Source organism: Equus przewalskii, chromosome 19 (genome assembly GCF_037783145.1).
Source record: "Equus przewalskii isolate Varuska chromosome 19, EquPr2, whole genome shotgun sequence".
Lineage (NCBI taxonomy): Eukaryota > Metazoa > Chordata > Mammalia > Perissodactyla > Equidae > Equus > Equus przewalskii.
Genome location: NC_091849.1, coordinates 49,488,873 through 49,560,961, shown reverse-complemented (window position 1 = coordinate 49,560,961; position 72,089 = coordinate 49,488,873). Strand labels below are relative to the sequence as shown.

The 72,089-nt window shown below is 39.4% G+C and overlaps 1 long non-coding RNA gene across 1 annotated transcript; it reads left to right on the top strand.

Moving 5' to 3' along the window:
• The first annotated feature begins 13,836 nt into the window (after window positions 1-13,836).
• On the top strand, window positions 13,837-32,832 carry LOC103550837 (uncharacterized). The gene is made up of 3 exons (XR_544887.2): window positions 13,837-14,011; window positions 23,679-23,881; window positions 32,472-32,832. It is a non-coding gene; the product is annotated as an uncharacterized lncRNA (long non-coding RNA).
• The last annotated feature ends 39,257 nt before the right edge of the window (window positions 32,833-72,089 follow it).

The following is a 72,089-nucleotide window of genomic DNA, read 5'->3' as shown; positions in this document are numbered from 1 at the left end:
GGAGTCCAAAAGAATTAGTGTGAATCCTCAGACAAATTACTTAATATTTTATATCTGAAAATGGCAATAATAATACATACCTTGCAGGGTTGTTTTGAGGATTGGAATATTTGATAAATTGAATCTGGTTTCCTTATATTTTTCTATCACTAACAATTGTGATATTTAAATTGTGATTGTTGATATTTGTGTTTTTGTAATTTATTATTTATTTTGTTAATTCATCATTTTTATTCAAGACTAACACTTGTAAAATAGGCTTCAAGTCTTGATAATTCATATCTTTATCTTTGGGAACCCACATCTAGCATTGTTGTTTGGATGCACATGGGAAAAGAACAAGCTTTTAATTATCCTTCTGAGGAAGAGCACACTCTCCAGGCATATAATCCATCACAGTTTTTCAAAGAATATAAAGGTTTATTGGTTCAAGCAAGACCTAAATGTGTATATATGAAGCTTGACTAAGACTAAAATAAATCACGCTGTTGGCAAGAAACAATTGTGTTATACTAAAAATGAAACTTTCAACCCGAGATCTGAGCTGACTTCCATGACTAGCACTAATTCTAGAGCTGGAAGAGGGATGGCGAATATCTCAACAGCTTTCAACCGTTCAGCATTCCCATCCAGGAGATCCAAGGACTTCTTTGATACTCTTCATCGATCCTGTGTTGAAGAAAATCATCATTTACAGAATTTAACACAATGGGCAAATATCGAGATATTTTCCAGCTCTCACTCTGAACCTTCTTGGCATTATTGAAACATGAACTGCTCTTTTTTGCTCAATCAGTCGATTAGTTTTGTCTTTATGATTAAAAAAATTAAAAAGCAGGCAATTTTCCTGATGTCTTTACTTAAATGGCCACACTGGTTGTTATTGCTGCATCAGTCAGTACCGGGTATCTTCGGTTTGCAGTGGCACGTCTTGCTGTGACTGCCAGTTCACAACCATGAAATCAAAAGAAAACCAGGCAATGTTGGGTCAAGGTCTAGAACAGGTAGCACAGTGAGTGGGAACATGGCCAAGCTGTGCGTCTCTGAAGGACACTTTGGCTATGGCTGACGATACTGAATCTTCTATGTGTCACTCCTTTGGCTGTGTTGAAGCTGCCTTGCTGAAAGTAACTGTTTGTTAGTTATACATTATGATGACACATCTTTTTGTATCTTCAAAAGGTAATGAAAATTAACCATTTATTTTCCTGCTAATACTTGACCTAGCTCGCTTCGTGTTTCACTGAGTGACACTAACACAAAGAAAAATGGGATCGCTTTACTCAGAAACGAATAATTTTTCTACCTCTATACTGTATTATTATTATTATGCTACTTTTTGGTATTAAATTCTCAAGTTAGTAAGTAGATTAAAAGCCTACTATGTGCAAAGCATGGTAAAAGGGGCCATGTAAGATTATAAAGAGAGCTAAGACAGAGCTCTAAATTACAGAAATTACAAAAGTCTCATATTATTTTATTAGTATGGAAGACAGTTTTTAGGACCTGATGATGGACTTTGGAGAGGTACATCATTAGGGACTTCAGATTTCAAAGTCAGATCGAGCTTAACCAAAGTCATTGTTCCTCTGTTTTAAAGAAAAAAAAGTATTTCATTGTTTAAAATTTCACTCTAAATGTCTACGAAGTTCAGGATTTATGAAAACTGTATCACAAGTTTAATGTGTCTACAGCATATTGGATGGAACACTCATCAACGTGCATAGACAAAGAACTGAATCCCAAAGGATATTGCTTTAGAGAGCTCATTTGGACTTACACTTAGGGTCCGTTTACAGCAGCTCCTACAGGAAAGATAAGGGTGACTTCGGTCTGTTTGTCAAAGTGACGTGTACAGTTGGGCAGTTGCCATAAAGGAAATCTTTTATTCATTGCTCAACAAAAATGGGTTATACATATAAAATATCTTAGGTAAATCAAACATCAGACCACTCCTTTGGGGAGTCTCTGCCCAAACCCTTGTTGACAACTGAAGGACCTGGCAGAACCCCTAAGACAAAAATAGTGAAATAGAGAAAATTTTGTACTCCACGTTATGAGACTTGCTATGCACTCCTCTCCTTCAACTGTTGATCTCTACTAATTTTAGAATGGATCCTTATGAAATCAATGATTTCATTCTATTCCTGTCTAAGTTGGGAAAAAAAAAAGAATAATTCCTTCATACAACACAAGGGAAAGGAGAGCAATGATTTTCAGAATACTTTTATCTTAAAGAATTATCCCAGAAAGGGATCATGAGCCTGGGGTACCCAACACTCTTGAAGAAGATGCTTCAGTGTCAGGAGACTCCTTTGGGGGCCCACAATAAAGGCTGTCCACTTAGTACACACACTCTGGCCAGTCATGGACCATGGGACACCAATTTAAGTAATTCATGAGATAAGATGGGCAAGACATCATCCTTGAATTATTTTCCCTCTGTATTATAATCTGTGATGATAGCACCTACTATTAGTAAAAGATGTTTTGTTGATCTTATAAAAGTAATTGAATCACAGAATCTTTCTGCGGAAAAGAACTAAGTGGCCATCCATTTGTTCACTGAAGACCATGAGAAGCCTGTGGTCCTCCGTTCTCTTGGATAGATCTTTAATTATGCAGCCAAGCTTGAGATCCCCATGGTGTTATAGCTTGGCACTGACTCCTTTCAAAATTCCCCTTCCAGAATTTACTTCAATAATAACTTAGAATTTCTTCAACCGAGGATTTATTTTCAAGTTATTTCATTTGGTTCTAAGGGCTACATTCATATGTAAATACTTTCTTCTTATCTGTCCACTTTCCTTTGAAGTTTGACCTCACTACGCTGAATTCCAATTTTTTGATTCTCTCAAAAATATGAAAAAGAGAAAGATAAGAAAAAAGAAAAGAACAATTCTGAATGAGGATTTTATTAGATATTAGACACCGTCTCTTGTTCTGTTACGAGTTGTTGATGTGTGTGCATTGGATATGGCCTTTGTCTCATTGGACCTGTTGATACTTTAACATAAGACACCACTTCTGTTTGCTTTGATTTGATTCATGTATTTATCTTCCTGGACTGCTCTGTATCAGGATGTATCCTTGTGCACGTACCTGGAATAGTAACCCAATATAACAGGAAAAAGCCATATCCCAGCCAAACTGGGTTTCTCAACCTGTGTCCCACATACACTCAACTTTGGGGTCACATTTCTATGTGTAGGTGAGCCACTCACCACACCAGAGAAAATTAGGAAATATTGTATCTATCGGCCTGCTTTCATTCAAGCCCTACATTTCCCCATCCTTAGGAATTTGGGGAGCTTTTTTTAGCTTGTTCTCTGATAGCTTACCAGGTGACGTAAACAGCAGTACAACCTGGCAAGAACAGATGGAGACATGCAAGTACTGCTTGTGAAGAATAAAAGGAAACATTAATCATTTCACTAATATTAACCAGCCTGCATAATCCCTTTACTTCCCTCTTCCCCAGTTTTGCAATAAAATGTTCTTAGTTTGATTTACTACTGGAGATGTGGTGGGAAAATGGGTGTTGAGAAAAAAACCTTTATCTGTGTCCTCCCCACAACATTTAATTATGGAAATTCCAAATTGCCCAATATTTTTGCTGTAAATACCTAGACCAATGCAATCCCATACCTGTTTCAAAACTCATTTGTGCCCATGTAAGGCAATGTGCTGGACCAGACTGAGTTGCATAGGTTTACTCAAAGCTGATGTTTTCCTTTGCCCAGTTCTATTGTTCCATATTTCTCCACAAGAAACCAGTTGTCACGAAGGAGGCTGTCTTCTCTAATGACTCACGACATATTCCAAACCAAACTCTTCCTCCTGTGAGATTTTAGTAGATTTCATTTTTAAGTGTGGAGTCATTGGTTTGTGAATTGCTGATACCAATTTGTCTTTCTTTCTTTCTTTTTTTTCCTTCACTGAACAATAAAGGGAATGGTTAGAGCTTTAACAACGAAGACATAAATAAGAAAAACAGCTCAAAAGCAGAACATTGTGTGGCTGTTAAACGATCAGCTCCTTTCAGATCCTTCATAAGGATTAAGGACTAAATGAATCTTTTCACATATTGTTACTCGGACACAAGGCACAGAATCAACTTCATTCTTCTCCTTTGAACCAAAACGACAATCATACTGAGAAGCCCCCCACCATCCCTTCAGTCAATTAAAGATCCTGTTACTGGAGTTATTTTAAATGGGTGTGTGTAAAGCGCTGGGGGACAGATTGTACGATATAATCCTCCACTGACAGAGGAGAATGTACAAAAAGTCCCCCAGGACATCACCCATCTTGATGTTTGTGAGACACATGGTAGCAGAGATGGACAAACCAATTTGAATGAGATAAGAAAAGCCAACCTTTTTCTACCCTTCCCCCAAATCCTCAGCCACCTCACAAGCTGGACCTTTCAAATACACTTAGTGCCGAGGCCATTTGACATGGGTGGTAGATTAACACACCCACACAATACAAACAGGGAGGGCACCTCCCTTATGGGCGCCAAGTTCACGGAATCAGCTGCTGCATAGCAGGCCAAAAGCCAGCTTGGAAAGACCGGAATTGTACCCTGGACTCTGTCTGTCTTTATTACTCCAGGAGAAGAAAGTTCCACTGGTTCTTGAAACGTCCTGAGATTGACTAGTTTTTTGTTTTGTTTTTTTAAGAAAGGGGAAAAAAGTCATCTTCAAAGTATGCCTGTTTTTTCATTTGCTAAATTATGGTGGTATTCAGGGGCCATTGGTGAGGGGTGAGGGAGAAGGAGGGGTTGTAAGAGACCAGGATTCACCCAAATTCAGACGCAAAAGCAGAAACCTTGCATATTTTTCCAATTTCTACATAGCCTCTTTATACTATTATTTATTACCCTCATCATCCTTGTACCTTTATTCTGCTGGTTATATCATAAAGCTGATTTATCTTACAAGAAGAAGCAAAGAGAAATTGATCTCTCTGGGCACACAGTCATGTGTTCAGTGTCTGTGTAGCCCTATCCATATACTGCAGGAAGGGAAGATTCCCCACAGTTTCTGCTGAAGGGGAGACTACATGGATAAGAGCAGAGGACTAACACATCCACATGATCTGACAAGGCCTTCTTGTTCTTCCTTTTAAACTCCCATAAGAACAATGGAGTTAGAAAATGATTTGAAAATAAGTTGCTTGGAGATCATTTTCTCTTGAGCTAATAGGTAAATATGTGCATTTGTTTCCAAAAGTTTCATGTGCTCTAAATCCAAACATATACCAAAGGGCCCCCTCTGAAACTTACCCGTCCCACTAAGCTTTACCTTCTTTACCCGACATCTCTTATTTCTTGTGTAGCTCTCAATTCTTTCCAGTTGCACAGCAAAATGAATTAGAGGGCAAAATTTCAATAGCATCCATTTGAATCACTATTGTAGGATGTGGAAAATAAAAAGGATATTTCTTCTTTTTTCTCCTCAGATTTTATTACTTACTTTGATTAATTTTAGCCTTACACATTTTTTTGAAGTCATGATGTTAAATTTTTTGTTGAATAACATTTAATTCACTCAGATTTGTCACAGAATATATTTTTTTCTCGATGTTATCGGGTTTTTTAATTTTTTAAGATTTTATTCTTTTCTTTTTCTCCCCAAAGCCCCCCGGTACATAGTTGTATATTCTTCGTTGTGGGTCCTTCTAGTTGTGGCATGTGGGACGCTGCCTCAGCGTGGCCTGATGAGTAGTACCATGTCCGCGCCCAGGATTGGAACCAACGAAACACTGGGCAGCCTGCAGTGGAGCGCGCGAACTTAACCACTAGGCCACGGGGCCAGCCCCATGAAGTTTTTCATTAAGATGGAGAACACTTGTGACCCATTAGTTGAGACAGAAGACATGATGTAGCTGAGAGAGGCAGAAACATATGAATTCGTCAAAATAGTAAATGCTGAATGTGAATACTCACAGTGTCTCATACTTGGTCGTTCCAAGGCAGTTAGAAAAAGAAAATTAAAAATAGCCTCTATCCAGGAAGTATCTTCTGAACAAAGAGAAATTAAGTTTTGGTCAGGGTGTTGGTATATCCACTTTATGGAAAACCTAGATTTCATGAGAGCAGGGATTTTCCCAGGAATTCATGAACATTTTCCAGAGATGAGAAAGCTCAGATCCAGAAACAGAGCTGGTAATCTGGAACCAATATACATGGCAAAGTCACATAAGGCCTTTCAAAACATGGTGCAAAGCTACCGTAACAATTTTTTCAGCCTTTGGTCTGGGAGTGGGTGGTTATTCAATTCCTTTATGGAACTATTTGGTTCTGCCCATCCGCATTACCTCATGCTGTTGGAGCATACCTCTCAAAGTTCCCAAGTACTGCTTCATATCTCCCCCTACCATTGATTGGTTTCTTGGGAGAATCTTTGATTTCGCAGAATACTACTTTTTCAGCACATCTTCTATCTTTCCTTTCCCGCCCCCTCCACCCCTACCTATTGCTTATAGTGTACATACACAAGAACATCCTGTGGAAATAATCTTGTGTTTTTCTGTGGCTTCCAGCCAATTGTAAATAACTTTTGAGGTGTGAAAAAGAGGAATGGAGATTAATATTTTGAAACCTACTTGTAAACTGTATATTAAGCTTATAAATTGCTTAATAGCAAGAACATTAAAATTATCACTGTCAAATATGTTCAGAGATGCTTTTGACCATCTATTTGTATCTGAACAAATGAGAATTAAGGAACTTATAAATCATATGTACTCATGCAATCATTTGCCAACGTGATAGCTTTAAATATGTATTCCAGCTATTTATATATCATTTTATATGGCTCTGTAGAAGAATATTCTTGTGTCCTAGGTATCATTCTGATGATCTTGTATGTTGAATATAATGTTACTCAAGAAAATGTAAAAGGTTCTGTAAAACACTTATTGTTCCTCTCTTGTTCTTTGCATACGGTTATTGATTAATGATCGTTATCTCTCCTTGTAGATTTATAAGATCTTGGTCTGTTTTTCCACCCTATGCCGTTATGTTACCTGGTTTATACAATCTGCCAACGTGCCTAGCACAGTGCCTTGAGCAGAACTGATGGTAAATCAAGTTTGTTTAATTATATCTCATTTCCTCCTCTTCTTTATTTACTCTTAAAATCCGGTGGAGAGTTGAGGCAGCTGAGAGATCCATCCTACACCTGTACTCAAGAGGTCTCTTTTCCGTGTTTGTGAGCTCTGGGTACATGAATCTCTGACGTCCCCAGGACAAAGTGTGATGGCACACCTTCCAGGTTATGGTCTTCATCTTGTGCCTAGTATTAAAAGAGATAGCAAGGGATCACCTTTTCTAAAACAGCAGTCAAGTGTTTAAAATAGTTTCCTGCTTGGTGAATGGTGTAGTAGACAAAGATCTTTTTCTAACTATTAAAATAGCAAAGAAAAAAAGAGCAAAAAATTCTTAAGTTCTGCTTGTTTTGGGTTTTCCTCAATTTCCAATTCCATTGACTTGAGTTCAGTGCATGGAACTACCCTCCCACCTTGGGCAGTCAATCATGCCACATGGAGCAGGAGCCCTCAAGCTGGGGATATTGGAAATAGTGAAAAAATACTATAAACTGTAAATCAAAGATGATGTCTAGTTTATGAGAATTTTGCCTGAATACACATTTTTATTCCCAAAAGCCTCTTTTCTAAAGCATATATTACGGATCTTAATTCCTTTTGCAAACTTAGTTAATACTCATGCATATCTTTTGCATACAGAGCAGGGCACATGCCGTCAGAACTGTTGTGTCTGTCTGGCAAGAACAGAGCAGAGCGGAGTTGATTACGGAGAGAAAGGCGGGCAGCTGAATGGTATGCTGCCTAAACAAAGTGCAGTAAATTGTTCACTCTGAGAGCCATTCTTGACATCTTGTGCCTTAGGACCATCTTCTTAAGACCACCAGCTGGGAAATTCACACTTCAAGAAATAGTCCTCTATGTTCTCCAAAAGCAACTTCATGACCAGTTTTGAGATAATTAGAAAACATTTGCTCTCTTTAGATCAGCTTCTTTCAACCCAGTGTTTATTTAATTCACATTTCTGAAGTTTTCTGGCTGGGTTTCACTTGAAAGTCAACATTCTTGGTCTCTTCCCCATGTCTTAGCATGTTTAAGTTGAGATAGAGCTCTTTCTTGCTTCCTTAAAAGCTCCTGCCAAGTCACTGGGAACATGTCTTTTGTTTATCTTCTGGGGGTCCCCATGAATACATGTCTTGATTCTCCCAATTAGTCAAAAAGTGAAAGCTCACTTTCTTTACATGTGAACTGAATTATTTTCATTCCCAAAGGTATCTTACATAGGTGCCTTCCCACAAATGGAAACCTTAGGCTCTGCAGACCCCTAAAATTGTCTCCCATCCTTCTTCCATGCCCAGCTTCACATCAAGACATGCTTGACTAACCTTCAAGTCCACCAGTCAGGTTCTCCCACCTCTACATGATGACCTGTCACATCTGTTGCAACAGAATTCTGTAAACAGAGATTTCCACCTCCTAGTCCTAGTTTTGGCCCATTTTAAGCAAAATCGTACGCAACCAAACTCAGAATTGATAGAGGCATATAGATATCTCCTTGAAATTCTCTCAAAATAAATTTTTACTGGAATGGGAAAAAAATTGTTATTTTGGAATATGAAATATTTTCCAAACTCTCAGAAATGTGTATTTTTATTTCATCCACTTAAATGCATCCATCAAAAAAACAGTTCTGGCACCCAAACTATCCAGCTTCGCTCCCATTCAGCACCTCTTACCACACTTAGGGTTTGCTGTGTTTATTTGGTAGTTCCCACATACTGCCATCTTACTGTTAAACTGTTTCTTTCTCTCTTTTGGATGATATCCCCTATTAAATCCAAGACCTGTGAGGGTGTCAGGAGTTATCTCTCTTAAATTAGTTCTTTGGATTCCCAGTACAAGTTTGTTTACTCCAAGCCTACTTGGCACCAGAGAGTGCTGTGCGCATGTTACTATCCTACTGATATCCAGACCTGGCATGAAGCTCTGGCCTAAAATGATGGAACTCAGTGAGAAAACTGCCCACTGACTTGTTATAAACAGTCCCTTAGGAACCCGATCCTGGAGGTGACCCATCCAGGAGGGGAAATCACTCCGAGCTTCAGGTAGAGCGTTCCCCTGCTTTCCCCCAGCCTGTTCTCCTGGAGCTGAACGATCAGGAAAGGCCCAGGACTCTGTGCCCAGAGGGCACTCTGAAATGTGCAGCACAAGCAACTGAAGAAGTGATGTGATATTTACTTGGACTAATTTAAAGTGCTAAAAGGAGAAACCAAAGTGATAGGCTGAAGAATGCCTAGAGTTTGAAGAATCAGTTTAGTTTCTTCAGTGTACCAAAGTGTCTTTTGCTTTCTCTGCCAGAAGAAAAATGTTAAGTTTCAAAGTTCTGCCTTTTTACTTCTCCATCTTCCACTTTTCCTTCTTTCAATGGTGTTCTTCTCAAGGCTCCTATGTCCATATGCTTTCTCTCTCCCTCTAGTCTTTTTTTTCTTCTCCCAATTCCAAAACTTTAATTTAAGGATCATATATTAATTCATACTAAAAGATAAATGACTGATAATAGCTTTGCATGGAGATTTCAAATTGCTTACATGATATTTAAGAATACGAAAAAAGGTTGAAACTGTTATTGTGAATTCCATGAATTAACAGAGGGGAATATAGTTAGAGGCAGAGAGACTTAACCGAGATCCCTAACGTTATGCCAGGTAGGCAATACTCTACCCAGCCCATTTGGTCTCTGCATGAGAAAATTATAACTTTATGGTACTTTCCCATGAAGACACCTCCCCCGCCCTGTTGCCAGCTCTAACCTTGAAGGAGATGACAAACATGGAAAAATATATGAGTAACTGTCTAAGAATCAGAGGCATTCTCATGGAATGGTGCAATCGGAAGAGCCATTTTATATTCCAATAATTCCATTTCCGCATCAGATCAGTGGTGTTATTCTCCAAATCCCCTTCTTTTAATACAGAAGTCAGATTTCGTGACTCATAAGGCACGTAAGATCATATATCTCGCCTGTAACAAGCACTCATTTAGCCATTTTATCAAGAAATTGAATGCTTTTTACTACCTAGTGACTCTGATAAGCCATAAAGTAATGTTTATCAACCACTGTGTCCTAAACACCGCAGTGTCTATTTCATATTCAGAGAACGTCGATGATCAGGCACTTTATGCCAGACGCTGTTCTAACCGCTGTGAATACAATGATCAGCATGGCAGAGTCCCTGCTTGCATGTGGCTTTTTTCTTCTACAGAGAATTTCTAAAAATTTTTGTCACAAAGAATTTTCAAAAAATTTTCCAACAAGAACGCACTATCACTTACTTGCATTCCATTATACTTTTCTGAGGAGAAGAGGTTTGAGTTATTTCCCTATGTTCTTTCACGAGAGTATGTCACATAGGAGAGTATTAGAATTAGCACTTTGTGCATGAAATGTTTTGGCAGTTATTTTTGAATGAAACTGAGTAGGTTTTAGAACTAACAACTCCTGAACCCACTCAATTTATCATACTAAATTCAGAAAACAGTCTTTTGGAATGACAGCAACCACCATCAACACAAGACTCTAAAGAATGGTTCTCAGTATTTGGTTGGATTCATAACATGACCTCATCATTGTCTTTCATTTGGTTATGAGATGCAGCTCAAAGTTCTGAGTATCTTTGCTAGCATCCAATCACCTTAGGTGTGTATAACTTTGGGAAAATCATCATCATTATCATCACCTTACACCCCACCCTCAAGGGCTTTTGACTGCTGTAATGAATGCTGAATGAATGAATGAATGATACAGAATCCGAACTGACAACAGTCTAAAGCCCCCATTCTAGGCTTTGTTTTGTTTTTTACCTTGGTGGAGATGGGAGGTGTTGATGATTGTGTTATTGAAACGTTTTTCATTTCCTAATCCTTGCAACTTCTTCTCCACATCTTGGGTACATTCCTCCCATCCTACGTTTGTTTGATTCCTCTTTCATAGAAGGTGATCCCCAAATGCATGAAATTTAGAAAACTTCCTCGCAGATCCAGACATCTGGAATTAAAATATTCAAAAACAAAAATAGAACCAATAACTTTGTCAGTCTTTGTTAGACCTTGTCTCCCTAACCGCCAAAACCTTCCTTTCTAAAACCAATGTCTCCTATCACCCCAAGGTCCTGCCAGGTACTAAGTGACAGGGCTACACAGTGACATAATCCCCCCAAGTTCCTTTCGCCTTCATCCTGCTGTATTCCTGCAGGGCCTCTCTCACCTCCGGCCCTCACTTCTTTTCTTATTCTTCTGTTTATACTGCCCAAATGCAGCCTGTCTCCAGTGTATATCAAAACAACTGTTTGATTCCATCAGTAGACATTTCAGAAATATATTTAGTTAAATATGTCTAGTATACACGAACAAAATAGCCAATGGATGTAATTTTGAAAATTTCAATGGTGGTGTAGGTATTGATATTAATACAGAAGTGAAAAAACTATCTGTTGAGGGGTGCGTACCCAAGAGTAGTAAGCAAGAGAGCCGCATCCCACAGCGCTTATTTTGAAGTTTTAGAATCTCACAAAATTGCAAATGTTGCACTCTACGGGTGATTCACCACGATTCTAAGTTACGGAAAGAGAACGGAAGAGAATGAGAAGGCTGGGCAGCCTAACGCTTCCTACTTGCGAAGATACTCAGCAAGATGCTAAATAGCAACAAAAGTGGCAATGGACAGATCAAGGGCATTTTTATCAGCATCTTTCTACTGGGGAGCTCACTGCTCAGGGAGTATATATTACATGGCACTGATAACTTTGCAGACCTCGGCAAGTGCCAAGCAGTGATTAAGTAGGGAAAAGTGAGAGCTGAAACAATGCCAGAATTTTAACATAACATCTGTGGGTAACTTGATGAATCCAGATAGAAACAAGTTTCTCAGCATTTCCAAGAAATAAATACAATCTTCAGTAAAAATTGAGGGAACTTACTGTAGTAGCAACAAAGGGGATTTAAAAAGGCCATACGTTGTCTGAAAATATTCAGGTTAAAAGTGGTGAATTGGAGATTTCTGAACATATATAGACATTACCTTGCCTTATCCAAGAAATTTATCCTGGTTTAACCACTTCCTGTAACTTTTAACTTGTTATATTCCTGACTGTAATGCATAGAATCCCATACAATTCTGCCCTTGCTTGTAAATTGCATGTCTCATTTCCTTTATCATGTTACGAACCAAGCAGCAGCGTTTCCTCCTCAACCCGTGCCTCTCATCGCATCCAGGGCTGAGCTGTGCATGGTGTGCAGTCAGAAATGTCTATTGAATGAACTTCTTGACTATGTTGATCCTATTAACCAGATAATTGTCTAATCTCCACTTGGCTTTGTGCTCTATAGGCACAACATAACAGGTGAAGTGAATAAAAGCTTTCTTCAAGCAAATAGGCTCATGAATGGGATCTTTTTATGAGAGAGCATGGTCGCCTGTACCTCTGGAAGACAATGTTCATCTCACACCAATGAGCAGATTAGACCCAGAGCAAAGTTGACCCAGAAGATCAGATTTAGTATCAACACAAACAAATCTTTATAGAGGAGAAGTCAGGGAGAGGCTGCACACCCACCAGCACTTTCCCTTTCTTTCTCCACTTTTCTCCTAGCAGACATCTGAACCATAGACATTCCAATCACCATCAACACTGTTTACTTGGGCTGAGGCAAAACTCAATAAGATCGATTCCAAGTTACTGAGTCAGATATATGGGGGAGGAGAGCTGTGGTATGAATGCAGGAAAAAAAATAAAAAGAGAGAGAGAGAGAGAGAGAAGAAAGGAAAAGTAAAAAGGATCTGTCTGTGCTAGCACAGACGATAGTCAGGTTGCTAAACATGTCATGAGATTGTGGGGTGATGCACCTCTCAACAGATCCGTTGCATTTGGGGCTCTGAGCTAATCAGATAGTTAACCAACATTCCTGGGGATGACCTACTGTTCCTGAAGGTCAAGAACGTTTGCTTGAAGAAAGTTTTTTCAAGCAGTTACCTGAACGTCTTACATCCCAACCCTTCATACATAAAAATTTCAATATGTGACCCATCATAATATTTTCATATTGGGTAACTACAGAGAATATTTTGGCAAGGGTGCTTAATCTAAAATGTTCAATTTTAATCAGTTTGAACTATGGTCTGTCTTTCTGTGAACCGAAAGCCACCAATCAATTTTCCTTTATCTTTTTTTCTGTTTTTCTTACCCAAGGCAATGCCTTTTGTAAAAGGGTATTTATTTTTAATGGATTTTTTAATGAATTTTTCAGTCAAGCTATTAATAATGCCATTAATTATAGGCAGCTTGTATTAAAGTGCACGCTGGCCTCTTAATCCTGACCCCCAGCTATTGGCTTGCAGCTAATCCAGCCTGGTGCTTGGCAAAGAAGGGCAGGACTCAGCCAGCGGCTGCTAGGAAACGGGATGGGGAAGGCAGAACCACGGGATAAGAGGGAGGAGGGCTCAAAGAGAATGTTGCATCTCTTCTTTGCCAGAGGGCCTGAAGTTTAAAGCCAGATGATGTGTGAGTGGGGTGGGATAATCCCACGGATGCCATGCAAGCACTTCGGAAGAACTTCCCAGTGGAAGGGCTTTGCTCTGCCTTCAAGGCCTGGCCGGTTTGATAACCCCACAGGAACACTGCGCTCCCTCACCTGAGGCGGTTATGTGCCACTGCTTCCGCTTCAATCTGCTTAAATCGACCAGACAGAAGCCTCAGCCACATAATGGATTCCAATCCCTAGCTTTCTTTCCTTCTCCGCCCCAGTGTTAGGAAAAGTGTTTAATTACCATTTGCTTTCAAGATAATTCAGTGTTCCAGGATTTCATCCATTAGTGAAAATGCTGCTGCGGGTTTACGGCGATGGGTGTGTTGTGTATTTTTAAGAACATTGGCAGGTAGCACAAGCAAGCTATTAGGTTTCGGTGAGTAACAGCAAGCTTTTGGATGTCTTTTCTTGATTGTTATGGTTGACGTGGGAGTTCTATTTGAAAGAAGGAAACCAGTTTAATCTGAAGTTGGTGGAAAAAAGGTTTCAAGAGACGACAGAAGCCCAAACTGGAGAAAGAAAACAATAACAACTGGGAAATAGTGAAATAAACATACAATAGTGAAAGTAGACAGCTGAATAAAATTTTTATCATGATCATGAGACAAAAGGTAGGAAAATAGGGACTCATGGATCTTACCGACAGCAACTTATTTTGTCTCTCAAATGGGAGTGGTTGCATGTAATTGGCATGAGAGAAAATATTGTTTCTAATGACAAATCCATTCTAATCAAAATAAACGATAATCCTAGTGGCATTGGTCTCTGAAGGACAATAATATAGTTATTTTCTGGTGCCATGATTTTAACATAAACCAAGGTAGAACCTCACTTTTAATTAATATCAAAATAAGCTTGGGTTCAATTTTCCAAAAAAATGAGAAAATGTTAAAGAGTTTATTACACTTTGGATTATGATAAATATTTGCATTATGTGTAGAAATGGAAGAGTTTCGTAGGGAGTTGATTTCAGAACCGACTGATTTATTAATAACACTTTACTTTTATATTTTCAACTATAAACATGATCTGTTTCTCATTCGCCTAAAAGGATTTCTGCCATTAAAAGTAAAAATTAATGGGTTGTTTTTACTAGGACAAATTGGAACGGTATCATCACATTAGATTAAATTGTTTCTTCATTAACCTGTGTATATTATATGGTTGGCATGGATCTAGGACCGTACTACATTTTGAGGATGGAGCAATGAACAAAAATAGCATAGTTTTAGCCTTACAGAGCTTAAAGTTAACCAGGGTGCCTTGGTAATGTTGAAATCTATTCTTCTCCCCAAAAGTTTTTCTCCTCATCTCCCTCCCAAACCATATAGGAAATTAAAATTAATTTCAGCTTTCATAGCATGCATGTCAGAGACCACCAACAAAATGTTCCTAAAGACCATAGGTGTCCAACATCTAAGTCATGGAAAGTAGCTTGTTTCCTCCATTACTTCTACCTTTGTGTAGAATTTTTTTGATAAATCTAAGAGCATGTATCTTTATTCATCTAAGAGAATCCTCTCTGATGATATCTATATGAAATTATCATATGGAAGAGTTTTATGAGATATTAAGTTACTACTGCTGGGGCTGGGCTTGAGGATCTGTCTGTTTCATCAGTGTCAGAAGTTATCTTTGCCAGGAAATGAGAAGAAATTCCCTCTCCACTTCATTGCTATCTGGCCTATGTCCATGCTCTTTCAAGCTCAAGGTGACGGTCAAGCCATCCCATGAACTCTGGACAGAGAAAGGAGAAATGTTCTTTATATGCCCCAAATAGTTACCCAATTTACCTTATTTTCTTGGTATATGGGAGAACTTGGTTTATGATCTCAGAGGACAAGCAGAGTTCTTCTGTACATTAGCAACAGTTCATATGTTTAACTTCCTACCAAACTAAGTTCTTAGGGAGCAAAAGTTATTATTTTTCTTCGTAGTCTTCTCAGTCTAACACAGTGAAAAACACAGTTGGCACTCGGAACACTTGAATGAATAAGAGAGTGAAAGGTGAAAAACTGAATGAAATGAATGTCAAGTAAGATGCGAGGGAATTTCAGTTTTGTTTTCAGGAAAGCTGGTTCTTATTAAACTGTCATTGAACACTTGATCTTTTCATTCTTGATTTTGACCCCTAACTTAACCATGCACAAGATGGATAAACGTCAACATGGTGTTTAATCTCTCTAACCTACTGTTTCCTCATCTTTAAAATGGGAATAGAAATCTGTACTTCTTAGAGTAATGCAACTTAATGAATTCGAAGTCCCCATAAAAGAGCGTGAGTAGGGCTCAGTATATGGTAATAAGCTTAACACTTGCCACTTCCCGACACAGCATGAATTAATACCATACTATGTGGCATTTTTTTTTTTTGAGCGTGTCATTTCTTTTGCAGGAAAATAACTAACCCAGCTCTTGATTTAACTCCTATGCTTTCTTACATGTGCTTGAATTCGCTGGAGATTAGACTTCATTGGTCATCGCATTACTGTAACAGCTTATAGTTCCTGAAGTCGGCTTCATAAAATTGAGATGCACAGGCCAAAAGAATTCTCCGTTAAACACTACTTAGAGCTTTCTGAGCTTATTTGTGGATTTCTACATGCTTAAAAAAAAAATTGGACTGATTTGTTAATTTAAGGGGCTTTAATAATACCTACAGCTTATCAGGGTTCAAATTCAAAATCAAACTCAATTGGGACAAACCATTCCATTCAGGTTATTGTCACTCTGCTGCTTGACTGGAGATGAGGAAAAGTCCACGTAACTTTAATTTTACGGGCACTTCACCTGAAACTCACTAAAGAAATACTCTGTACTCACTTTGTGAGCTAGACATTCTTCCCACTAGATTCATGGCTTTGTAAGTTGTGTCTTGAAACAAGCAGTAGAGGGAAATTAGACTGGTGGGGACAGACTCAAGATGTTATAGAAGCCCAGATTATGTGGATGTGGCAGAGGTGTCTTTCCTCAGAAGATGGTGCAATTGAAATGTCATCGTTAGTTTAGCAGTCCCAAAGTGTCTGTGGTTCCCTTTGTCTCAGTGTTCTGAATTGATTAAAAATTTCAAAATTTTCCAGAACAAATGAATGCAGAATATAAAACTTACACTTAAATATATTTAAAATAAGTGAGGTATAAGACAAGATAAATTCTTCTGAGATAAGATTGGGAAGGATCTAATTATTTTCCAGAGGGGTGCAAAATAAAACACAAAATTTTTTGGCACATCAAGGTTGGGATGATTGGAAAAGGCATTAAGGGACTTAATTTTATAATCCTCCTGGCCTTGTTCCCCTCCCACACCCATTTCCAAGTAAATAGTACAAAAAACTTAGTTTCTATCTGAAAAAGAAATCAGGCTGTGTTTATGGATAGCATCCTATGTGAAAGTCATAACACCACTTAAAACCATGACTCACTTTCCCCACATCCTTGTTCAATACTCCACGCCACTTTATAAGATGGAGTCGAAGAAGCCCTTGCTTTCATATAGCACCTCATCTAGAGTTTACAAACTGCCTTTGCATTCATTTCTTCATGCTACCTTTGTGATAACCTTATGTAGTAGATAGAGAAGGAATTGTTATCTCCATTTGTAGATTAGGAAATTCAGGCTCAGAAAACTCAAGTGATGCCCACCATCCTGTAACTTTAAGTGGCAGAGTTAGGATTTGATCCCAGATCTTCTGAATCCCCATCCAGTGCACATTCCGTTGTGCCAAGGTGCACTCATGGTACTTAATGTTGACAGAAGTTAACTTGACTTCCTTTAACGTGTGAACAAAGCTATGATAGAAACCAGGTTGATAAGTTGAATTATATGAAGTCAAGGTTTTCTTTCAACCCCAGCATTCTAATTATGTTTCTGGACCAGTTTGGAATATTTAGCCTATGCCGTAAGGAATATGAGGATCCCAGCTAGAATCATGTTTTCCCCCCTTTGAAAGCACTAGAGATATTTCTCACAAGCCTTCTGATTCTATGTCAGATAAGAGAGGAAGGAGACACACAGCATCTGCAGTGGAAGACTGTAAAAATTAAAACTAAATCCTTGAGCAAATCCAGCTCATTAAAATCATAAACTAGTCAGTTAAGGAAGGATAGGTGATTTCTCCAAGATGTCTTAGAAAAAAAAGTAGTAACCTAAGGATTCTGAAGGAAAGATGATAGACTAAAATGAGTTCTCAAGTGATTCTAGGCTTACTCAACTCAGTCTCTCACCCAACTGGTGGTGGGTGGTGAGGGATGGAGAAAGCACAGAGGATGACGCAAGCTGTCTTACAGTCTCCAATTCTAGGTAAATGATCTAAGAAAATGACTCCTGTTCAGATACAATCAGGGAAAGGGAATTATTCTTTCTGGAATCCTCTTCCTTCCATCTTTCAATTAATTTGTTGGCATGGCAAACTAGGGTGTTGCCAAACTCTTTGCTCTTTGTACATGGTCAGTCAGCTCTCTCTCTCTCTCTTTCTCTCTGTCTTTTAGTAACCTTCAAAAGAAATGCACACGATACTAGGGCAGTGTTGCCAAAATTAATATCCAATTGGTAAGTCTACAACTATTTCAAATCCTTGATCTGTTTCCTTGCTTTTCTTGTTCATTCTTGCCCTTTGTTTCTCTTCCATCCTGATGGCATGTCTTTAAAAAACATATTTTTAAGGCTGTCTGGAAAATAATTTGATATTGTTCCCAATCCCACTACTTTCCTTTTCCTAGGAAGGTTTCAAATGGGTGAGGCTTTATTGTTTCATGTCACTTGCTAGTAATTTTGCTTTGAGAGAGCTAGGTTATGGATTCAAGGGAAGGAAAGAGCAAAAGAACAAAAGGAGCCTAATTCATGCTTAAGATCCTCTATCTTCCCAGTGGGACTGTGTTTTTGTTTGTTCTTCAGAGGAAAGATGAATATTGATCAGACTAAATTTAAGACCCACAGGGAAGTTGTAGGAACTGTAAAATTTTTCAGGTCCCAAACAGGGTAACACATTTTATGATTTCAAAAAGTACTGATGAATCTCAGTAAAGACCAGGAGACATGTTTTTTAAAGGAAAGTAAATAGAATGCCCAAGGGATTGGAGTTCTCTCTCTTTTCTCACTTTCTTTGCTTTCTCTTAACTCTTTATAGGCCCCACCCTTCCAACGTTCCTCCTGGGAGATGCACAATTCCCAAGGTTATAGCAACAACAAAAATGACACTCAGTGAGCTTTCAGAGTAAACAAAGCCTGTGGTTGTGTACAGAATTGTTTTATTGGATCAACGTAACAAACTCCTTCCACATAGCCCTGTGAATAGCAGGAGTTGGGACATGGGCTCCTGGAATCCAAAACTCTCTTATGGAATCCTGGCAAGTGAAAGCAATTCAAACTTTCATTTCTATCTGGTTTCACCACTTGCCTATAGATATGGTAGTGTAATACAAATGTGGAATAGTTGGTGGAAAGGAACATATATATAAAAACACATTCTTAAGGTGATCTGTAAATTCCAAGAAATCATGATATGCCTGTTCTTTTTTTCCTTAGAGCTTTGCTGGTTTTAAAGAAAAACCAGAATCTCTAACAACAAATTTCAATATGTGTAGGTGTATATGGATTTTATTTTATAATCACCTTTAAAAGACAAATTGATAAACATTAATCTTAACTCATTTGAATGAGTCACACAAAAATAAGAAGTTAAAGTATTACTTCTCTACTTCTGTTTTGTTATATTCTTTCCCTCATTGGCAGCAAGAAACTCTAGTATAGTATAGTATAGTCTATCTAGTTTAGTCTAGTCTGTACCAGGGATCAGCAAACTTTTTCAGTAAAGGACCAGATAGCAAATATTTTAGGCTTTCTGGGCCGTGCAATGTCTGTCCGAACTACTCAACCCTACCGTTGTAGTGCAAAAGAAGCCATAGATAATATATAAACAAATGGATGTGGTTGTGTTCCAATAAAACTTTATTTATAAAAACAAATGACAGCCAGTTCATGGGCCATAATGTGCCAAGCCCTTGTCTACTCCATGGCCTATGAGGTATGGCATGGAAAAAAATGCCTCATCAGTTTTTGATTCTAATACCAAGGAAAGTCTACACAATCTTGTAGTTAATATAATCCAAAGTAGAGCCAGTCTGTTAATTCTTCATCTGAAATATTACTACCAAGAAGGACTAATATTCAATAAGCCTGAATATATCTTCCCACTCATCGGTAAGTAAAGACAGACTGTACTGAACATATATATGAGCAAGGCATCGTGCTTGATTCTGTAAGGAAACGAATGTATATAAGACGCATAAGAATATATATAAGACTACATTCCCCAAGAATTTACCATCTGGTTAGGATTTTAAGGAATTACTCCTAACTGCCATACAAGATAGATCATCACATGTAAAGGTATTGATAATGCTTTATGTTGAAATCCAGAAAAAGCAGAAGTGATTGCGAAGGCAAGAAGGATCCTGAAGTATCTCTAGGTGTCAATCAGGATGCCAAGTGCTCTTACTGTATATATTTCCTGAAAATTAACCTAAGATGATGGTACTGTTCTCACTTTTTTCAGATCAGGAAACTGAGACTCAGAAGAGATAGATTGATGCAAAATATTCTTTATCCCTCTTTGCCTTTTTCTCTAAAATCATGATAGAAGAAGTGTTTGCTCATTTCTGCTCATCACAATTCAGGAAACACGTGAGAAGTTCTACGTCCTGTCAAGAAGCAGAAGCAGAAGTAGAGGGAGATAGAGTGAGTTGCCTCTGGTCTCACAGTTACTTAACAAAAAGGCCAGATTGGAATTTGCAGCCTTACATTCTTAAGCCATGCCTGAACCCACCACCATGCAAAAGATCAAGATCTAAACCACATTACACTGGTAAAAAGGAGAAGAAGGGATGAGACATGAGTTTACCATTGTGAGAATGGCACTGGACTATTTTGAATGAAATGCCATAAATACACCAGTAACTATAGAAAGGGATTGTAAGCTGATGAAAATTATCATGGGATGATACTTCTAAAAACCTTCCGCAAGGCTAAACTAAGGCAGAATGAATCTCAGATACCATGGGGATAATTATAACAGTTATTCACCAGTGTTTAGATCTTAAAGCTCATTATAAAAGTCATTAGCTCGTTAGACGATAAGTCATTTCAAACTTTGGACCCCAGTGTCTTCATCTGGAACAATAAAAAATGTGCACCAATATTGATCACTAAGTTTCCTTCCAGCTTGAGAAACTAAACACATCTGAGATTCTGTAACTTGCTGTGCTCTAAACCTATGAGTCACATACATGTGGACTTTGGGTATTAACCTGCCCATTGGAGTTTAGAATTGAGCAGAAAGCCAGAAAACATGTGACCTTAACATAGAGAGAAAAGCAGAGACAACACATTTGCTAATGGCTGCTAATGCATCTTTTAGAGTAAGCAACTCCCTCCAAGTTTTTAAATTAAATTAAAGATGCGTTTATAGTATTCCACGGCTTTGGTATTTTTCATGAGTACTCCAAAGTCAGAGTTATCGGGATGTTGGATCTTATGAAAAGGTTTTAAGAAGAGAAAGTTCAGGTGTGCATCTTCCTTCTGAGTACTCCTGAGTATACCCAAGACCCAACAGCAAGGGACCAGTTAATCAGAGGCCAATGATTTCCCGTCTTTCCCTTTTAGATGACAGGATTAAGGAATGTCTGATTTGTGCCCCATCCCTTCTTCTTGCATTACAGATATTATATATCACAGGCAAATTCTGCCTCCACCAGCCAGACACGTTGCTGGGCATCTCTGTACCTAGTACAGGGAGTCTGATCAATTTGTCCACTTCACCGGAGCTCCCCAGCCGGCCTCCCTCTGGAAAATAGGTGAGGAATTCTTATATTCCTCTCAATATGTTAATCAGACAACTGGTATCACAGTTCTCTAACTGTGTAATACCAGTCCCCCTTGGCAGATATATTTTATTTGGATAATGATGTGAAATTTAAGATCTACGTTTCAATTGTGCAGAGCCATAGGCAGTTGTCAATTTTAGTGACAGACATAGACCTCGAGCTAAATTCCTGTGCACAAGCAAAAATTCCAACAAGCGTAGCACAATTCTGGTCCCTTAATAGAAATACATTTTCTCCCATCGAGGGGCAGTATTTTTAAACTGTTCATCGCATCTCTTGGTACCGGCAAATCATTAATGCTCTCGAATATTTCCTTTAACATGGGCATTGGCGACTTGAGCCATCAACCAGCCTGACAGGAAATCAGATGGTTATAACCTGATAGCCTACTTCTTCTCTAGGAGAGCAGTGCTGAATGTACACCATCCTTTATCCCTCTGCAGTTTCTCTAGCAATGTTGCTAGTTAATAAGTCCAAACTCTAAGGCAGAAAGAAGAGCTCTCAAATGCTGAATTTCTGAGACCTCAGGATCTATGTACTGGCGAGAATTCCCACTGCTGATCTTGCTGTTGGCAATCACATTAAAGAAACAGCCAGCAAGTGAACTCTGTGGCCTGGGGCCTCAGTAATGTGATGAGCGGCCTCTCACCTCGAGGTCACTGGTTCAAATCCAACCGTGGCTAATGGGGGCTGAACAGTGTCTAGTATTCTAGGTAAAATTATTTGTTAAATTTGTGAAAACACACATCAGATCCTGAGGCAAATGTACCAAAATAAACATTACAATTAATCCTAACCCACTGATATTATGATTTAGCACTTAGTGAGTTTTAACCAGCCAAGCAGAGAAGAAGGAAGGAAAAAAATCGTCTGCAATGCTTGTGCTCCTCATACAAAACTGACTGCTTTGTATGGTGTCCTACAGGTAAATAAACGAGGCTTTGTCTATGCAGAGAGCAAGGGAACTCCAGAGAAAAGTGTCCCCTTCCCTGAAATTCAAAGCAGGGACACCAGCAGAAGGAGCTGGCTGAGTTTTCCTGCTCCAGTGTGGCCAGGGAGAGATGCTATCTCCCCATCGACCCGTTTGCAAACTTCCAGGCACTCATTGGTGACACAAATCAGAAGACAAAGGATCGGGGGTGGGGTGTAATACTCATCACATTTCCTTTCTGGACCTTATTTCCTCATATGTAATATAAAGAGTTCAGGGGGAAAAAAAAAATCTCTGAGGCCCCCATTAGCTCTGTGAGTCTGTGATTCTTATGCTAAGATCAGAGATCTCAAAAGCAAAGAGCTCTTTACCCCCGGATTGAACAAGCGTTGTCACCTCTCCACGCGCCAGCAAAGGCATATCTGAGTCTCTGACATGAGACCCACACAGGGAATTGGGAGTCACCAGGGCAAGATCAGCAATCTGTCTCTGCTCCTCCCAGCTGTGTGTCCTTCAGCAGGGGGCTTGCCCTTCCTGAGCCCCAGGTTCCTCACCCACAGCAGAGGGAGATAATATCTACCTCAAAGTGTAGTGTGGGTTGAAGAAGATAAATGAAGAATATAGCATAGTGCCTGGTACATAGTACATACCCAATAAATGGTAGACATTTTATTAATAATTACCTCTTTTGCCTCCATCTCCCCATCCCCGCCCCAGAACCATTATAGTTTTGGTATTCCTTATTCACTCACTCCAGAGATCCTGAAGTTGGAACTTAATCTTTTTTTTCAAATCTATATAATCAGAAAAAGTGAACTACATGGACTATAGCAAAGACTGTCAGGGTAAAACAAATTGCTTTGAATATGCTTGAGAAAACCATTAGTCATGACAAAGAAATTCAAGGTATTTTCAAAACTGAATTTTTTTTTTTTTAATGAGACTCCTGGGGGAAAAAAAATCAACTTTGAGCAGACGATTGGAGATGACTTTACAACTCATGCTCAGTTCCATCTTCTCATATTTCCTCCAAGTGTATACATGCAAATTGCTAAGTGCAATGACTCATCAATTGACATTTCATGGATAAAAGAGAAAATCTTACAGAAGATGAATGAATGAAATTCTCTCTTGACTACTTAAATTCTTATTTTCACGCCTAGAGCTCTAGCGCAGGGTTTCTCAATCTTGGCACTATTGACATTTTGAGCAGGATAATTCTTTGTTGCAGGGGCTGTTGTGTGCATCTTAGCATGTTCAGCAGAATCCTTGGTCTCTACCCATCAGACACCATTAGCAAATTCCCAGTCAGCCAAAATGTCTCCAGACATTGTCAAATGTCCCCTGGAATGGAAAAATCAGACCAGCTGAGAACCACTGAGCTAGAGGTCCTGCCCCCCTTCAAGCCGTCTGGGCAGATAACGCCAATGGAAGGTGAGTAGTTGGTATTTTCCCAGAGAGCAGAGACGCTGCATTTTGTGTTGTGTTTACCCAACTCTCAAGTTATCTGTAACCATTGCTTCTCTCTCTGGTCTCTTCAAGCCCTGTGTCGAGCTGTGGATACATATGTTGGTCTTTAGCAGTACCTTGGGATTTGGAAAGAGGAACTGGAGGATTGGCATTTGTTTTTATTTGACAGTTTTTGAGACTGTGTCTATCGATCTTATGTCTTCCAGATGGAACACACAGCAACAACATAAAGCTCGGTTGTTGATTTAAAAAATAAAAAAAAAAATCACATAGCAATTTCCAAGAAAAATCCAGAAAAAAATAGGTGTAGCAGAAATCCAGCCACAAAGGAACACCACTGCGACAGGAAGTAGTAACTCAGAGACATAGTGTAACAGAGCCGGAGCCTGGAGGAGGAAATCAGAGAGAGGCGTAAAGGATGTCTGCGTCCCATCCAAAGCCATGTGCTGTCAGAACTCTAAGATGATGCATAGATTCAGTGTTCTCTTAAGACTGACTGGCACTTAAACTTTATTATGAGTGAATATGTCAAGATAATAACAGAAAAGTGCTGCAAAGATGCAAAGAAAATTATTGCACAATAGCTTCCATAACTCAGGGGGAAAAAAAATAAAGGGCCTAGCCTCGCCATCTGAGCAAGAGTATGAAACTGGTTTAACCGGACTAAAGAGCTACCAGGCACTCTGCACTTTTCAAATGCAGGCACTGTTCTGGACCATGTGTAAGGATAGAAATGTAACGGATGTCTTGCAAAGATCCTTGATTGCCAGGTAACTTAGATAATTTGGCAGTTTGCCCAAGCCTCTTCAGGCGTGTGTTGTTACATGTCAGCTACAGAAATATGTTACTGACCTTTTTTTCTGCATATATGCTATAGACTGAAAGAGCACACTCACAGACATCCTTACCGTCCTACATTTTGCTTAAGAACCAGACTCAGATGAGACTAAGGAATAAGACATTTGGGAGCTCATGCCTTTAGACTCCCCGACTTTGCCAGTGCAAGTGGTCTGGGAAAAGGCAAGTGGAAATAGGACGGTAGGAAGAGGGGAAGGAGGGGACAAGGACGATAAGCTAAATTAAAATATTTTCCACCTATTTGTTGAAAGATCCTTTTGTCAGCTTCCCCCTCCTCTTCTCATTTGCCGGTAATCTACTCCTTGCAAAAGAATGAGATGTGTTCTTCATTTCAGCATCAACTGAAGGGCAACCTGCTGGTCCCACAGCAAGACTTTTCCTCTGTAGGAGATTTTCTGGGATTTGGAACTAATTGATCAGCCATTCCTTTACAACATCTTTTCCTTGCTCACTAGAAGGAAACTAGAAATAACCATTTTCCAATCTCCTTCCCACTCCAAACACCACCGGTAGTAGCACATGCATTTTGTTGCTCACTAACAAAGAATAGCACAAGCTCCTTTTCTGAAGCAAAGGCAGCCATGTTGAGCCAGCAAAAGGCTCCCCAAAGGATGGTTGGAACTCTCCCTGTACAGAGAAGAAAAGACTCTATTGGTATTTTCAGCCACTTACAAGTTATCATCATAGTCAGACATCTTTTTCAAAATAAAAAAGCAGCAAAACATACATTGTAAACACCTCAAGAATTCACAAAATACTTTTCACCTCTAATGATAGTTTTAACACGAACTATAAAAGGAAGTTGCACTTGAGATTTAAACGAGGCAAGATGTTTACTCCCAAACTTCCTTTCGATAGAAATAGATAGAAGATGAGTGATGTGCCCTTAGCTGATACAGTAGCTAGAGAAATTGTGTGAGTTGTTTTTTGAGTGATCTGTAAAACACAGTAATATCAATTATCTTACGGAGTTGCTTTGAGGATCAAACGTGATGGCTTATGAAAGCACTTTGAAAAAAGAAAGTGGCATTTAAGTGTAAGATGTTATTAACAACAATGGTTGTTATTTAAGTAGTAGCTCAGTGTCTAGTACATTATTGCGGGAGATCATAGATGTGGAATGAAGGTAAGGCGGGTGATGTTCTAAGGTATGCATTCTCTCCACTACTATCTGTCAACCTTGTTAAAGTACGTGGTGATATGTTAATTGCATTGAGTATCTAAGGGGTCTTCACCACTGTGATCGCCATTAAGTGCTTGAGGTTACTTGTGGCCCTGGGCTTGTTTTTGTCACAAGAGCAAAGGAAACCACTGAAGAGGGTGCATGGTATGTGGAATGATCGTGAAACCCTGCCCTGCATTCACATCTCAGTTATCACTTTCGCTTGCTTTGTGACACTTTCCTGTTGACATTTCTCAAGAACATTGTCCAAGTCCCTAAGGGTCTTAATGTTGAAGACAGATTAATTATTACATGGATGGAAACAGTTCAAGTGCAAATATTAAAGAAACAAATAAATAGATAATTTTGTGACAAACAGACCACAGGCTTAAAAAACCTTGGGGACTGGAGCAAGGTTAATGTGTGGGACAGGGAAGGAAAGAATAGAAATTGGAAGATCGCTGTTTATCTATCTTCCCAGTGATTTCTCTTTGGAAACATTCTCAATTAGAAATATTTCTTTCTTTGACAGTAAGGACAGAATCTCTACAATTCTCTGGCAATATCTCTTCTCCAAGAGAAAATTTCGAGCATTCAAATACAAAATACACAACTTCCATATTTACTTGTTCAGAGAGGGAGAAAAGAAAGGACACTTTCTGATTATACTATTTTACATTATTACTCTAGGCAGGAAGATATTTATAGAGAATAAATACCTAAACTACTTAGTTAACTAATTAATATATTTGAGCTAATACTTGTCCTGGACATAGTTAACAAGATGATTTAATTCCCTCTTTTTTAATAGTGATTTATATTTTAAAAGCTACTAAAACAATGATTTTAATATAGATCCTTAAAAAGAGAGGGGACACTACTTTTAGCAGAAATCTATATTAGATGACACTTCAGATAATCCCCATTCTAAGGGGTTTTCTGTATGTTTTAGTAATTTGGCAGGCTGACAAGCTAAAAAGAATGGCTTTTTTGAATACTGATTATCTTGTCCTCAAATCTGTTTATTTTATTTTGTAAAACGTTGGCATTTTTCCTGTCTTTTCAGTAATAGTTTATAATAAAGAAAAGAAAGCACTTTGCAAATTTGAAAATGGTAACCAGTGCTAAAGTATAGCTAATAAAGACAAATTCTGCATAACAGTAGAGAGGAAATCTGCTAATTTATAACCAATTCATTAAAATGCTAAATATTAATACATTTCAGTTCTGCCTTCAGTTAGAGCTGGTTGAATCTTGAGCCTCATCAAGAAACCATTAAGGGCTCAAGTTAGGCCCCATCTAAAGAGAACAGTACAGAGCTGTTTCCTGCTCCCTTTGGGCTCAGAATCCCATTTACAAAATAATAGTGTGGGCTAAAAATTTACAGACAACAGGGAAAAAAATGAAATCATCATCTTTATAGGCAATATTTTGCATCATGTGTTTGTCTCATGTGAAAATATTTTTGGAGCTAAGGAAGCAGTACCCTAAACATAGTAGGCATTCAGTTAATGTTTCCTAATTATAATTAGGAGTTATTTATGATTTTATGGTCTAAAGCTACATTCCTAAAGCTCTAAAATAGACCCATTATTTGGTAGAAAATTGTAGAAGGAATCTGCAAGTAGTCAAAAGCCAAAGACCTCCTGGGTCAGTCTTCTAGGCCTCCTTAAAAAGACTTCACAGTCTGCAGGGAGAGTTGGATGCCTGTAATCGCTCCCCTCATAGAAATGCAGAGAACAACACCACTGTTCTCTAAGAGAAAGGGAAATGACAATAAGATTAAAAGCAGTGTTGATCATTACAGCCCGAGAAAAACTTCAGTTCTCCCCAAACTACCGCCCCTCCAAACCTAACAAATATCAGAAACCAGTGGTAGCTCCTTTGCTATTTGTTCTTCGATGCAGCATTCTTCATTAAAGTTGAGGGATTAAATAGAGCACTTTATCTAATTAATTATGGTTTGATCATTTTGACACCTTCAAATGATTCAGCCACATACCTTCAAGCTTTGTCAACTCAATTGCATCTTTATTTTTGTTGCCTTTAACCAACAATGAAGACTAATGCCACTCTTTCTAGTTTTCAATCACCTCTACAGAAGTGCTCCCCTGGCAATGTGCAGGGACAGACCTAATTAATCCCTCATCTGCCCTCCGTGGTGTCTATACATCACCCTGGCAGTTGGAACTGCTGCTTGTTTTAAGGCTATTGCTAGAATGAAAAGCTCATCTGTTTTTCAATAATTTTACCACAGGTGGTGATTTGTAATTAGAAAGGGCAGAATCTAAATTTTGGTGTGTGTGTGCGAGCGTGTGTGTGTGTGTGTGCATGGGTACATGCACGTGCATGTGCTTGCCTGTACTTTGTAATCTAAAATGGGCACTTCTTGCAGAGCAGAGGGGAAGAACGAAAAGAAGCAGCATAGCAAAAGTATTCACTTTTGCATGAAGCCGAACAACAGGCTTTTAAAAGAACTATTTTTTGTTTTGGTTTTGATTTTTGTTTTCTCCCGTTTTAAAATTGATATAGTCACGTACAGGTTAAAGATCAAACACTTGGAGAAAATGGAAAGACTGTAGGATCTCAGAAAACTTAGGAGTCTTTGCTGGGCCCTGGAGGGAGTGGAGTCTCATGATGAGGGTCTGGTGGTAGATCAAGGAGGGTCAAGGTGAAAACTTCCTCTTTGACTTTGGCCTCTCTTTGCTCTCTGGTCCCACTGTGAGGGGCAGCCAGTGCATTCTCACCTTCAATATAGGCAGAATTTGCTGTAACTGGGAAGAGAGCTTGGCATAGGAAGGCAGACTGGGTAACTGTAGCAAAGCAGCCGCCAGAGGAGATTTGTTTTCAGGTGGATGGCAGTGCTCTGATGAAGGCAACTTAATTTCAAGACCTTATCTATCAGCAGTCACCACATTACCATCCTCTGACATTCACCTTATTACTTGTTTTGCTCTCCTTGGCCTATTCAGATTCTACTCTTCACTCTTCAAGCCACTGCTCTTCCATGAAGCTTTCCTCGACCATTCCAGCCAGCCATTCATCTCCTAAAGACCACGTGGCTTAAGACTCTCCATCTGGCCTAAAAGATAGACAGCCTGGGACTTCCAAATATCAATTAGAGCATAAATGTCCTGCCTCTCCAACTAAACTGCAAATCCTTGGAGGGAAAGGGTACTTTTTAGGGTTTCCTCTTGGTCCCAGAACTATATATATACATATTCATATACATATTTGATATGTATATATATCGAATTGAATTGGTCTTTATGATTCCCAGAGTGAATTATAAAATAGAGATGGCACAGTGGCTTTGCTCACATGCTGGAAGAAGGAAGGTAATATCAAACTGTGGCAGAAAAGTAAAAAAAGTGCAAGACCTTAGACGAATTTTAGTCTTAGCATTGAAAGAATCTTCTAGCCTGCAAGTATTATAAATCACTGGAAATAAATTACTATATAGTCTTCTTCAGACAGTGCTTTTTTTATTTGTCTTTAAAAATAGTCAGTTACTTTCCTAAGTGAAGTTTGCTTCAGGGAAAGTGAGTACAGGAAAACTTTGATGTAGGTTTCTTCTAGTCACAGGTTTCTCTGATGATGGGGCCGGTGGTGATAGAGGATGGTGGGGTAGATATGGAGAAATGGAACACTGACTCTACGGTGGCTTCTGCCAATTTATGTTCATTTACACAGAAAGGCTATTTTACACCCATTGGTATCATAGAAAGATATGGCACAACGCGCTGTAGAAATATGAGATCTGTGTCAGAGGTCAGGGTGCTCTTTCACATCAAAGGATTTCTTCATTGAAAGGAAACTCATGCCTTGTTCTTTAGGGCTTTCTCTCTACAACAGCAAGCTTACAGAAACACAGTAGAGCTAATATATACCACACCTCCAATTCTGCCATGTCTCTCTCATCCTTTACCTGTTGATAGTGGGCAATAGTTAATCCAAACAATTGGAAGACATTTGGATCCTATAATATGTTGTCTTTCTGTTTAGATAGGCATCTGCATTCTGAGTGTACCAATATCCTCACATTCCTAATTTAACATATGTGAAGAACATTATCTGCCATGGCCAATTGAAAAAGAGAAAGTAGACCCTATAAATGCAAAGAATAGCTTAGATAATTTTTTTAAAGCTACATTTTTGTTTGGGTTTTATGATTTAGACTTTGTGAGCTTTTTCGTCTTTTTTTTTCCAAATACAGGGAATTACCTTATATCTCTTAGCTCAAACTGCTTACCCTGATATTAATGTCACCTCCTATTTTATATGCAATGTTCATTTTCATCCTGATTCCTCACTATTTCTCTACATGGATTTTTCTCGGTAATTAGACTTCTGTTCTCATACCCTGAAGACATGCATATACATTCCCATTTCTGGGTTTGTACATACAATCCCCTTCACAGGAGACACCCTCTTCACCTCTTCTCATCATGCGAAAATCTTAGCTTTCTCAGCCAGACTATTCTGGTTGACCATAGTGCCCCCTTTTTCTGACCTCGATGCTCTTAGCATGTGTACCATGCCATAAAGCTTTACTCCAAGTACCAGGGCAATAAATCAGGTTTTGCCCCAAGACATTTCTGTATTTATTGTTATTTTATTCTAGTAGAATCATTTTATACATTAAAGCTTTATTTCCCTAATTAAGTTATAAGCCTGCCTCTTCTTTTGCCTTTCACAATGCTTAGCACAGAGCAGACACTCAATAAATGTTTGATAATTTCCTTGTAAAGAGCACATGCAATATTGCCATTCCATGTCCTGAATGTGTACTTCAACTAAAGAGCAGAAAAAATATAAAATATTGACCATCTCTACAAAGGATCAGGAACCTAATCCATACACCATAGAACCAAAGACAGTGGAAAGAATTGTGCTTTTGCAGAACTGAGAAAATATTTCATGCTCAAGTCTAGACTGAGCAGGCAGGAATCTTAGAGCTAAATTTCTCTAACTCCTAGTTTCAATAAATGAGGAAACTGAGACTCTATAATAAGCAACTTGATTTTGTATCTTTTTCCATTGTACCTGGACAAAACATTTCATGATATTGTATAATTTAATATACTTCATTTTCACAAAATATTTTTATATGCATCTATTTTTACTCCCATCCTAGCACTGTGAGATATTCATTATTATCCCTTTTCCTTTTTGTTTCGGGTGAGTAAACTTTTAGAAGTTCATATGCTCAGTGCACGGGATGGTCAGGACTGAGACTGCATGCCCAGCCATCTCTCCCTGGGTGACTTATTCTTTTCCCCCAAAGTCAGATCTATATTGCCAACTCAGAACTTGTCTCCACACATACATACACACACATACAAGTAATCCAGGTGAATAGGAGTTGTAGGAAAGGGGAGGAATGGAGATAAAAAGAGACATTTCCAAGCAGAGGGAAGAATATGTTCAAACACTCGAGTGGAGAGGGAGCAGGCTGACTCTAAAGAGAGAAATGAAGGCTAAAATACACAGAGAGAGAGAGGATGTACGTGTGTGGTGTGGAGAAGAGGATGACCCTCTTCTTCATATTTCCACTTGAATGTCTCAAAAACACTCCAGACTCAATATAACTAAAGCCAAACTCATTATATTTACCAAATAGCCCCATATCTGATCCTACTCCGGGAGTTCCTCCCTTAGTGAAGAATGTCCCCATGTCTGGGGACTCGTGCTGGGCAACTCTCACCCATTATATCTGTTCACCACCAAAGGGGGCCCAGTAATTTTGCAATTAACGTCTCTCCATTCCACTCTCTCTGTGTAGACCATCTCTACTCTTGTCCATACTACTGTTGTCTCTCGCTTTATTGCACCAGCATCCCACCTGGTCATGGCACTTCTACTCTGCCCACCCAACCCAGTCTGTTCTTCCACTCCACATCAGGGCAACCTTTTAAAAGTATACAAATTTGATCATTTCACCAACCTCCAAAAATTCTGCAATGACTTTCCATTACTGTAAGCATTGACTAAAAATCTTTAATTAATTTTAAATCAATGTCTCTCAAACTTTAATGGGTATACAAATCACCGGGAGACCTTTTTAAAATGCTGATTCTGATTTGATATGTCAGGCTGGGCCCGCGACTCTGCACTGATCACAAACTCCCTGCTGAGCTGATGCTGGGGGTCTGCAGATGACACCTCAAGTAACAAGGGCCTAGAAGACCCTTAATGGTCTGGTCCACAACCTTCAGAAGTCCCTCCTCTGCCACTCTGTGTATTCTATCCATAGTGGCCTCCTTTCCAATCTTGGAAGTTTGCGTGCTCCCTCTCAACTCAAGCCTGTGAATATATTCTTTCCTCTACCCAGAGTTTTTCTTCTCTACCCCCATTTTTCCCCACCACTGACTCCCATGACCCTGATCCACTCATATTCATCCCTTAGAGTTTGCCTTCAGACTCACTCTGATGCATGTACTTTTCCTTCACAGCGCTTAACACAGTTCGTATTCATATTTTTAAGGTGCATGATCCCTTGGTTAATGTTTATATTTCCCTGTTAAATGGCAGACTCCATGAAGATTGAACTTAGAAGGAAAAACCAAAACTGTGCTCTCTGGGGTCCAAGTACCTTTATTGATCCATTTCCTGACCCCTCAAGACAGAGCTGGGTACCAGAAGATGACATTACTTCACTACCGGCTAAAGCGAGAGATGAGCACCAGACACCCGGATGCAAGCCAAAGATGGCAAGGAGTAGAATTTTCTGCAGTAGCAGCTGAAAGAGAGAGAGCAGACCTTGAGGCGCCAGAGGTCAAATGCGAGCCATGTATCATTGGTCTGTTTTCTTACCATTAAATCCACATCTTGCCCAATGCCTGGCACATAACAGAAGTTCAATAAATATTCTCTGGCTAAATAAATACATTTAAACAACTAAAATGCACATTTCCTGATCTGGTGGCTCTTCTAAAACAGCACAATGTAGATACAGTGTGAGTCACAAATGTGAGCTACATATGTAATTTTAAAGTTTCTTGAAGTCACATGAAAAAATCTAAGAAGAAAAAGTGAAGTTAATTTTAATAATAGATTTTGTTTAGTCTCAAGTGTTATCATTTTAGCACGTAATCCCTATTTTACATGCTTTTTTATTTTCAAACTAAGTCTTCACATTTCCGTGTGTGTTTTATGCCTACAGCACATTTCAGTTCATATTAGCAACATTTCCAGTGTTCAGTAGTCACCTGTGGTTAGTGGCTGCCGTAGTGGACAGCACAGCTCTAAATCATTTGGCCTCTCTCTACATTTCTCAAATGAATATATGACTTTGCACATCTGGTGAAATGAACATCTAGAAAAGAGTGAAGCCAATAACTGCAAACTTGGTACATCCCTCGTCCCACGTGCCTTACAACAAAGTCATCTTTCTACCCAGTGATGTGTGCTATGTGCACAAGTTCCTCTCAGTTGAGAGCCTACGGTGTGAGCAACTCTCACTATTAAGAATGTAAAACAAAACTGGAAATAGAGACTAAGTTATTTTATTTCTGTACTGATGTGTCTGGAGGGTGGAAACAGTTTTTAAAACTTCTTACACTTGATTTGGGATCTTAAAGGAAGGTGACTGAAGGATTTCTGGTTTTATGTCATTTTCACGCTCCTAAGGAGCCACTGACAATTCCACGTAATGTATGCAGTCTGTACATATTTACACGCATTAGCACTGGCTGGTGACAAGCAACAGCTCCTTAATAAAGCATTCAAGACAAATTCTCTGTGACTACTGAAAAAGCCCCCCAGAAACATGTGTGCAATTTTGAAATTAATCAAATGCTCTCTTTGATCTATGCTGCACATGGTGAATAAGATCATACAAATTGTGTCCTAAACATTGCATACTTTTGTTTGTAACTATAGGAATCTTAATTCTACATAAAGCTGATAGACTACTTTTTTGTTCATTCATTCAATCTATTCATTTATCTGTTATTTCAACAAACATTTATTTATTGAGGCCTCTTGTGTGCATGGTGCCATGCCACTGAGGACACAGTGACCCCAAAGTCATGGTTCCTGCACTTTGCAGTCTAGAGAGTCTGATCTGGGGACATAACTCTTGCATATTATTTACTCAAGGAATTTTTACATATATCTTAGAGACACTGGAAAATAAGCTGCTAATCAAACATGGAAGGTGTTTTTGTTAGACCTTTAGAAAGAAGTTCCCATTGCCAACAACATAAGCCAAATGTTCTCTATGCCCCACCCCTAAATTCCAAGGGAAGGTCACTTTCACGGTCTGTCCACTCATGTGCTGATCAACATTTCCACCCACCACGTGACAGAACCTCAGCAGTTTCTCACAACATAGCCTGTCCTCAATCTCTAAGCAATTAAAAGGGCAGGCAGTGGGAGAGAAGAGATACCTCATACGGCATCAGAGATCCACTGCATTTCTGTTGCAAGCCTTCACTGAAGACATCCTGCTATGGATTTCTGAGGCTTAAATGCCCACTTTTTCTGCTCACGAAATGGGTTGGGCCCAAACTAGGACTCTGATGCTTTGTAATGTGCTTTCCTGCATTGTTCCTTTCTCTTGCTTGTTCCTTCTCTTAGTTTCTCTGCCATTACTATAGGAAGTTCCTTGCTATCTTTTGGGTGCCTCCAGGTCTCTAATGCTCATCTTTTCCTTGGTCAAAGGGAAATAATACCTTCTTCTGGTTCTCAGTTCTTTCAGAAGAGATACCCACAGCAGAAGTGCTAGGGTCCTAGGAATCAGTTCTCTCAGACTGTTCCACTACATAGTCTTAGCAGGGTACATATTTCCTAGGGAACAGGCTGGATTAGGGAGAGTCAGAAGTAGTCCCTTATTGGATATATCCTGAATCACACGTCTGTCGCCATTCTCCGGCTCTGCTAATGAGTCTAACTCACCTTGCAGACACATGCTGCAAAAGAGTGAATATTTTTTCTCTCCATTTCTTTATTACCCATCTGTACCCTGGACTCAATCAAGCCCTCCCTCTCCCATTAGATGGGTCGACATATGCATATGTTTAAACTCCGATGGTGGACAAGGCTCAAGGAGTATTTGCTCTCGGAGCTCCTTGGCTCTTGGTTAAACACGTAAGTGTCTCTGAACATTGTGTGACAGATAAGGAGTCTTTGTCTGCCCAGAGAATGTGAAGGACCACCAGGAGGTGTCAGCTCTCTCCATGCTGAGAAACCCTGTTATGTCAGGTGCACACACTCCAAGTGTGTTGGGGCCTTGGTGGTCATAAATTTTAAATAATCAGCCTCTAAGTTTCCAGCTTTCTGTTATTATGGATATTTTACATTTCCATTTAATGTGTCCTGAAAAGGAAGGAAACGGAATTTGTGCATGTCACAATCAGAGAAACCATTTAAGTCAATTTTTTGTACACGGTTCATTGGAATTTGCAGATTCTACAATGCCATCCCAGTGGTTGCCTAGTTGAGAAAGGAGTGAGCATTAGGAGAGTGGGAATTTTAGTGTATGTGATCATTAAGCCAAGTAACAAGACATTTATCCATTCTTGGAAAATCTAACTACTTCCTTAGCAGCTAATAAGTATTTGTTACGCACCTACTCTTTGAATCGAGGCTTTCATTTGGTTAACCTCTTTGAGATGGTGAACACATTCTTATGGAGATCATGACAGTCAAGGTGCGTTTTTCTTGAAAAAATAAATGAGCAAAGTGAATATGTTATACATAAGATGACATATTCCCATTGACTTTCACAGTCATTTTAGAGAAGCTTTCTGTATGGAAATTAGTAAGGAAAAGTATGATAAAATTTCTCACTTTCCATTCCCAGTGAATTTTGGTTTATTAATGTATTGCCTTTGTGGCTTTTCTTTTCCTAGTAAATTTGCCAAGAATTAGGCAGATTAATGGATGATCCACAAGAACTCAAGATATTCTCTCAGAAGTATCTGTGTATTAGTATGTCACTGGAAAGTGTGGACTTCATGGGATTTGCCTATTGAATCAGTGGCTCTGACAATATTGAACTGAAAAAGCCAATTTAAAATTTTTATTCTCTAATCTTTCAGACATTACAAAGTGTTACTGTCCCTCCCATTGTGGTTCTTGGCTTTTTGTAAAACTTGGCAGATATCAACCCTTGGTTCATTGATAACAGAGTATTGTTAAACTCTGGAATTTGATGTAGAGGATAATCTTATCTTTGAGTGATTCAGAAAGGGGCCATCTTGAGTGGATCACCTACTGCTACCCTTCTTTAAGCTGTTGGGATGGGTGATTTGGGGTGGCATGATGTGAGAGACGGCACTTAGCATCTTTCTTAAAGTGAGTTCCAATCTTCCCCAAGTAATTTCATGCAAGATGAGATCATTTCCAAATAGTTCAGGACATTAAATGGTACCCTTATAATCTGTAAGTATCCATACTATCATCCTAATTTCCACTTTATATCACCTCCCATAGGCATTATGAAAATGGTTAAATAGAAAAACAATACACAGTCATTGCTTACCTTCTTATACACCTTCCGCTCCTCCCACCTCCACTGGAGGGAAACAACGTTGAGAAAGGATGCCAGTGTACACGTCCCTAGGCACGGCTTCTCTTCCAACCCCTGGACTCTTTCCCAAGTTCCAGTTTTACTACCTACCTGGGAAAGTAAACAACCAAGTGCTTTTCTGAACATTTCTGCAAGACTACCTTGAAGATCCCCTATCAGCTCTTGTGTTTGCATGCTTCATGCCTTGGAGAGAATTTGGCAGAGTCAAGAAAGGCTTTTCAATTACCTCCGGGTCACTTGGCCCAAAGTCCAACAGTCTCTCATTCCCCCAAGTGATTTACTTTGCCATTTATTTTCAGTTCTAGTGTTGGATGGTGTAGTTGATAAGTTGAAATCTTAACAATCAACTGACTATGGTCTGAGGTGGCAGAAAACTGAAGCCTGGTGACTAGTGTGCTGGGCCTGGTGACAGCCACTATGCGACAGAGCTTGTCAGAAGCACAGGCAGGGCCTCAGGTTCTAAGTATAGGCCTGATGCTTCCAGATGAACAGGAGCTGACAGGAGTGATCTCTGCAACATGGAATGAAGTGATGACGCGAAAAGAGTGACATGTTTGGGATTGAAACACCAGGCACAGATATGTCACTTATAATGGCCAGAGAAATGACAGGGGACTTGCACTAACTTTAGTAGATCTCAATTTAAAGACGTTCTTTGTGCTAAGAGCCAGAGCTAGCTGGGAGTCATGTACTGGGAAAACCAAGCCCTCCCCAAGTATCCCCACCACAATTTAACCTGAGCTAGGAAACAGCTGGCATTTCATCCCATTAGAACAGTGATTCTCAGCCCTGGCTTCACATTAGAATCACTTGAGCATTCATGACCTGATCCTGGAAGGTTATGATTTAATTGGCCCAGAGTGAGGCACCGGCATTGGCATCGCCTAAAAGCTCCCCCAGGTGATTCTGATATGCAGCAGTGGTTGAGAACTGCTGTATTAGAGGACTGAAAAGAGAAAATGAATGCCCTGGAAAATGGGTATAATTTTCACCATAATAACATTATGAATCTATATTACGCAAGGAGCTCAAACCCCTTCCTATGTTATTACCTTACTATTATATTTTTAAACTTTGGCACCTGAAGCTAAGCACAGTTAAAAGAATTTGCTTGACTCATCCAACAAGTCACTTGGTCTGGGGACACACGTTTTACCCCCTTGCTCTCCAGCGCCCTTTCTTTGAGCTAGAAGTTAATATTGATTGTCAACCCAAACAAACAAGTGTTGCCTTAACCCTAGCCACATTTGAACTTGGGGGATCTGAGAGGAAAAGGTGCACTGGAGCTGTTTATTCAGTAATACAAATGTGCTCTTTCTATCTGGAGGTGATACAGATCCACAGATGGTAGAAATGGCAGGCACTTACACTCTTCATGTTAGCAGACGTAGTAGTTTCCACACATTTCTGGCATCTACATATTCTAACTCAGGCATAGGGAGGAGTGAGTGTGGGTGGACCAAGATTATGACAAAGATCAAAGTGAGTTGATCCTTTCCTCTTCCACCGCCTTGACCTCTCATTTGGGATTAAGTCCCCACGTCAAAACCTGTCTCCTCAAAAGGATCCAAGAGATGTCATCTCCTTAGCAAAGCTTTCTCAACCTATACCTTGTCTGAAATTATTTACATTTCAAATGTTATCTCTAATGTAGACTGCAAATAATGCAGACATGGGAAAACAGGTTAGAAATACAGATAGGTAGATTAGATAGATATGATAGTTGGTAGATATATTAACAAATTGATAGATGATAGATAGATAGACAAATAGATACATAGATAGATAGACACAGTTTTCATTGTTTGGGGCGCCCCATGGAATTCCACAATGTAGGAACTACCTTAGAGTAGCTCTCAACTTGGTGGAAAGCGAATATGAAAACTAATCCTCATATCTTCCTCTGTGTGATCTTACAGGCTAGGAGAGAAAATATACATGCACAGAGTGGAGGTGAGTTAAGAGGTGTCAACTTGCATCACTCTAACTGACTCCTTAAGAAACTTCCCACTTTAGGTAACTTGCCCAATAGTAATAGCCACTGGGACATGAGAAAAGAATAAGTGTTAATGTGTTAGGAACTGAAGGCAAAATTATAACTCAAAAAATATTTTTTACCAATCCATTAAAAATCAACAAACCATAATTTCTGCTTGGTACTTTTTAATTTTTTTAAAAAGCAGACAGTTAAATAAACCAGTGATACTCAGAAAAATGGTTATTTCATTTCTTGGTTGTGGGGACCAACAATTTGGATTGAGAAATACGACTGCCATTGAGATATTATTCTCCAAATATAAAAGTTTTTCAAAATGTAAAAGTTATTTTCTTAAAATATACCCACGGCATGATAGCAATTAGGAATATGTACCTGATTCATTTTCATCCACCCACGAAAACAGAAAAATAGGTAATGTCACAAATTTTTTATCATACCAGTTTTGTGGACGAATGGGTAGAATGAATTGAGACATCTGAGTCACCAATTCATGCTGAAACCTGTAAAACAAAGTGACTCAGCTGTTTAGGTGAGAAATGGTAAAAGATCAAACAAGCCCACAATCACTCCCCTCCATTCTTGCCTACCCCCCCCCCCAGCCAATTCTCTTTTATCAAAGAGTTGGGCTGTACTATCAATAACTTAGTCTGGGATTGATCCCACAGATTTAGGTGTTCAGAGGTGTCTGCACCCTCCTCAAGTCCTCTGTTTTCAACCCATCAGGACCTCTGTTGTGGTCCCTCTTTGAGGGACTATGACATCTAATCTGCAGTGGCCAGGAGTGAAAGGTCATGAACACTCATATCCAGCATCCTGAAGCGTGCATCCAGAATTAGATGGGGTGGAGGCAGGAAGGACAGTGGCAGCACTCGAAGACATCGAGCGAAAGGGAACCATAGACTCCTTTTTAAATATCCTTGAACAATAATCCTCCTCTTCAGAGTTAGAATCTGCAAGTGAAATCACTGACTGTGTCCAAGAAAATAGATATATTTTAGGAAAAGTTTGACTTTTCTGGAATAAAGGAAAAAAAATCCAAGACAAGGAGGAAAAGAAAGCTAATTTTAAAAAATGTATTTATTTATTTACCCAGCTTTATTGAGGTATAATTGACAAATAAAAAGAAAGCTAATTTTAAAGAAATGGATTTAGGTTAATCTCAAATTTCTCTTCCTGACTGGAAAAGTTCACAATTTAAAAATAGTCTATATTAAGAGTGAACAGAAAAATGAAATTTATAATGAGTTATGCTGCCAAAAAGGTTTTTAAAAAACAAAGGCCCTCCAAAATTTCGAGGTGGCAGTGAGAGAGGTACTCCTATTGTTGGAGGTGATGCAAATGGGTGGGAGTATTTTGGAAAACAATTGGTTATATGCGTCAAGACACTTAAAACTTTAGATTGAACTTCGAGAAATTGATCCTGAGAGCAGAATCAGAGTTTAAGACAAAGGTTTGAGTATAAAGAGATTTAGCTCATCATTATCGGTTAAAGGAATAAAAGTGCAATAACTTAAATAAATAAAAATAAGTAGACATGTGGGATAAATTAGCTATGGCACTCTTGCCTGGAAGACCGTTATATAGTTATTAAAAATGTTTACAAACAATATTTCATAAAATTGTAAAGGCATCCATAAAATATTAATTATAATGCAGAATATAAAATAAATATACATAATGTGATCCTAAATTTGAAAAAATCTACATGGAACATGTATATAAATCATTTGAGCCTGATCTATTGTGTTTTTCAAAAATGGAAAAATCTTGAATGGAACTTACAGTATCTCGTGGTGTTATCAAGGGTTATCGCTCTGTGATGGAATCACAGGTGATTTCAATTTTTAATACTGTGCTATATGTTTAAATTTTTCTATCATAAACCAGTAATATTTATACTGAAAAAATAGTTAAATCTATTTTTAAGTAATGAGAAAATTGTTCATCAGCTAAATTCAGTAGCTAGTTTCCTTGCCCTGAGAAATGAGGGGAAAAGCTTTTAAATAAAGCCATAATATGCCAAATGATTAGTACACAGAATGAGTCCTCTGGAAATTCAGAAAAAAGAGAGCTAGTTTCTCTGGGAAAATGGAATATCTCGTGAAACATAGGTGAAGTCAGATTCAGAAGGCCTTGAATGCCAGACTAAGGAAGATAGACTTTATTCTGATGCAGACGTGAGTCCTTAAAGAGATTTTTGTAGCCCTAATTAACGAATATCCCTTGTTCTTCCCCATTAAAGATGGTACCTACCTTGAAAGTGTATATGCATATGTGTAGTCATATCTGAACGTATGTATGGTGAATGTATTCACCCCTAGGCAGGAAATAATGTGTCTATAAAGAAGAAACAGGAAGAACGATTAAGGCATTCGTTAATTAGGGTCCATTTACATTTCCAGAGTCAGCTAAAATCATCCACTTATTTAAACGGAAATCTCCGCAGTTTATTACAGTCATTATTACTCGGCGGTAAGAGATAACTAGTTTGAATTTCACAAGTGGATAAAACGGCATAGCCTGTTGGTTCTCTCAAGGGTCACTATTAGTCAATGCTTGAGTAAAAGAAATTGGAGTTCTTAGGAAATGAAATTAACAACTATTGAGTACCTACTGTGTGCAAGACAGTTGGATGAGTTCCATATATAACCTCATTTACCCCTCACAGCAACCCCTCAAGGTTGGTATTTATAATCCACACTTTATAGTAAAAGAGTCTGAGAGCGATGTTAAGAAAGCCATGTAATGACCAATGTGAGCCTAGATTTAAACCTAGAACTGATTTTCTCTCACATTCAGTGTAAGCCAACGGATGGTAACTCACCCCACCAGAGCACACCCATTAACTCATGCATTTTCTAACATTATTGTTGAATTATACACTTTTTGAGAAAATGTGTATACATATGTAATATGCACATATGTGTCTAGGCGGGTATAGTGTATATATATAGCTATTATACACCTGTGTTTATGTGTGATATATATACATGCATTGCGGTGACAAATTCGTACATATAATTATAGCCATGTATTGAATACGTTTTGTGCTATGCTTTTATACACACGTTATATATAACTATATATAAATATACAGTAAGTAATACATAAATATAAATTACATATAAATGCACATAGAAAAACTTATATATAAAATAGATAGAACATAGTTATAGATAGAACATGTATAAAATTATTTTCTCACTGTCTTTACCTAGAAAAGAAAACTGCTGGGCAATTGGAGAACCTATTTTATAGTTGTATATAGTTATATACTTTCACTACAAAATGAGTTCTGACTCTCCCTCCAGGATTGCAGCCCTGTAGACGAGAGTTGATGCTCATCTGGAGTCTAGAGGCCATGTGTCCCTAGGAATGACGGAAGAATTCCCAGCTGTAAATGTGGAGGGACCTTCTTTCCCCTTTCTCCCTTCCTTTGTGTCCCCAACACCCACCTCGCCAACACTCGCAGGGTGCAAGTCCCCAGATGGAGGAGGGGTGGCAGAGCCCCTGCATCCCTCCTAATTCTATTCTATAAACTCAAAAGATCAGCTCTAAATCTGGTCCCTGCAGTGAAAGCACAACCCCCTCTTAGTTAAACTCATTCAGTTCTTTATTCAACAAGACAATGTAGCATTTTCATCAGAGAACCCACTGAACAAGCAGCTCTACGAAACATAAAGCATCAAGGCAAAGGGCGCTTGGTTGGAGTTTGTGGTTCTGCACAAAGGCTGCAGGGGCCGAGCTGTCTGTCACTCCTTTTCTTCGTCCCAGTACCCCATGCATAGCACCAGCGCGAGTGTGAAGGGAGGTTTAAAAGCGACTAAGTACATATAAACATTTCTCATTCATTATCCGGGGTTTCTGCTACTGGGTGACATATCATTAGTCCTAGTGTAAGGCAAGCTTTAAAAACGTAATTACTTAATCATGCAGTTAGCTTCCCATCAATCCTAGCAGCATTTGTTCTTAACTAGCTTTTAAGAACAAAATTAGGAGTAATTTGTAAACAAAAGTAATTGAAGAAAGGCAGATATTGCCAAGGTGTTGACAGCATTAGAAGACATTATTGTTTCCCTTAATCCCACCACGGCTCTGCAGTTAACAATAGGTAGCTGGCAAAAGGCAGTGCTGGGAATTAGCACAGAGCAAGCTGAGGAAGTGTGGCACGGGCAAAGTGGTCCTCCCCCTGGTGCCTGTAGGTTTCTACTCCGATAGGTAGGTGCACTCACTACTCCCACACTGATTTGCATTGTAATTCAATGACTTGGAAATTGATGGTGTGATTTAGCATTTTTAGCATGACCATGAAAATAATCTCATCATTTTTTTCATACCCTCTCATTGGATATTGAGCCCAAGAATCTTGCCCTGAAATGTGCCATCCTGTTCCCAAGAGCCACAGACACAATTTCCACCTGGTAAGACCCACTCAGGCCAGTCTGAGTAGCAACCAAAAGGGCAGAGGCCATCCTTTCCTCAAAGGAGCTTTGCCAGCTTGTCCTTATTTCTGGCTGCTTTTACAGGTTCAGTGAATTTAGAGTGTACATCACTTCTGGACCAGACAGTGTGCTGAGTGCTTGAGAAATAACGGTGAACAAGAACTGGAGCCCATTCTCAAGGAGCTCATGATTTTGCAGGGAGAGAAAAGTGGAAGCACAATATGATCAGAAAGACTTTAACCAAGTGTGTAATAACCCAACACTGAGTTTCTCACTCTGCCTGTTGATATCAGAGGCCTTACAGGGCTTCCAACAGAAATCATACAGAAAGAAAAGTCTTCGAGCACAAACAGGAGTGTCAGGTCCAGGAATGAGGATATTACTTTCCTTACTTTACAGATGAAATAACTGAGTCTGCAATGGAGCAAATAACTTACTGAAAATCATCCACCTAAAGAATGGTAAAGTTGTGGGGCCAGCCCTGTGGCCAACTGGTTAAGTTTGTGCCCTATGCTTCAGCGGCCCAGGGTTTTGCTGTTTCGGATCCTGGGTTCGAACCTAGCGCTGCTCATCAGTTTATGCTGAGGAGGTGACCCATATAGCACAACAAGAGCCAGTCACAACAGAATATACAACTATGTACTGGGGGGCTTTGGGGGAAGAAGAAGAAAAAAAAAAGATTGGCAACAGTTGTTAGCTCAGGTGCCAATCTTTAAAAAAAAAAAAGAATGGCAAAGTTGGGATTCAGACCAGGGTATTTATTTTTATTATCACTGTTGTTTCTATGGTAATGACAAGTAGAAAGGTCTTTCCAGGATGCACTAGAATTCAACAGAAGGACTCCCGAACCTGGAATCGGAACACACAGCTTCAATTCTGCCTCTGAGGCCTTCTACTGTACGATTTTAAGCAAGTCACAAAAACTCTCTGAGCTTTCGCGCTCCCGTCTGTAAAAATCTATATCTTGGTCCCTTTACCTCATTCTGTGCCTATAAGAATCTACTGGAGTAATGAAAGTAAGAATGCTTTGTAAATTTTAAGTTCAGAAGTAAGGGTGTAGGATTCCATTAAAAGGAAGTCCGGGAACAGGCAAAATGACCTGTGGTAATAGAAATTAAAATATGGTTGCCCCTGCAGAGTTCAGAATTGGCTGGAAAAGGGCACAGGGAACTTTCTATGTTAATGAAAATGTTGTATATCAATTGTCCATGCTCATCAAGTCGAGTGCTTAAAACTTATGCACTCTTTTGTATGTAAATGTTGCCTCAAAAATTACATTGAAAAATAAGATACGATTATTTCTATTAAGGTTTTTCTGGAAACTAAACATATCTTTTCACATTAATTGCTACCATCTCATAAATGAATTGAAGTCTAATGTCCAAAATGGACACTCCAAAGGCTTCACTTCACGTACTCTTAGATATCTGGACAGAAAGTACACATCCTTACACCTCTAATTTCATTCAAAATAGATATCACCTCTTCTTTATATCCTTAAAAACCAAAGCATTATGAATCATCATGAATTTCCAGGTTCCTGACTCTAGCATATAAGCAAAAGATGAAAACTCACTGCTCTCTATATTTTCCAACGGAGGAAAAATGTAAAGAACTAAGTGTACCAACCAGAAATGGTAATAGTATTAAGTGTGGTTTGGTGGTAGATACGAGAAAGAACTTTTGATTCATCGACTTATAGGACATCAGAAATTATTACCAAAGCAAGTATGGTGTCTTTTCACATCATTTTGGGATGGGTAGATGCTAGCTTATTTCATTTTTTTTTTAATGACTGGAGCAATTTTTATTCTCTATAGGATTTTATGATTCTAACATAAGCAACATTAAATAAATATACATATTTTTGAGTACTAAGAATTATTTAGTGAGTCAGTACATACATATATATAATGGAATAGTATTCAGCCTTAAAATAGACGGAAATCTTGCAATTTGCAAGAACATCGATGAACCTGTAGGGCATTACGCTAAGTGAAAGTAACCAGACGCAGGAAGACAAACACTGATGACTTCACTTACATGTGGAGTCTGAAAAGGCCCACTCCTAGAAGCAGAGCGTAGAATGGTGGTTACCAGGGGCTGAGGGGTAGAGGAAACGGGGAGATGTTGGCCAAGGGGTACAAAGTTTCAGTTAGACGAAATGACTAGGTTATGGAAATCTAATGTACAACAATGTGACTATAGTTAACAATACTACTTTGCATACTTGAAATTTGCTAAGAGGGTGGATCTTAAGCGTTCTCACATATTGGGAACACACGTAAATGGTAACTCCCTGAGGTGATGGATATTTTATCTTGACTATGGTAACTATTTCACAATATATACGTATATCAAATCACCAAATTGTACCCCTTAAATATATAAAACTTTTAATTGTCAAATATCCCTCAAATAAATGAAAAAGGAGACTCTCATCCAAATATGAAAAAAAAATTATGCAGTCAAGCCTTCATAGTCGAAAGCAAAGCAATCAACAAGTTTCCATTGAGCATCTGCTATGAGCCCAGAACAGCAGAGGAAGAAGCGTTGAGATAATTATCCAGATAATTACCCAGGCCCCAAAGTGACTTTTATTGATTTACATAGATCATTAGGGCAGAAAGAGGTTTTTCCCTTTTAATTATCAAATCACTATGTTACAAAATCACTATATTACATGGCCTACTTCTTTAAAAAGATTAAATAAAAATTACTTGCAATGAATGTAAACACTTTAGCTGGGAAATTCTTTTTATAAACCTTCAGAACTTGAAAAAAAAATGCATGGGCCTAGGTTTTAATGTCAGTTGGGTGAGACCTGAAGAACTCTCTAGTCATGAAGATTGCTCACCATTCACAATATATTGCCTTGTCTTTAAGAGAAAAAAAAATTAAGTTGACTTGCAGTGGCTAAAGTTAAATCATCTGCACTTGTGTGTCACCTATAGGCCTACCATGTGTTATGAGAAGCTCAGGGCAACCTCTTGTCAAAATCAAGAATCTGGGGCCAGCCCCATGGCTCAGTGGTTAAGTTTGCACATTCCGCTTCTGGGCGGCCTGCGGTTCGCTGGTTCGGATCCCGGGGGCAGACATGGCACCGCTTGGCAAAAGCCATGCTGTGGTAGGCGTCCCACATATAAAGTAGAGGAAGATGGGCATGGATGTTAGCTCAGGGCCAGCCTTCTTCAGCAAGAAGTAAAAGATTGCAGCAGCTAGCTCAGGGCTAATCTTTCTCAAAAAGAAAAAGAAAAGTCAGGCATCTTCCCAAGTTAATGCCTGAACAGCGTGCTAGCAGCCATCAACAGTAGACATCAACCTCCAAGTGTCCCATCAAAAAAAAAAAAAAACCAAAAACAAGAATGTTTCTCCATCTGGAAGCCATAGTAGACACCTCCATCGTCATCATCATCATCCTCAATTCTAGAAAGCACCTTTATGTAAAGCTCTGTCATTCTACGATGTTTAATATCTCTACAAATGCAACATGAATAATATGATCAGAGAGGGTGAGCAACCCGATTCCTGCTGAGATCTTGGCTCCTTGCCCCATTGCTTTGCTCTCCTCCATGGCAGGCAGCTTGCGATACCCTCAGAGCCCAGTGTCTAGAGAACATAGAAGTTCTAGTAGGACTTCCTGCAGGACCCGCCTCCCCCTTCACTTTTCTCCATGGCGTTTGCTAGAAGTCTTCACCTCTCCTTCAGACTCAGAGCCAAATGGGGAGAAATACAAATGCTGGAAGCTGGTAACTAACAGTGCACTGCTCCCTGGTAAGGTGAGGAACACAGGCTTCGGAACCAGCGACACCTGGATTTATTGTAAACTCTGCTTCTGGTTATTTAATAATAATCAATCAGTGCTTTGCATATACTGTTTTATCAATTCTCAACTCATGCCTAGAAACTCTTTCCTGGGCTGTTTGAGTTGCTAGCTTCTCAGCTCAAATGTCACCTTTGTCACCTCTTTGGAGAAGATGTCTGCATACTAGTCCCTTTTCTTATTTTTTCTCTTCATATCACTTTCCCTCTCTAAGATTCTTTTAAATGTATTTGTGCATTTATTGTCTACCTTCTTTACAAAAAGAAAGCTCATGAGAGCAGACGTCTTATCTGTCTGGTAGTTTCTGGAACAGTGCCATTGTTCAACAATAAGAATTCAACAAATAAATGGAAGAATATCATAGCATGGAAGGAGGAACTGTCATTCCCATTTTACAGGTGAACAAAGTGAGACTAAAGGAAGATACAAAACTTGCCCCAGCTCGGTCCTGCAGCAAGTGAGGGCACAGCTGTGATTCCTACGCCAGCAGTTGGCCTCCACAGCCCATTCGCTTAACACCCATGCTTAAGCTCTCCAAGTCTCTATTTTGTCACCTTAGAAAACATGGACACTATCTGCATGTTGGAGTTTTCATAAGGACAGAAGATAATGCATGTGAAACTCCTAACACCCATTATTCAGTCAATAAATGGCAGATATTATCTCTCTGGGGACCTCATGAACCAAGTATAAAACTGTGCCCTTCCTTAGGATGGTGCCCGCAACTCTTGGCCACACTCCTCCTCCAAATTTGTGTAGTTTGGGCCTAACTTACCTGGAATTAAGTAGGAAGGAAAAGATTTGAGCATTTTTTATCTACTGTGTGTCAGACACACATCCGTATACTTAGCTTTCAAAATAGCTCTATGGAGTCAGCACATTTAACAGTAAAGGAAACTTAAGATCAGAGAAGTGAAGTGACATCAAAGAAGTAAAGTGACATGCACATGAACACACAGTAGGTAACATAACTGGGCCTCTGGAGTCCAGGCAGATCATACCATATTTTAAATGTTGACCTGCATGCCTCCCTCACCGGACTGGATACTTCTTGAGGACAGGGGTCATGTGTTTACCTTTGCATCTCCAGCAGCTATCCCTCCACTGCACAGAGACACACGCCTGCATACACGCCATGTATCTTCTGTCAAATGGAAGAAAAAAGGAATGAAGTTCAATGCTCTCTCTAATATGTCTTGCAACTACCTGAGCTCTAAGACTGACTTTCAGCCTTGTGATTATGGGATACAAAGGCAAACCCCAGGAAACACATGGAGAGAGCTGCATTGGGATTAAGGATGGAGTGGATCATGCGTTTCTGTCCAGGGAACACACTGTTCAGAAAGCAAAAGGACTGGCTTCCATGGTTTATCTTCAAAATATAAAACCCAACTATTGGTACTAAATGTTCCAGGTTCTTAGACATTTAGAAAACTTGCTTAACATCATAAATAAAGTGATCTACTGGAATTTATTGCGCTGTACCAGGAACTGTGGAGAATAATACTAATGATTTACATGTGCATGGGGTCTACATTTATAAATGACCTTCAAGTATACTCTACTTTCTCTTAAATTCTCAGTACAACTCTGTGAATTGTGCTTTATTCTCCCATTAAAGTTACAGAGGAGGAAACTGAGGTTGGAAATTTGTTCTGATTTCACAGGGTTGCATTGTTGGTTGACATCAGGACCTGGATTTGAACTCCTGTTTCCCATCTCAACTTTTGCTCAGTTGTCATCACAGCTGAGAAAAGAGGCTTAAGACACAAGCTCTGAATTCCAAGAGTCTGTGACCTATTGTGATGACTCCACAGTGCTTGAGAAACAGGGAATACCAGTACAGAATAATAAATGAAATAAAAAGGTAGACACAGTGGAGGCAGCAGACATGAGAGATGAGTGCAGTCTCCAGAAAGCACGGGCTCAGGCTGTGCTGTTTGACAGACCTTGGGAACTGGGAGGATGATGAATCCAAAATCTTATTTTATAAGTTTTAGATAATTACCGATATAGAGAATAATTCTAATGAAAAGCAAGCTCTCGTATGGGGCTTTGCTGTTACAAGATCCAGTAACTTCCTTTAGTCCAGGATAAAAGCTGGTTCAGACAAAAATGGTGAATTTAGGTTTGAACAGGTTGCATTTAACGAGATGTCAGAACATTCAGGTAAAAATGATCAGTTTGGCCTCAATGTTGGGTGAGAAGCCGGAGCTTCAAGCTACAACACTGTGCTCTCTTGGAGGGCCGAAAGTATTTTTTAAAATTCATCCTATTTCTCAGCGCCATCTTTTATCTTAGGCTTGTGTCCATTTGCCTGGCATATACTGGGGTTAGATAAATATGTGTAAATTATTTGAATGAATAAATGACTATTTAATAATTATATCTGTTATCTTACCTGAAATGACAATAATAAAAAAGGCAGTTGAAGTCAAGAGAGACCATTCCAAATAACAAAAAGAAATATTATACAATCCACTGTGGTTTCTCATTCTTGTCTTGTTCTATTTTCATGGGAAACTAACACTCCTAAATGCAACGATGGCCAAAGTAGATCAAATGCAGTTCCCTCAAGAGCAATGCTTTTTATTTGTTTGTTTTCGCATTTGTTTCCAGAAAAGTATCCGTAAGACCCTCCCACCCACTCCAGGACTTCCAAATGCCTTACAACTTGCAGACCCTCCTTATCCCGGAGGATGGCTCTTGTTTAAAAACTGCACAATGTAAATGGTATCTGGTATTTAATGAAAAGCACTGAAATTGCTATATGGTGCCACAGATTCACTGCTGAACATGTCATGAGGCAACATTTTATAGGCGTTGTAAAATCTTTTTACCACACACAGCTGCGTTACCCAAAATTACTCAAATCTGCAGGGCATCTGAAACTCACTCTGTAACAGTAATAGGCTTTGCTGCTTAAAAAGTGATTATGACTAATGCACAAAGACAATTATCACTAGACTTAATTGCCAAGAATTAAGATATATATATATATATTCATTCGTACTGAAATTTGAACAATCGCTGGAAAAACTAAGTGATTTTCAAAACTTACAGGATCATGAAGCAGAACTACGAAAATATTTTTAATCTGTCAGTCTATGCAAGGAAGATTTTATTGGCATTATTTTTACAAACTCTAAAATTTTATTGTTTTTAATACACACTTTGGGTTAATTGGAGAAATTCTGAAAAACATTGATGAATAAAACTGCCCCATAGGGGTAGTCCTACATCCAGAGGAGATAACACGAGGTGTTGGACAGACAAAAACAGAATTTAATAGACTGTAGTTTCCAGTCATGGTTTGGCCCTGGGCAATCCCTTTATCTCTCTAGATCTTACCTTCTTGCACACAAAGAAAAGTTTGGGCTAAGCATTGTTGGGGCCTCTCTCTGCACTAACCTTTTATGATTTGATCTTAGATGATCTAAAGTAGAAAAAGTTTCTGTCTACCTTTGTTCTCCTCCTGGGAGGAAGGATGAGAGAAAACAGCGAAAGAGGTGGTATTGTGCTTTGCCTTAAAGGGTTTTGGTGTGAAAGAAAGTATTTTGGAGCATTCAGAGAGAATGAGCAGTCTGATAGGGACATTGTGGTGGAAAATTACAGAAATGGTTCAAGAAAGTGTTGGAAAGGTATCTGATATTGGAGAAATTTAGAGTTAATAATTTTGACTTTCTTCAGTAAATGTGGCAAAGAGTTTCCAGCTACTCAGTAAAGTCCGTATTCTCCTCTTCTGTCTGGGCTGTATGTTCTAACAATGGAATGTGAAGTGGAGGTGATGTATGCCATTCTGGGGCCTGCTCGATAGAGCCCTTCCCTGGCACGCTTCCATGCTCTTTTGTCTTGGCTGACCAAATGAAGATGACCCCAAGGGGAAGCCCCAAGAAATGAAAGGAAGCCCTGATCAGCTTGGGTTTCTAAATGAATGTGTGAGCCTACTAACCCAAAACCACTCAGCACTGTCAGGTGAGCAAGAGATAAACTCAGAGTTTGAACATTGCATGTTAGTAGAGTAGTTGCTGATCAATACAGTCAATGGTCATCGTCCACCACCTAGAGAGTAATTGCTACGATGTGATGGTGTGATGGTGACAGAAGGCAGAATTCATTGGATTGTGGGATGGAAAAATGGTTCACAATGAAAAAAAATGAGGATAGACTATAATTTCATGAGTTTCAGCAGTGAAAGGACAGAGATGGAAGAAGTAGAAGAATTGAAGAAGGAAGATGTCAGAGCAAGTTGAGCATGTTCTTGAGAAGCTAAGGGCTGTGAGTTCAGGCTCTGGGATCAGACGACCTGTATTTCTTTCCTGGACACAGCTTAATAGATTTAGATATGTGACCTTACACAGGAATGCTTGCTACACATTTTGTCATTTAATCCTCATAATGACCCTATTAGGGGGATACTCTTATTAATCCCATTTCAGAGATGAGGAAAGTATGGTTTAGAGAGGCCAAGCATACTGTTCAAAGTCATTTATGGCAAATAGTACAGCTGCAATTTAAACCCAGGTCTATTTGACCCAAAAGCTTGGAGTATATGCTTGGATAAGGTTGAAATTGGTCAAGGACTGGAACAACTGGCAGGACACCTTCAGGATTAGGCACGTGCTGAAAGCTCAGAGGACCCAGTTGTTCTGCAGTTGAGCTGGCTTGTGCTGTCTTGGATCACTGACAGGAAGGAGAGATAGTCAGAGGCCTCTGAGCACAAAGCACCACTGGCACTTTGATCACTGGGCCTGTCACTGCCACACACCACCTGAGGTGAAACTTGCCACAAGGAAACCCAGAAATGGCTACAGGAGACAAAGAACAAATCATCCATAAGTCATATCTCTGTCTCTAGAAGCTAACTGCAAATAAATCACTGTTTCATTTTACTAATTTCCAGCTTATTGTAAAGATCAAAAGCCTCTATGTTACCTCTACAGGCTATAAGTGCACGGTCTTAATGGGCACTGGTTGGATAGTTCAGTTAGGTCTTTTTGGTGGCTTGTATTGCTCTTGCAATCCCTGTCAAGGCAAAGATGTGCGAGCTCAGTAAGGATATATTCAATGACATGTTAATTGAACAACTATTGTGGACTAGGCAGTTTGCTGGGAAAGGAGAACGCAGGGAAGATTAAAACATGGATACCGTGTTCCAGGCATTCCTAATCTAGTGGAGAAGGCACACAAGTAAAAGATCATTTAGTCATGGTGTAAAGGTTAGGAACATGGTGCTAGACATGTCTGTTCGAATCCTAACTCTTCCAGTTACCAGTTGCGTGAATTTGGGCAAATTATCTCATCTCTCAGAGCCTCAGTTCTCTCAACTGTAAAATGGGAAACTGCCTCATTGGGCTATTAGATGTCTAAATGTTAAAATGATTAAATGAGTTAATATACTTGAGGTTAGCTAGTGTTCATATTTTTTCTATGACAGTTTGATAGGTATGTGAAAATAGAGAAAGTAAGCACATCAGACTAATTGGCTTTGTCACTCTAGGCTTCCCATTGGAGGTGATAACTGAGTTGAGCATTGAAGACTGAGCAGGCATTAACCAGAAAGTCAAAGTTGTGAAGGCCTTCTAGGCAAGAGGTGACACGTACATGGAAACTCTGAAAGAGCCTATTATAATATTAGGGAAACTCCAGAAAGTCCCATCAGCTAGAGAGTCACGTATCTGAGGCAGTTGATACAGATGAGGCTGGAAAGCGAGGCAGGAACCAGCTTATGAGGAGCCTTTAAGTTAAGCTCATGGTTTAGACTCATTCCTAGAGGCAGATGGAGCCACCGGGAGCCTTTAGGCAGTACAGTGATAGACGGATGCCAGTGGATTGTTGTTGGGTCAACAGCCCTGGGAGCTGACTGAGGCGGGAGTGTTTGATAAGATGTGGGCACAAATGTGTGTGGACTCCCAAGAACTTGCTTTTATATGCCCTGTCGGTATCTGCAGTTATTAAAAACCAGAAATATTCACCATAGCACCTGGTGGTACCATGAGGGCAGAGCACTGCATACAGTGCAATGGAGTTAATGAGAAAGCAGAAGGCCAGGCATTTGTCCTGACAATGTATTCTAAGTGGAGGAAAGAAAAAAAAATCACACAGACATACATAGAAATATTCTTTTTTTTTTAGTGCTTTTTAACAAGCGTTTCAGCCCCCCTACAACCTACCTACACTATTCCTTATTTTAAATAATCATGCATGGTTTACATGCATCTGTAATCAAAGAACTATTTGTCTGTTTGAGGCCATTCTGTTCCCTCAACTTTAGGGAGGAATGATTCTTATCCTTTTAGGAAACTCTCATGCCTCTCATAGGGCACTCAAACCTCTTAATCTTGTAGACCAAAGCTAACCATACAGATAAGAGACCCAAATCAATTATTGGTTTGAAAGGTAAGAAACTTCGGTATTTTCCCAGCACAACTGTAATATTTGAAAGAAAACCTTGCTTCTTCTGAAAAGGCGTCCATTTAGGGGCAACCTTTTGGCTCTTCACCACTCAGTAATATTGTCTACACATGCCAGGTACTAGGCACTAAAGCCACGGATTATAATGAGGATTAGGACACCATCTCCATGTTGGGGAAGCCATAGTCTTTTTTTCTTCTTCTTCTTTGGTCAAAGAAGGAGATGGCACTGGAGAAAGATACGTAAACAATCAGATGAGTGCGATATTAGAGATGCACTGCAGGGACTCTGGGCTTCGCAGGGAAAGTTACTTCTGCGTAGATGCTGACAGAGGCATCGGGATGTTCTTCCAGAAGGTGTCAAACGGAAGAAGGGAATTGCAGGCAGAGCAACTCACGTGACTCAAAGCCTCAAGGAAACAATAGTTCCTGCATTTCCTATGAGAGTTCTTACAGCCCAAGCTTCTTCATAAATCTTAGTTGATATGATCAAAATAGTCCTAATAGATATCATATTTGCACCATTTAGTGTGAATAGGAATATTATTCCTTCAAACATCAAAACCTGAGAATTAATCCAAATAATTTCACTTGAAATTAATTAGTGTCCTCATTTAGTTTGTCCTGATAAAGAAAAAAGTAGATGTGACATCTACAAAAACAGACATTTCAAGACATCCTGTACAAATTATTAAAAAGAAAAAAATATTATATTATAATTAGGTTAACTGTATTTCCTCACTACTCCCTCTGGCCACCTCCTTCCCAAATAGATCACTTTGTGAAGAGTAGCAGTTATTCAAAACAAAATATGTCGGTGTATCTTGCAGCCAAATGAAATGCACCAACAAGTGGCATTGATAGGAGCCAACCTCAACTTGATAAATTTGTCCAACAGAAAAATGTAGCTTGAGCAGCTTGTTGATCATTTTAAATGTTAATGGTAATACGCTTCTTTACTATTGAGAAATTTATGACTAATGACGTGATGCTATTTAAATTTACAACATTCAATAATTTCAGTTGTTTCTCATAATTAGAAAAAATAGTTCAAAAGAAACTTCAATATTTTCTGCGATTGTGTATGAAATAACACAAGAAGGCTACCAAGCACAGAAGCCCCTTCTGCAGACCCGGTTCTGCCAAAACCAAGCCCTTGATAGAAGACTTCCTCTCGGTAATTTCTGGGTTGTATCTAGATTTCCAAAGACTTAAAATAAAAAGAACTTTTCTAATTCCTCAGTTTAATTTGGTATCAGAACATGATTAGTCCCATTGTGGTCGTGATTAATAATATATAAAGGCTACTTTTATGCCCCATGTAGAGGAGGTCATAAGACTGAAATGATCTTTCCTCTTGAGTCCATGGGTGACTCAAGACTATAGCAATGCTCACATTTTATAACAGGAAATAGAAAGTTAATTGATAGCTATTTACAGCCCTCTTAAAAAACCTAGTTAGACAATGAAGAGTTACTTTGTATAAAATTAAAAAGATCATAGAAAGTAATTTATTAGGACTGACTTCCATATTCGTTGCTGAGCCAACAGACTACTGGCGCTAATTGTTTATTTAAACTAAGTCACTGCAACTCCAAGTCAAAATGTTTTCCATAGTTTGAGACTGGCTCCAGCCTTTCACCTCCCAGAATTGATGGGCCTGAAGGTTCCACAGGATGTCCGCTCTATTTTTTTTCCCTTTCTCTAAAAAGATCTTAATGCTATGTGAAGTCAGGGGTTTTCTTTTATTTTTATTCTGTTCTACATAATCCTGCTTTTATTTGTGTTTATGGATGTGGAAGGAGCTACATTCATAATCACACTTATCTAGAAACTCATTGACTTGTTCATTTAGAATAAGATTAAAGAACCACAGTTTTTGTTATCAGATACTTAAGCAGTAAATAATATACTAATATTAAGTAGACACTATTGCCAGAATTAATATGTGCATAGGAAATGAAATAATCAGACTTGGGTCATCTTGGCATGTTAAGAGGAAGAACTCTCACTTGATGATGGTTAATTAGTTAATGAACTTTCCTATGTTTTACAGTCATGAGTATCTAACTAACCTGGATATAGCATGCGTATCTACAGAATCATGGTGACCTAAGAAAGTCGTCACTAACTGCCTACTGATAAGATGAACCTCATTTGCTTGATTAACAATAACGATAAAATACTGAAATGGTGATGCCTAAAACTGAGAAAAGAAAGAGAGGGGAAGCCTTGCCAGAGAGAGCTGTAGAAGATAATGCTTGCTCAGGCATTCTTCATGGCTCTCATGAGAGATCATCGAACTCAGCTCTGGAACATCCAGAACTATATGGCTCGCTTACTCTTGAATTTGAGCCAAGTGTATGTGAGGGAACTGCACCTGCTTCTTTTCAGAAAAACAAACAAACAACTCTCTGAAATTCAGGAAAAATAAAGTGAAAAAAAACAGGGAATAAAAGAGGACCAGAGATACCTGGATGTACCAAATTTGGCATCAGGAGAATGGTTGCAATAGATACTGAACTTTTTGGAAAAACTGACTGTTCTGGTCAACTACTGCTACATTGTAAATCATCCCAAATTAGTGGCTTAAAACAACAATTTGTTATCGCCCACAGTCCTGTAAATTGCACTCACCTGGGGGATTCTTGCTTGGGGATTCACATAAAATTAGGTATTGGCTGATACTACAGTCATCTCAAGTCTTGACTGGACTGGACATCCAGGATGGCTCCCTCATGGCTGACAGTTGAGGTTAGCTGTTGCCTGGGAGCTCAGCTGGAGCTGTCAGCTGGGGTGACCCACATATGACCCCTCCATATAGTCTAGGTTTCACATTGTGTGGTGGCTGGGATTTTAGAAGAAGCCTTCCAAGAAGAAGCATTCAAAGGGATCCAGGTGAAAACTAAGAAACCTAATGGCCTAGCATCTGAAGTCCCAAATTATCACTCCTGCTACACTGTAATGGTCAAGCAAGTCACTAAGTCCAGCCTAAATTCAAGGGGAGGGAAAATATGGCTCTATCTGTTGACACGGAGCAGTGTATAGAGAGGAAAGGAATTGATCATAGTTATCTTTGGAGACTCTGACAGAGGCATCGTTTCTGTCTTAAACATTCTAAATACAGTCTGTAGATCCTTCATGATGGGTGTGGATTCTTCACACATCGATGTAGCCACAAGTATTGATCACAGAGGGAACATACAAATGAGATCATTTCACCCCTCCACTTAAAACTAATCAATGCTTCCATTATACTGAGAATAAAATTAACGTTTCTTACCATGGCCTGAAAAGCCCTAACTGGCTTGCTCCATTTTAACTTCTCTGACATCATTTCCTTCCACTCTTTTCCTTGCTCACTTTGCTCTAGCCACCCTGACATTTTTATTTTTTTTCCAACAATCCAAGCTCATTCCCACATTACAGTTTTGTCAGTTTCTACTTCCTATTCTTGGAAAACCCTCCCCCTGGATCTTCATACAGCTTGTTCCTTCACTTCATTCAAGCTTCTGCACAAATGTCTCTTCAAAGAGGGCATCCCTTGACCACTCTCTTTAATTGATCACCTACTCTGCCCCACTCATCATCAGGTCATCGTTATCTGAAATTACCGTCTTCATCTCTCTGTTTAGGTTTAGATGTCTGTGCCCCCCTACAATACCGTAAGCCCCATTGGAGCAGGGACTTTACCTGTCTTACTTCCATATCTCCAGAACCAGGAACAGTGTCTGGCACATAGTAATACACAGGACATATTTGTGAATAGATGGATGAAGGTGGACCATGCTCAAGTTTTCTATTTAATTGGTTGTAATTAGAAATGACTTAAATATCCTTAAAAATTATGTGAGCCTTACGTGTAATTTATTCAACTTTCAATGTTACCTGTGACTATCCATGTGAGATATAATCTAGAAGGAAGAGAGTCATATTCCATAACTTACCTTTACACCTCTAACCTGTCAGTTACATAGACCCCTATTGCGGCCACACTGGGCAGGGGGCTCTCTAGCAGTGTGCAGGTTCTTTCTCTCTGTTATGCTACCTGAAACAACAATACAAAATAAAACAAAATACTTTTTTTCCCTTCTCTTTTTCTGGTTCAAGATGGTTTTTTAAGAAAACTAAGAATGGAGGGCTTAAAGAGAGAAGACAGGAAAGGTAGCATTCACTACCTTACAAAACTATTTTTTTCTATTCAGTTTTTGGGTCCCATATTCCTCTCACTGTTTGTCATTTGGTGTCTGTTGCCTTAAAATCTCCATGATAGCCTCGCTGGGATACTAACACTTCCCTTAGAAACCGGATTCTCTCCCTACTTTGAGCCTTTCTGGAGTGCTGTTTCCTCCTTTATTCTTCCAGCTAAGTACGTTTTGTTCATGAATACTTATTTCACATATCTGCTCATTTGGAAAGACTTGTGCTAACCACCATCCCCACTTCCCATTTGCCAACCCTTTCTGGATTAGGTCTTGTGTTATTAACTACAGTACAGTGAGGTAAGTCCCCTCATCCAGCTATGAGTATTTTTGGAGGCGTGGGTATCATCTTGTTAATTTCTAGACCCTTATCGCCAATTCCAATGCCTGGCACATAGCACACAGTCAGTAAGTACTTATTGAATTGGGTAAAATTAAATTGCAGCAAAGTGAAAGGCAGAAAACAGTAGGGAATTGGGATAGTAGTAGATAATGTCAAAAGGCTAAGAACACACTGGCCTCTTCCCTTTATACACACTAATTTTATTAGTTCAGGCTCAATTATGTGTGCTTTTCTAGAAATGTCATCATTGTCTAATACATTAAGAAAAGAAATTGAAACTGGAGTTATTTAGAGGGCAGGCATGAAATTAGGCATTTTTTCTACTCCTTTCCTGCCACACCCGTTACTCCCCCTCTTGTTCATTTGCATTTTCTTGAGCAGTCTGTGGGGTGCAGGTGCAGAAAGCATGCTCCAGCTGCACTCTATAGAATTCTATGCTGTCTCTGATGAAAGAGACTTTCTATCCATGTATTTTTATAATCGTAAATTCTTTCTTTTTCATATCTATTTAGATACATCTACATTTATGAAATTAAATCTTTTGCATGTGTATTTTGAGGGGTGTCTTTTATAGGTATATAGAAATTGTATGTGACATCCATCTCCAGTATATGGAGCTAAGTTATAGGCAAAAAAAGATTTTCCTTTAAAGGAAACAGACAAATACTATATTTTGAGAAATTAAGAACATATATAAAGCACTTTCAAAAGTATTGCTAACATTGTGCTTTTCCACTTTTTTTAAAAAAATGAAAACAGAAACAGTCTGCTAGCAAGCTAGCCAAGTCTTACCTTACTCACTGCATACAGAGAGCAATTTGAAATTGCACCTAAACAACCTTTGGTTCAGCATAGCCATTCATCACTCTGTTAATAGCCCTATTATGCGCTCCTTTGAAACACTCTTGTAATTGAAACTTTCCAAGTGGGAAAGACAGTGTAAGTCAAATAACAGATTTAGCTCTGGCACAATGCTTACAACACTTGGGAGGATTACCAGGTATTTTAGAATGTGCATTGATCAATAATTGTAGAACACGTTTTTCTGCGAAGTCTGAAAGATTTGGTCAATTAGTGGTTGGGCATGGTAGATGAATTAAGTTAATAGAAAGATAAAATAATTAATAGTGAAAATTAAGACCTCATGGTAGCTTGGAAAATCAAGGATTGTGCTTTCTGGTCCAAGATTTCCTATGAAGCAGAAGTGGCTGATTAAGAAATACATATCATTTCTCTGCACGTGTGTGTCTTCACTGAAAGGATGAGGCTAGTGTCAAGTTTCTGAAATACCACAGTGATAGAAGTTTTAGTGTGTACTACAGAGTATCAGACTGAATCTGGCACTAATCCTTTCACTTCCAGAAAGAGGACAGACACCCACTTCCCCCTCCAAATGCCCACCACTTCCATCAGTGCATGTCTATTAGAGGCCAAGACAAATGTACCACATTTCACTGCTTTTCAGCTGTATGGCTTCCTCTGTAATCTAATGCCAACTCCCATAAAATTCAAGCTGTAGCAAGTAACCTCGCACAATAGGTCATTCACACAGCTCTGTCCCTTTGAGTTTATGGGAAACAGGAGGAAAGTCAGTAGTACATAACCAGGCTTGGTGTAGACCATCAAATCACTCTCCTTGACTAATGATAGGCTCTTGGTCATCATTTATGAAAGCCAGTTCTTAGGTCAGCCAGACCTAAAGAGCTTCTAACAGATTTCTTTACGTCTAATTTTTTTCATGCTTGACACTCACGTGAGATGTTTTCTTTTTTCCTAAATTTCAAAACATCTCATCTGTGCCTCAGTTTTTTCATTTATCACATTCTGCCTCATATTATAAACACTCATGTAACTTCCCCATATTTTTTTTACTAACTTGTAGGCTCCCAAGGGGAAAAGTATTGATCTAATTCAGCCTTTTATGTATCTAGAAAATGGAATGATACAAAGCACAGTGGAGTTATTCCATATTCATTTAATGAACATATGAATGGATAGATAATTTTGAGAGACTGTGTGGCATGGATTCAATTTTGGATGAAGGGAACCAAGATATAATCAGATCAGGACTAAGTTATATTGAAAAGATTATCTCATTTCAATCACCTGATTTTGTGACCAGAGGCCAACCTGAAAAACATAAGAAGCCAGAACTTGGACACTTAGTATTTTACCATGCTCAATTAAGAGAAACTCATAAATTATGCGACAGTGATGCCAAATATTACCAATTGTCACACTGCATTGAGAAGAATTTTCAAATAAAATCTGTGCTCAACAACAAAGAGTAGTAAGATGGATTAGCGTGTCTCTTTAGAGACATGCATTTGGAATTTTGGATCAGGTTCAGATACCGTATTTTTTGAATGATGAGTTGGAAACCACAGAGGCAGATTTGCCTTCCTAAAGTGATGTAACAGCAGCCAGTTGTTATCAAGGCTCCAATCAAGAGCACAGTTCTCAAGACCTTAGGAAGTGCCGTAGAGGGAAAGACTCTAACGGAGAAGATCCTTCAAGAAGGAGCAAAATTCCTCATCCAACTCAGGAAAAACCAACTTCCAACCTTGAGCCCCCAGCCTACTCAGAGTTTCTGTGGCTGTTGTGGCTGATGGTAGGGATGGACGGTGAGACAAAAGCACTGGAGTGGAGGAGCAAGACCTACCCTAACAAGCCTTAGCCTCCTAACACCAAGGAAGACTGTGTTCACAGGCACAAGAGTCAACAGAGGAGACCTCCGTGGCTTCTCCGAATAGCGTGTCTCCATGGCCAACTTCTAGAGCAGCACCAATAGCTGTCGGGAGCTCTCCCTGGTGCTGCCATAGCCCAGACTCAACCCTCAAACTCAGCATATTTTGCTGTTCCAGCTCTAACTTCTTTTTGTAAGCCTAGTTGCTCAGAGACAAAACAAAACTTCTTTTTAAAATATTTTATTTTGGAAAATTTCACGCAAACTAAAATTAGGGGGAATAGTCGTTTGTATCCATCCTCCGGTAAAGGACTTTTCTCAATGTCTATACTTGATCGTGCCTGATTGTGCCTCCCCCATCCATGTTATCATTTTGCCATGTGTGATCAATCCCCAGCCTCAGCCCAGCCTAGCCAGTGATTCGGCCTGATCCAGACCTCTGTCTGACTCACCATGACCTTCCCAAGACTTATAGCTCACCTCAGTCCCAGACCAACAGGCCATAATTCCCAAGTCTGTCCATTTATTCATTGTTTTTTCTTTTGTCCCTCAAACTTTAATTTAGCACCTATTAGATACTCAGGCACTCTGCTGATTGCTAGAGATATAATAATTGCTAACTTCCAGCTGCTGTCCTGATGGACATCATATACGATCCAACAGAGGCATGCTCTATGCACTACAGGGTGTTCAGAAGGAGTATGTGAGTCTTTTCCACCATGGCTAAAACTGGAAAGCAGTAGCAGTCAGGACTAAAACCTAAATCCCACGGTTTTGCTTTTCTTTGATATCAGTTATCTACTAGGAAGCACATGATAACTTTTGATTAATTACCTATTATTTAATAGATTAATATGCAATTAAGCCAGTATTTTGAATGAAATAATCACTACCTCATTCATGTGACACTGCAAATGAATGTGCAACTCCCTCCACGGGAGGTCAGATAATAAATTTTGACTACAATGGACTCAGGAGTAGTGCTGAGGAGTGGGGTCTTCACACAACTTCTGGGCAGTGAGAGTGAGACAGCAGGGGAAAACCACATGATGAGTCATCGAGAGACTCGAGTTCTAGTATTGCCTCTGCCTCTAGTTAGATGGCGACCTTTGGCAAGGAACCACTTTTCTCTGGATCTCAGGTTTTTCGACTGTGAAATAAAGGAGATGGACTTAATAATCTCTAAGATCTCCAATATATTGTGTGTCTATACTTTTCCCCAGCCTGATCTTAAGACAGAGTAAACGGCTGCCATCGTCTCATGGCTGGGATTACCTGTGTGCTGTGACGACTTCCTGGAGACCACTTTCTTGGAGCTGACAATAAAACGCATCGTGGGACTCTCCCCAAAGCATTACAATGTAATTCCTCATAACTATATCAAGCATTGTGACTGTCCAAGTGCTTTCTCATGCATCTTCTCTTTCCATTTATGCAGCTAGCTGAAGCAAGTATTAGTGTTATCATGTTTTCAGAAGATAAAACTGAGGCTGTGACACACCCCCCGTCAATATCATTTGAAAGGCCACTGTCTTTTCCACTGCTTCTCAAGTGTCTGTGTATAAGCTACTTTTCTGAAATAGATGCCACCCCACCACCTTTGCTTTTTTCTTTTTCTTCATTTAAACTATTTGTTGATCTCGTTTTAGAATAGGTTTGGTCCGGGGTATGGATAAGTATAGATGCATCTCACGCTATGATGAAGATGCACGCTTAAGTACTTGTATATGAATAGTTCTTTTTATCAAATTTTAAATATACTGAAGCCCCTTCAATTGGCAAAGACTTTGATACAGTGAAGAATTACAACTCATGGCCCTCCCCCCCGCAATGATTTTTTCTGGAAACTTAAAATTTTTGCTATAATGTATACTGAAGTAGGAGCCTAGCTGCATTCTAATGGGACCCACATGGGCCTCCCGATGAGAACATCTCTTCCTCGGTAACATCCTGCCGAATTTGGGGGTTCGGTGCCTTAGGCATCTCGCTTTGTTCGATGCCTCCTCCCTGCCGCAGCACCTCTTTGGAGGCCCTGTATTTCTTGGCAGCCGTGGTGTTCTTACATCATTTTAAGTCAATTAAAATTATTAGTGTAGTTTTAATAGCCAGTGCTCCCTGAGGCCAAGTAACAAACGGTGCAATTTGAAGCAAATTGAATAAATAAAATAAGGAGGAGACAAATGAAACAATAGTCCAGGAAAGCAAGGAGAAAAAATTAGTCTATTAGCAAAGCCATCTACCTTAAAAAATAATAATAATAGTGTATTACTTGAAAAACTAGGCAGTACACAGGACAGAACCAGACTTAAAAATAGACAAAACCGGTTGTGGCTGATAATGCTTTGATTTCGGAGACCCTGGGAGGACCTTTAGAGCCAACCCATCTTCACCAGCCTCGCCGGCATTTGGGAGGATGTAATTGATTCCTCTGACCTCTGCTAAACTTGCCCTTGGGAGGGGCGATACATTATGGTTTTATTTTATTTCATGCTATCGTGGACAGGATGTTTTTATTTATAAGTTTACCACTTCTATTTCACTTGTAAATAAAGCAGTTGTATCAACCTATTTGCACAGCCTCTTAAGTGTCCGTAATGTTATGATCTCAGATTCCAGAAAGGAGTCAGCAGGGACAGGAAAAGATATACATTTTCAGGATATAAAGAGAGGGAAGAAGAAAAAATTGGGGCAATGAATTCATGCAGATTAAAGCATATTTCAGTAGTGAGGAGAGTAGTGGGGTCCTGGATAAAGGATTTTTCCAAATGCCACCTGAATTACTTGTTGATTTTTAGACCTTGGACAAGTTGCTTAGCTTTTCTTAGCATCAAGCTCTTCATCTGAAAACTGGGGTTAAAGGAAGAATCTATTTACAAAGATATTGGGATGATTAAATGATGTCATATATGCAAAGTACTTAACACAAGGCATAAAGTATGACAATTGCAGAATAAAAGTCAGTCGTTACTATCATTATAGCTTGTACTCAATAATGGGGCGAATTCCTGGGATTAAAGAAAAACATTCAGAAGGATGAGGCTAGCAATCCTAGAGGTCACACTAACTTCTCTCCATTTTTGCTAAGGTCTAGGATACCTGAGCACTCTGCTAGTGATAAATAGTAACAGCCAACATTTAGTGAGAGCTTTCTTTGCACTGGGCACTGTTCTACTTGATTTCTATGAGTTTTCACACTGAATCCTCTAATGACCTCTGATTAGATGCTATTATTGCGTAACCATGACACAGATAAGGAAACCAAGACATGGAACACTTAAACGTCTTGCCCAAAATAACAGAACTGCGCTATTAACAAATGGCAAACCCCATATTCAAACTCACTGCAGCCTAGTGTGGATCCCTAGCCCCCTGTCAGTGCACCACATTGCCGTTAACTTTGCTGAAACCCAAGTGGCTGAGAGAAGTGTCATGCCTTACTCAAGCTGCACATATCGCTCTGTATTGTGCAGAGTGTAGACTCCTATGTGGGGCTGGAGGGCTGTGTCCACTGAAAGGAAGCAACTTTTCCTAATCCACTGGCCCTGAGGGGCCAGGATTTTCCAATTCTCCCAAGAGCCCTGAATGGGAGAGGGCAGGCCCTGGGCCTAAGTTGCCCCTTCTTCAAATGTCTAGCACATACTCTGCCTATGGAGCCAGGCTTAGCTGCCTCCTCTACAGCTAGGGTTCTGTTCTCCAGGCGGGTGTGCCCAGGAAAAGACTCATCATCTGAAAACACAGGCCATGGGAACAGATGCCCTGATGTCACTTGATCAAAGAAGACAGAGTTGTTAATGTACCGGAGCACTCTCACTGCGGAAATGAGTCACCCTACAGAGGCCAGCTGCTGTGGCATCCTGGGGAAACTAGCAAAACTCAAGGGCCACTCTCAAGTGGAGGAGAGCTTGGCCGATGGCCAGGAAAAGGTGCGGAGGGTGCCAGACTCCTCATGAAAGAATGGTTTCATGGTCAGGCCTCTTGCTATAACTGTCTCTCCCCCTTTCTCTCTTTAAAGCAATTTTTCCTATTGTAAATAATCCCATCAAATGAGGACCATTGTCTCTCCTTTCACACAAGAGGCCCATTCATTACTGCCTTGAACAGTAATGAAAGGGAAAAGCACAAACAATCAAAAAGATGAGGGGTGTGGTGTGTTCCATCAGAAGGGAAGCAGGAGGAAGAGGAGGTAGGAGGAGCTGGGTTGAGTAAGGAAAAGCCCAGTGTGTCAAACTTGCCTGGCCATTTGGAAAATCTCGTGTGAAATCTCCCCATAGTTAATGCTGGCCACATGGGGAAGGGCAGGTGGCATAAAAAGGGAAGATAGATATAGGGAACTGTGCTTATAAGTTTCTAACATCTTTGGGAGCCAGAAAAGTAGGTAGGGTGCTGCTTGATGCAAACGGAAGAGCAGATCTGGTGACCACAAGAATGTATCTTCTGTAGCCTTATTCCCACTAGCCTTGGTTTTCCTGGGCAACATTAGAATGAGTTTCCAGCCATTGTGCAAAGTAGACATTTCATAAGATAGGCAATCAGCTGATGTAAAAACAAATTTTTAAAAAGGCTATTGAGAAAGTTTAAAGACGTTTTAGGGCTGGTTTGTTCACAGTTCTTATCTTTTCACAATCAGGCCTCAGCACCAGATTGGCCAATCACCAAATTTTTCTCTTTAATTCTTAAAACAGAGCTGATACATTTCAAGGAGAGGAAAGAAAGAGTTAAGGAGACAGCAGGGCACATTGGTTAAGAGAGAAGACTATGGAACTAGGCTATGTGGACTCAAATTAGCTCTATCATTCATTAATGTGTAACCTTGGGCAGGTTACTCAACCTCTCTGTGCTTTTGCTTCTCACTGGAAATAATAACAGAAAGCACCACAGAAGATTGTTGTGAAGATTAAATGGATTAGTGTAGGCAAAGTACTTAGAAGAGTGCCTGGCGCATCGTAAGTGCTCCACAAATGCTTGCTGTTATTATTAAGGAGGCATTGTCAAATAGAGGACCAGCATCTCCCCATACTTTGTTACGTAAGCTAATCCATGAGCAGAGAAGATGTGCAATGGTTCTGACCATGAGTTTTCTCCTTTTCCTGTGTGACACCGTGAATGCTTAAGATTTTGTTCAGAACGGAACACAAATCATATCTGTGTCTTCTCTATGATGTGGAAGCATTTGAGTGTAACTTGTCACCTGGGTTGGATACAGAAGTGCAGGCCACAAAATCTTTATTCACTCTTTTTGTTGTTTAGCCAGATTATTGTAAGGATACATTGAATCAGGATGGTCTTCTCAAGCTCCATTTTTGGTGGCTTTGGTAATATCTGGTCAATGACCTCAAGAAACAGAAAATGAGTCCTAAGAAAGGGCCTTTGAATCATACACCATTATTCTCTGACTTTCACCCGAAAATCATCAAGCAAAGCTAAGACTGCTCCTTCCTGACATCCGTGAGATCATGGATTATGCTTTGGTGAATTTTTCCTCTTAAAAGTTATCTTTTCAGGGCCAGCCCGGTGGAACAGCAGTTGGGTTTACACGTTCCGCTTTGGTGGCCCAGCGTTTGCTGGTTCGGATCTCAGGTACGGACATGGCACCACTTGGCAAGCCATGCTGTGGCAGGGGTCCCACATAGAAAGTAGAGGAAGATGGGCAGGGATGTTAGCTCAGGGCCAGTCTTCCTCACCAAAAAGAGGAGGATTGGCAGCGGATGTTAACTCAGAGCTAATCTTCCTAAAAAAAAAAGTTACCCTTTCATATATTGGTAATGTAATTTTCCCATATACAAAAGTTCACCAGGCCATAGTGAATCTCATTAGTAACCAGGTTGAATACTACAAGGATGTTAATTATTGAGGCTGCTTTTTGTGAGAGAAGATCTATATCTACCACTGTGGTGGGCTCCTCATTGCTCAGGTTATTTCACAGATGGTAGGGCTAACATGGTGTACCGCTCACAGATTTTTAGACTGTCCTGAGTGGACCAAATATATAATGTTTCAGACCCATCTACATCATTACACATGTGAGATGAATGCTAAAGAAGCCTTGACATATGGAAGCCTATAAAATTGCTTGAAATGGGAACAGGAAAGAATTATGAATCTCAAAGGAAGAGGTTTTAAATAGTACAATATTGGTTATTCAAATCCATTAATTGGAGAGTGACAATCTGGATAAAAGCAATATTTAGTCCATTCTCTAAAGTCGTGGCTCTCAGTGAGAGACATTGGCTTCCTGAGTGTGCTTTGGGAATGTGCTAGAGGAATTTGGTCATCCCAATGACTGGGTGTGCTATCGGAATTTAGTGGGTAACATCCCAGTTATTAATGTCCCGCAACATGTGGACACAACATAGAGTTGTCCTACAGCCCTCATGACTTTTTTATATCCCACTGGACATTCATATATGCAAAGATCTGCTAATGTGCTAGCATGTTGTCCCTACATCAGTTAGGGTTATTTCCCTCTTCCTCTCATAATGTGCTGATGAATCTAGTCTGTTATTATGTAGCCTGATGCTAGGTTTTATTCCAGCATTTGCTTCTACCGCTGTTCTCTCATTTTCCTGTTTAGTTTGACTGGAATGGTCTCTGATCTTTTTATAGCTCTTAATCCAGAGTTAGTCATTTTAAGTAGGTAAAAAAAATCCAACTCATCATCGTGACCTCTTCTATAGTCATGACCAAGATTTTCCAAGTTGAAATACGTGTTATTTTATTATCAATTGCTTTCCTTCTATTTCTCCTTTATAAAAGGGCATTTTATTAAATTTTTAAATTACATGTGAAGTCATATTTTATATTTATGAATTTTCAATTTAGAATAGAGAGAGGAGCATATTTATATTATACATGTATTATACAAATATTTTATAAATTGCTATGTATGTGTGTTACATATATATGTTCTGAAACATGTCTTGTGTTTTATATGTTGCATGTTTACATATATATAATGTCATATATAAAACATATATTATAGGTATATATGTTACATGTTATAGATATATAGGCTATATAGATATATATGTTATACATGTAAGTATAAATATTATTTATATTATATATGTTGTATGCTTACCTGCTCACACAAACCAGCTACATACATACATAACATGCAGTCATGCCTTATAATGCATGAACATACACATGTTACATGTATGCATGTAATATGCCATGGACATTATATAGATTTTGCATGTGTACATATGTTTGTATTGCAAATGTGTATGTGTACACATATTGCTATATGGATTTGTGACAGATTTTAAATACACATACATGTTGTATGCCTTATACATGCACATGTTTATGGGTATAAGTGCTTTGTACGCTCACATTGTATGCTTTGTATATTATATTCATGTGTTTTATATTATATAGTGGAAAGAGAAGCATATCTGTAACATATTTTTTTATAATAAAAAGATGCCCCAGGAGGACGAAGTAGCTGGAAAAGCCTTGCTGTGATGTTTATTTAGTCTAATCTCTCTCCTCAAATGTCCAGTGATGGGTTTGCAACTTTTAGCATTTGAAGATATTTTCAGGGTATGTTTCAAATGGATTCAACAAGTCTAGAAATATTTGAGCAGAAAGGCAGCAGTGATATGAATGAGGTAATACAGTACTTACTGATTCATCAGTACTAACATGACCAAAGCCTTGTTGGAAACTAGAACATTCTAGCCAGTTTGCTTACATCCCCATCTTTTCCCATTTGGAGGTCTGAGCCAGAGGCAAAAGGCCCAGAAATATCCATGACTCTCATTTGCATTTTCATATTTGCACATAATTCAATTTCCTATATCCAGCTAAGGCTGGCATTAGAAGTGCCCAAAGACACAGAGAAAGAGCAAGACTTAGAGAAATTAGAGATATAAATTCATTGAAATATACTGGAGGTGGAACAGGCCCAGAAGCCCTCTTGGGAGCTCCAGTTTTAGAGTCTGGCCCCCAATCCACTCAGAAATTCTGTCAGTCGACAGACACCATGTGGATCGTCCACCTCCTTATCGTGGCGAACAAGTCACTACATTACCATATGAAGAAACTAACTCCTATTTTAAGACTTGATGCTAACTAGGACTCATATATTAGACCATCCAGTGGACCAGTAATTCTCTTCCATGCACTTAAGCCCTGAGGTTGGCAAAAAATTGCCCTCCCAGGCTTCATCTGGTGGAAGTTAGAAAATGGGATTTCTTAGCAGATCACCAAGGCTAAAGAGGTCTTTGAGTGAGTCCAGTGGTAGTTTAGCCAAAGTTGTAAGATATATCCAGGCCAAGATCTATCCTTTTGTGTTGGCTTAGCTTTCACTAAGTAGAGATTTTACTTCCCAAAAACTTAGGGAGGGTTTGTTAAATGTATTTTGTCCTCCATTGGCCCTGGTTCTCAAGAGTAGCCTTGCCTGGAGGTGACCATAACAAGGACCCTGAGGAAAAAGACATTATTAAGAGCCACTGAAGCTGGATTAACCATTAACCTGAAATGGTCAAACCTTTAGAAGATGTCAGATCTTTAGATCACCCACCTTCAGTCTGCAAGGCAAATAGGTAAAGAGGGGCCCATGGGGAAGGGATAGAGCAAAAGGCATCAACAGGCTCTTTGGTATTTTACTGAGAGCCTGAAATCCCATCCTTACAAACACCTCGTGAGCATTTTAAAGTCCAGCACTGATCTGTATAGTCCCAACTGATCCGTTACTCTGCACTAGTCTAAGAGCATTTCAAGGGCTACTTTGACCCATTGGGAGTGGCTGCCTATAACACTGGGCTGAGAATGATTAGAAGCCTGACTGTAGACTCAGGCTGTGTAGGGGTGAGTGTGTGTGTGTGTGTGTGTGTTGAGAGGGTGCAAAACGTATGATCCATTAGAAACATTCACATCTATAGGATTGAAAAGGTCTGAGCCATAAAAGTTGTCTCTCTCTATTCAAAGCATTCTTTAAAATCAGACTCTAGTGAAATAGTCCACGGAATAACAGTACACCTATCCTGCCTTTCCCTCCACCCAGAGAGAGGATATAAACAAAAAGGAGATACACAATGCATCCTCTGTCAGATGTGTTACCGTCTGACTGGATTCTGACTCTCAGTTACCCATAGCTCTCCTGGTTAACATGGAAATGTGTGCCTATGGAAAATCCTCCCACTGCCAGTGGTGGATGTGACCAGAAGAGCTGCACGCAGGGGCCGGGAGCTGATACTTCGTGTGGTGAGAGCATGACCACAGGTGAAAGGAAGAATCCAAGTGGGATTTCAAGAAAATATTTTCAGGGCGGCCGGTGGCATAGTGGTTAAATTCTCACACTCTATTTCAGCTGCTTAGGGTTCACAGACCCAGATCCCGGGCACAGACCTAGCACCACTTATCAAGCCACACTGTGGCACCGTCCCACATAAAATGGAGGAAGATTGGCACAGACGTTACCTCAGGGCCAATCTTCCTGGCACACACATGAAAAAGAATATATTTTCGCCTCATGTTCTATGTTTTATAGAATTGACCATTAAAGTGTTTCTTTCTGCTTAATAGAGAACAGAAACAGAGATTGTGCCTTATTTAAAATTTTCATCCAAGTACTTCATGTAGCACCTGCCAATTAGTAGGCTCTCTCAATACACAATCCGTGACTGAATGAACATGTAAGTAGATGATGGCAGGTCACTGAGCCTCTATTCCTCCATCAGTAAAATGGGGATAATAATTCCTGTCTCCGGGTTTATGTGAGCGTTTTGTAATGTAATACATACAAAGTTCCAAACTCATAGAAGGTGCTCAACAAATATTAATGCCCGTCCATTGCCCCATTCAACTCAGTACATGATTGAATCTAGGGAAAAGGTTGCACGTGGCCAGCGTGAATGAAGTACTCAGGCAGAGCGATTTCCCATCTATTGATGTCATTAGGCTTTTGCAGATTTCAGCTCAGTATTTATCAAGCTCCACTACCATCTGGTATGACTTTATGTTCTTAAGGACCTGTCCCTCCCCTCTGAACCTGGGATATATGGGCTTTAAGTGAGCATGGCCATTGGTGTTAGAATAAGTGTCCATACAGCATTTTTTACCTATTTGCATATAAATCTTTGGGTTTGCCTCTAGATATCCTCATCCTCTCCAGTTTTGCCTAGATGCTCCAACATGATGCCCTGTCTAGATATCTGCCATTTGCCACTCCAAATCCACTTTCCACTCCTCTCCATCCTACCCTGCCCAAGAACTACATCAGTGGGCTCCCTCGTTGGCTTCTGCTGATTGGATTCACCCAACAGAGGTGGAAGGGACTGTGGATTGGGATGACACTGGCAAGAGACTGAAGGAGGATGGGAGCAGAGTGGTGTTCAGGTATTTGTTCCCCAAATTATCTTCCTACTGAGTCATCCCAGGTTGACCGCCTGTGTATACCAAATGCTACAGTGTCTGTTAGGCAGCCCTCAATCGAGGGTCTGGTAACTGCTCACTCCCCTTGCCCATTCACCTGAGGGTTGGTAATGGCATCCCTGCTCTCACTTACCCATGAGGGGCTGTGCCATCCCTGTGGTATCTCTACCCCTCCTGTCACATTTGTAGTCTAGTTACATTATCTGCTACTACACTGAAATCTACTAGTGTAGTTATAGTTTATGTTAAATTATCCTCCATCATCCAGCTTGTGTGTGCCATCTGTTCCTGTCTCAACCCTAACGATATAGTTAGTATCCATGCTTCCTATCTTCTCTCTTTTTTAGACAATATTCTTCTTCTGAAATATTTCATCAGTATAATAAGTGTGGTAGGCAGAACAATAGCTCTCAAAGGTGTCTAGACCCTAATCCCCAGAGCCTGTGAACATGTTACCTTATATGGCAAAAGGGGCTTTGCAGCTGGGACTAAGAGTACAGACATTGAGATGAGATATTGGGGATTATCTGGATTGGCCCAATATAATCACAGGAGTCCTTAAAGAGCAGAGAATCTTTCCTGACTATGTTCAGAGAGAGATGCGACTATGGAAGAAAGCTCATAGATATGCAACATTGCTACTTTTAAAAACAGAGGAAGGGGACCATGAGCCAAGGAATGTCAGTGGCCTCTAGAAGCCGGAAGACACAAGGGAATGGATTCTCCCCTAGAGTTTCCAGAAAGGAATGTAGCCCTGCTGACACTTTGATTTAAGCCCAGTGACAATCAGGTTGAACTTCTGACCTACAGAAATGTAAGACAATAAATTTATGTTATTTGAAGCTGCTAAATTTGTGATAATTCTCATGATAGCAACAGGAAACCAATAAAAATCCTCTTTGGAATCCAGTCCAAATATTTTCTACCTACTCAGGAAATGATGATCTGATTATACAGATACCTGAAAAATACCAAGTGCCACTAATGAAGGGACCAGGAGAAGACCAATATGTGGCAAAATTTGAGAGACCCTGAAGGTTCCTCTGTCCAAAAGATATCACCCCCATGTATGAAACACCACTATTATACAATTAATTTTGTAAAAGTAATATTTTCTGTTAAAAGACACATGCCTCTAAGAAAGATGGTGCATTAGCACTTAGTTACTAGCCCCACAGGGAGAGGTCAATGAATGTATGTATTATTACGAATATAGCATGTAAAATTTAGACTATTATCAAGATTCATTACAAGAGCAGTAAATATCTTTTCCAGAGTGGTAGATGCCTTTGAATAGGCTCCTGGAGGAATGTAATCTAGGACATGC